General features: G+C 38.2%; 1 protein-coding gene across 1 annotated transcript; it reads left to right on the top strand.

Moving 5' to 3' along the window:
- The first annotated feature begins 27,942 nt into the window (after window positions 1-27,942).
- Ticam2 (toll-like receptor adaptor molecule 2) lies at window positions 27,943-59,891 on the top strand. Its single transcript, XM_013510720.1, has 2 exons — window positions 27,943-28,467; window positions 59,181-59,891. The coding sequence occupies exon 2, from the start codon at window positions 59,190-59,192 to the stop codon at window positions 59,889-59,891; it is 702 nt and encodes a 233-aa protein (XP_013366174.1). The 5' UTR covers window positions 27,943-28,467; window positions 59,181-59,189.
- The last annotated feature ends 12,198 nt before the right edge of the window (window positions 59,892-72,089 follow it).

Below are 72,089 nucleotides of genomic sequence, written 5' to 3'. Positions count from 1 at the left end.
ATATTCTATGAACTCTTGTTTGACCTGAGAAGAGAGGAAGCCCTAAAGTTTCAACTGATGTTGCCAGATGGCTGCCTGGGGGCATTATGTTGATGCCAGACAAATCTGGAAACTAGCCAGGCAAAGGTCCTATGGGGCTGACATTGGAAGGCAATGAGGAGTTGTATTTTACATAGAAATAAAACATCAGGAAAATGTATCATGAGTTAAATTTATTAGACTTGGTAAGATATACGCATTCAAGCTTCTTTCTGAATTACTAATTTTGAGATGGCCTGGGATCCAGGTTCAGTGCAACCTATGAATGTAGATAAACCCATTTTCAGCTGGACCCACATACTTTGCACCTGCAGGTGAATATACTTGGATGCATAAGGATCAGTGGCCACTGACAGAGCCACAGGTGCTGAAATGTACCATGAAGCTGGTGCTCACAGGCACCAGGCAACCCTGGCCACATCAAAGTCACAAAAGCAAGTTGGTTTCATAGCCATTTTCGTTGTTCTTTCATGTTACTGTGACAGAGGTTTCTGTGGTTAAAAATCACATAGTGTATCTGCCACTCATTCAGTCAGGATAAGGTACCCAAAACATTGAAGAAGTTTAAAGAATATTAGAGGACCAGTGAGGTACTTCTGTTTGTCACAGTTGTACACCAGTGACTGTCATCATGGCTGTCATGTGTAAAAATTTTTCAGAACTAATATCCAGGCTTGAGATAAGTCATAGTCATCTTTCAAGGAAAAGATAGTTTTTCCCCTTATGCATAATCACTGTGTGTCACCTGTTTTTTTTTTTCCTTCCCACACCCTTTGCGATGCCATATTTTCCTTTCTGTGGCTGTGACATACATCCGTGGCATGTTGGTAGCATATTTTCATTTGGTATGGGACACTCCAGATTCCAAGCTGGCTCTTCCTTGCAATTTTGTGTTCTTTGTGAAATACGTTCTTCTAGCTAGAGTTAAAATAAAGGAAAGCCTGGGGCTGAATACTGCAGACATTAGGTGAAAGGAAACAATAGCACTATTGACAAATGTAGCCTCTATTTTTTTTTATTTTATGAAAAAATAAAACAAATTTCATAACAAAAAAAGAAACTAACTATAGTTAATACACTGCATATCATTACTTTCAAAGTTTACTCACAGTACAAGACATAGACCAAAAAGATTCTTACAAAAAAAAAGAAACAGATAATAATACAAAAATCCTTTTTTCAGGGGCTGGGGACTTAGCTCAGCGGCACAGCACCTGCCTCGCAAGCACAGAGTCTTGAGTTTGATTCCCAGTACTGGAAAAAAACAAAACAAGACAAAATCATTTTTTAATGATCTAAGATAAACTAGTAGTATAAATGAAACAAATTAGCATGTATATTAAAATATTTTTGAAATGACGAAATATGTAATTGGGGAAAAGTGTTAGAACATCTTCCTACTTCCTATTTATCTCCATTGCTACTTGGTATGCAAACTCAGCACCACCATCAACACTTCAGAGAGAGTAAAGGCTGTTAGCTGTCCTTGGAAAGTTTTACCATTGTTTTTGTGGTGGAAAAAACAATGTAACTTTTCCAAAATGAGACATGGTCTTACTAAATTGTCCAGGCTGGCCTTCAATTTGGGGTCCTCCTGCCTTAGCTTCCCAGAGTGCTGGGATTACAGGTGTGTGTCACCATGCCCAGCTCAATGTGCACCTTTAATTATCTATAAAAAGAAATTTTCTAACCATTAAGAGAATTTCATGGCCCAGACCAGCGATTCTCAACATTTTGAATATTGCATTTTACTACATGATGTAATAACTCCTAGCTTTCTACCATAATAAAAACAAGGTCACTTTTCCCAAGAAAGATATTTATAATAATATTGTTAATTTATGATATGCTTTAAGGACCTCAATTATAATAGAATTTTTGTGTGTAAGGTTATTTGTTATGGCACATCTTTCTATCCACAAAATTGTAGAGTTAGAAGAATCTAATGACCCAGCTTACTTGTACCATTTTCCTTCTCATCTGATGCTAGCAAGTCCACTTAGGGTCGATTCTCTGTCATTGTACCATATCCCACTGTGGTGATTTATATCTAGATGTCCTCCAAGAGTGTCATGTGCTTATAGGCATGGCTTTTAGAAGAGGATTAGATTGTGAGCGTGCCAGAACTGACTTGCTGTTGGGAGGTAGGACCTGATAGGAGAGGTGGATCGCTTAGGGCAGGACATGCCAGGGTGCATCTCTGTCCTGGGCTTTTCCGTTCTTTCTTGCTTCCTGGCTGACATGACGTGAGCATCCTTCCTCCACCCCCCCAACCCAAACCATGCTGTTCGTGTGTTTAAGCCTGCCCAACACGGACTGAAACTTCTGAAACACGAGCCAAAATAAACCACTCCTTCTTAAGATGCAGGTGTCAGGTGTTTTGTCTGAGCAGTGAAAGAAGTAACTAAGATACCCACCTAGGTTACCTGTGTGCATCTCAAGGAGCTGCAGACCACTAGTTGAAAATTTCTCAGTGTTTGTGCCATCCAGTCAGGAAAAGGTTGTGAACTGCTCATCCGTACTGGCATATACATTGATATTCTGATCACCGGAATGTGAACTAAGGCAAATAACCAAAGGAGGATAGCTTCCCACTGGGTTAGGCAAGCACCAATACTAAGGCAAATGGTTTTGTGAGTACTCTATTCAAAGCTTCTTGAATTATGAGATTTTTCACTCTGGATAATGAGAAAAACTATTCCTACTCTTGTGTGAGCTCCAAGGAATACTTCCTTCAGTCCTTTTGGGTGAGTCTTTCTCCATTGTGGACTAATTCCTCAAACACATGTGGGGAAGATTTAAGAGAATTCCTATGTAGAGCACCAGAGCACTCTATCTGTCTGTAACACAGCAGCAGCTACAACATGACTGATTAAGTTATGTTGCTTCTTTTCTCTCTGCTTCTGCCCAATTCCCCAGCAATGTAGACCTCACCCTTCATCTCCACAAGGCTGTGTTTCCTGTTCTTGCTTTCAGTTTGCTCAGTGGGTTCTTTCCAATCAGTAAAGTCTCTATCTCGATTGTAACATTTACATTCCTGCAAGAAAACTGTGTGTTCCTCTCTATGATTCCAGATTTTTTGACAAATTTTCTTGGAATTTCAGATTTAGGAAACCATATAAATTTTCCAAGAAATACCATAGTGCAATTCCTGCAGTATTTTGAAATCTTCCTTGCAGTTTATCTTGGACACACAACTAAATACATATGTGGAAAGAAACTGCACAAATTTATTTTAAAGAGAAGTCATTTTCTCTAGTTTTCCTTTGCTCAGATTCTTGCATGTGTGCACCCAGGGCATCAGCATGTATAATGCTGGTGAGAACAAATATCTACAATGCGAGACAGACCTGGAGCCCCTGAAATCTTGGAATGTTTATATCTGAGCAAGCTGAAAAAATTATTTTATAGAAGCCACTATATTTTGGGGTTTCTTTGATATATTAGCTTACACTCTAATACAACAAAACAGTGTATTGAGTCTATTTAAAATTACTATGGTTTAGTTTTGGTGCATTATATTATTTTTATATTTTATATTTTTATAACTTATAACAACTATGTTGTTTATTTTCTTTACTTTTTATATGTACATACAGTTTCTCTGGTTTTACTGATTACCTTTAAAACAAATTTTCCTTTCCCTTTCACAATTATTTTTGCAGTTATATCATTTCTATTTTGTCAAAACTATTAATTCTATTTTGTCCCAAATATGTATATTCAGTGTTTCATTTCTGTCCAACTACCATAGTTTTCCTAGTCATCCCTTTATTGCCTATAGTTCATTCTTTAATGGCCTCTTCAAAAAAAACTTCTGAAGTAAAAATTCCTTGAGTGCTTGACTTTTGGAAATTGTTTTTCTGAAGCCTTTTTCTGGTGGATTGTGAGTTTAGGATCACATTTTCTCTCCTTCGCCATTTATTTACTTGTTATCTTCAACACGGAATATTAAATTCAGCCCACTTTTGCTCCCTTATGCTCTCTTTCTGTCTGACTGTGCAAAAACTTCCTTTTTTAAATCAGTTATTTTATCATGATCTACTATGATCATTCTGAGCCAGCTACTCCTGACATGTTCTATTTATTGCAGAAAAGGTTCTTCATTTATATCTTCATATTTTTATTTTTTTTTTTTTTGAGACAGGGTCTCGAAATGGAGTTCAGACTGGCCTTCAGCTCACTTTGTAGCTCAGGCTGGTCTCAAACTCACAATGATCCTCCTGCCTCCGCCTCCCGAGTGCTGGGATTACAGGCATGAGCCACCACGCCCCGCTATATCTTCATATTTTACACTATCTTACTGTTCTTTTTTCTCATTTGAGTATGTTAGATGGCCCTCTAAGTTTATTATTGTTCTTTTTCCTGTTAAAAATCTGTATTTCTTCATTTTATTTGGTTAACTTTTCTAATATTTGTGCTGTGTGTATCTTACTGTCTTTCCAACAAACATTGTTTAACCTTATCCTCTTTCCAGTTATATTTATGCCTGTGATTTTTATGTTGTTACTTTCCTTTTTCCCAGTTCAAGTCTTAGCTCTTATTATCTGGCCATCTCTACCATATATTTTTATATTTCTGCTTTATGACCCCTGTATAAAATGGTTTTTGCTTAGATAATTTTTTTCACTTTTCAAAGTTTTATTTTTCATTAAAATTGTACACATTTATGGAGTATCATGTCATATTTTGATACATGGACATATTTTGTAATGATCAATTCAGAGTAATAAATACAGTAGTACCAGGCCAAGGACATAGCTCAGTGGTACAGTGCCTTCCTGGCAAGCATGAGGCCCTGAGTTCAATTCCTGGTACAAAAAAAATATAATGATACCTTGTTGCAACCAAATTACTGTTGTGGAATGAATTCTGCAACCAGCATTGTGACAATGATTAAGTGCATGAACCCAGGTACCACTGTATATTCATCACTTCAAACATTTATTATTTCTTTATTGTGAGAACATTCAAAGTCCTTTCTTCCAGGTCTTTGCTTCACCTTGCAACAGAATGCCAGCACTTACAGTTTTTGCAATTCACAGTGGATCTTTCTGAGACCTGATGCTCCTTGGTCATTTCACCAATTTTTTAATTTTTCCATTTCTTCCTAAATTATATCTGCTTCCCAGTTTGGGCAGTCATCCTGTCCATTTCCTTATTGCTTTCAGATTACTTCCTGGAGGAGTAGGGAAAATGTTGACATTCATGTACAAGTTCTTATTATATTTATATCTGTGTCTATCTGGTCTGCGGGACTGAACCCAGGGATCAATAAGCTACATCCTCAGCCCTTTTTATTATGGTTATTATTTTGAAACAAGTTTTCACTAATTTGCCCACTCTGGCTCAAACTTAGATCTTACTGCCTCAGCCTTTCAAATAGGGGGGATTACAGATGTGCACCACTGTGCCCAGCCATCATTGAGCTTTACACTTGGCGCATTTTACCTTGAGACTTTTTGCTTCACCCCCTTCAGTATCTTGAACCAAGAACCTAAAGATTCCCCTGGGAAGGGCCTTGAGGCAATGAGACACCCCAGGAAATAGGGCTCAGTGGGGCTAAGAGAAAGAATCAGGCTAATGCTGAAGCTCTCAGAAAAATCTGTGACACGGTGATAGACTGGGCCATGCTGTTTCTGGAAACCTCTTGGAGAGTAACCATTAAGCAGTCACACATGTTCTCTGAATTTGTTGTTGGGTTTTTTGTTGTTGTTGTCTCTTAGTGCATGTTACTTTGTAAACTCTGCATCTTGTTGCACTAACCTAACAAGAAAAGAGGTCCACCTATACTTTCATTGGGATAAAAAGATATGTGCATTATTAGAAGTCAAGTATAATAAAGGAACAGTGGAGCTAGCTCAAACCCAAGGAAGAGTATTGAGGCAATGGAGTATGGGAATGCTGTCGGAATTAGGAAAGTCCCAACTCTGATCTCTTCCTGGTCCTGGTAATATTAGGAGTAACTCTACCAATCTTTCTATGGGCTTAAAAACAATGCCATTATAATGTAGAGTCACTTTCGCAGAAGTTGTAATATAATATGTGTATGTACAAAGTGAAAATGAAAAGGGTAAGGAGTTCACATTTTGTCTTTTGATATATCAGTAACTGGGTTTTATCTTTAGGGATTATTTAAAAATAGAACACTGCCTCTAGGAGAGTGAGAAATACAAATAATAAGCACGTAGTCATACATGAAATTCACACACACATCTTCTTTATAGATAAAAGAAAGAAATTGTATAGCCTTATTAAGCTAACCAAGGATATAATTTTCCCTCATACCTTTGTTGCTCAAGTGAGTCTGCTTATGGTTGGAGTGGTGACCAGGAGGGAGGTTTTGTAGACAAAGGTTAAACTGCATGATACATTTCTTTAGATCACATGGTGAGGAATTAGTGAGCTATTTCATTTCAGTTACCTGCAAATCATTTGAGATAAATTAAAGAAAAAAGTTTTATATTTGAAATATTTAATGTTAGCACATTTATAAATGCACAGGGATATTTCAGGGTATTTATAACTAATGGCTCTTGCCATACAATAAAACTGAGATGTATTCTGTTGCTGGAACAAAATACCTGACAGCTGCAATTTAAGAGAGCTCAGCGTTATTTTGGCTTATAAGGTCAGTGGGTTCAGTCCATTGCTGGTTGTTTCCAACATAGATATGACATACTAGAAGCACCATTCCAAGAAGCAGAAACAGAGGGCAGGAACTAGGGACAAGAACACACCCTTCCAGGTCACACCCATTGTAACCTGCATCCTCCAATCAGGACCCACCTCCTAAAAGAACTCAGTTGCAAACCCATCAATTGACTAATCCACCAGTTTAGTACAGGAACTCTATTATCCAGTAACTTCCCAAAAGCCCTAGCCCTGAGCATGAGATTTTAGAGGACTTTTTGGATCCAAAACACAACAGATGTACCTAGATGAACAATGGTATTTCATCTTAAGTGATAGAAATTTCAGCTATTCTTTGTAAAAGTCTTATATTTAATCTAGATTTCAAATGTCATCTTTACTAAACAGTATATTTTATGTTCACTTAGAACATTTCTGTGTATTCACTGCTCCTCTGCTTATTTATTGAGTATCTACCTTGTGTCATACAGGATCATCAGTGGACCACAATCAAATTTCTGCTCTCATGGAGTTTATAGTTTAGTGTAAGAGGTATACAAGTAGAAAATCTAGCAGCTGACAAATTGACCAGTCTACCTGCTAGCTAGCCAGCCATCATGATTAAGTGAGATACATCTGAGGTAGGTATCAAGATGGAGGCTTGAGCACACAATTTGACATACAAGGCAGGAATTCAATGCAGAGTATAAGATTTCTACCTACTTTCTCTTTCAGTAGATTTAGTGTTCCTGTTTTAATATTTAGATCTTTGATCCATTTTTAGTTTACTGCATAGTGATAGGCATGGGTCTAGTTTTAGTCTTCAGCATGTGGTGAACCAGTTTTTCCATCACCACTTATTGAAGAGGCTATCTTTCTTCCAGTGAATTTCTTTGGCCTCTCTGTCAAAGAAAAGGTGGCTGAGTGTGTTTGTAGTTGTGTCTGCATCTTCTAATCTGTTCCATTGATCTTCAGGTCTGTTTTCTTGCCAGTACCATGCTGATTTTATTACAGTAGCTTTGTAGTATAATTTCAAGTCAGGCATTATAATTCTTCCTGCCTTTCCTTTGTTGTCCAGGATGGCTCTTGCTATTCTAGGCCTCTTCTGGTTCCAGATGAATTTTAGGAATGTTTTCTCTACATCTGTGAGGTATACTAATGGTATTTTAATTGGGATTGCATTGAATCTGTACAACAATTTTGGAAGTATGGCCATTTTCACAATGTTGGTTCTTCCTATCCATGAGCAAGGAATATCTTTCCATTTTCTGAAATCTTTGATCTCTTTCTTCAGAGTACTGTAATTTTCACTGTACAGATTTTTACTTCCTTTGTTAGATTGATTCCTAAGTATTTCATTTTTTTAGATGCTATTATAAAAGGTGTGGTCTCACTAATTTCTCTCTCAGTCTGTTTGTTGTTTGTGTTCAGTAATGCTATTGATTTTTGAGTGTTGTCTTTGTATCCAGCTATGCTACTGAATTTGGTTATTAAATCTATAAGCCTTTTGGTAGAGCTTTTGGGGTTTTCTATGTAGAGTATCATGTCATTTGTGAATAATGATAATTTTACTTCTTCCTTTCCTATCCTTATTCCTTTTATTACTCTCTCTTGTCTAATTGCTCCAGCTAATATTTCCAGAACTATATTGAAAAGTAGTGGTGACAGTGGACTTCCTTGTCTTGTTCCTGATTTTAAAGTGAAAGCTTTCAGTTTTTGTCCATTTAGTATGATGTTGGCTGTTGATTTGTCATAGATGTCTTTTATCAGAGTGAGTGAGGTAAAGACCATCTATTACTATTTTTTGTGGAGTTTTTATCATGAATAAGTTTTGGACTTTATCAAAAGCTTTTTCTGCAACTATTGAGATGGTCATGTGATTTTTGTCTTTGGCTCTATTGACATGATGTATTACATTAATTGATTTGCATATATTGAACCATCCCTGTATTCCTGGGATGAATCCAACTTGGTCATGGTGTATAATTCTCTTGATGATTTGCTGCATTCTTTTTGCTGAAAATTTTTTGCATTTATTGAAAATTTTTGCATCTATATTCATTAGGGAGATTGGCCTGTAGTCCTCTTTTTTTGGTTGGGTCTTTCTTTGGTTTTGGTATCAGGGTAATACTTGCCTCCAGGAATAAGATGGGGAGAATTCCTTCTCTTTCAACTTCATTAAAGAGTTTGAGAAGAATTGGTCTCAAATCTTATCTAGATTTCTTATAGAATTCAGCAGTTAATCCATCAAGACTTGAACTTTTCTTTGTTGGTAAGTTTTTTATTACATTTTCAATTTTGCTGGCTGATCTTGAGTTATTCAGGCTTTTATATATTCTTCATTCAGCTTTGGTAATTCATGTGTATCTAGGTATCTGTCCATTTCCTCTGTGTTTTCCATCCTATGAGAATAAAGATTTTCAAAATAGGTATTGATGACCTTCTTAATTTCTACAGGATCTGTAGTGATTTCATCCCTTTCATTCCTTATTGCATGAATTTCAGTTTTTCTTTCTTTCTTTTTTGATAAGGTTGGCTAGGGGTTTATTAATTTTATTTATTCTTTCAAAGAACCAACTCTTCATCACATTAATTCTTTGTACTATTTTCTTAGTCTCAACTGCATTAATTTATGTGCTGATCTTTATAATTTCATGCCTCCTTTGATCTTTGGGCTTGACTTGCTCTTCTTTTTCTAGAAGCTTGAGGTATAGCATATGATTGTTTATTTTGTTTGTTCTGTTTCCCTGATGTGGAAATTCACTGCTATAAATTTCCCTCTCAGGACTGCTTTCACTGCATCCCACAGGTTCCTGTAAGTTGTATCTGCGTTTTTGTTTGATTGTAAATATTGTATAATTTATTCTTTAATTTCATCTGTGACCCATTGTTTGTTCAGGAGGGTGTTATTTAATTTTCATGTGTTTATGGAGTTTTTGCAATTTCTTTTGTCATTAATTTCCAATTTCATTGCACTATGGTCTGATATTATACATGGGATAATTTCAATTCCTTTGCATTTACTTAAGCATGTTCTGTGTGCTAGAATATGGTCTATTTTAGAGAACATCCTGTGTGCAGCTGAGAAGAATGTGTATTCTAATGTTGTTGGGTGGAACACTCTGTAAAGGTCTACTAAGTCCATTTGTTCATAAATTTGGTTTAGTTCTGTTATTTCTTTGCTGATTTTTTGTCTAGTTTATCTGTCTCTTTGTGATACTGGGGTGTTGAAGTCCCCTATTATGATTCTGTTGCTTTTTATATGATTTTTCGTGTCTGTTAAAATTTGTCTTACATAGTTGGGCACTGATGTGTTTTGTGCATAAATATTTATGATTGTTATCTCTTCCTCTTTAAGTTTCCCCCTAACAAGTATGTAGTGACTGTCTTTATCTCTTTTGATTGTTCTTGGTTTGACGTTCACATTGTCTGCAAACAGAATAGCTGCACCCACTTTTTTCTGGGTTCCTATCATATGGAATATTGTTTTCCATCCCTGGATTTTCAGTCTATAAATTTCCTTTTGAGTTAAATATGCTTTTTAAAAATTTTTTTGGTACTGGTAATTGAACTCAGGACCTTGCACTTGCCAGGCAAATGCTTATGACCCTGAGCTATATCCCTGGCCCTAAATGTGCTTTTATACAGCATCTTGTTGGATTTATTTCTTGATTCACTCTGTCTGTCTGCTTCTTTTGACTGGTGAATTGAGACTATTTACATTGATGATTATAACTGATGTGTGCTGGCATATCTTTGTCATGTTATTTTTCTGCTGTTGGTTTCTCCTTTTTCCCTCTGTTTAATTGCTTGCTGTGCTTTATGGGTTCTTTCTATTGTTGTTCTTGAAATTGTAGTCATTTTTATCTCTTTCTAGAACATCTTTTAGTACTCTTTGTAGGGTTGGTTTGGTACTCATGAATTTCTTCAGTTGCTTTTTACCATGGAAACATTTTATTTCTCCATTAATTTTTTAGGATAGTTTTGCAGAGTACATCAATGTGGGTTGGAAGTTGTTTTCTTTCAGTACCCAAAATGCTTCACTCCAAGCTCTTCTTGACTCGATGGTTTGTGTTGAGAAATCTGCCATGATTCTGACGGGGTTTCCTTTATAGGTGATCTGTTTTTTTCTCTAACAGATTTCAATATTCTCTTCTGCTGAATTTCTGTGATCTTGATCATTATATGTCTATGAGTAGATTTATTTTTGTTATGGCTAATTGAAGTTCTATATGCCTCACTTACCTGTATGTCTGATTCTTTTTCCATGCTTAGGAATTTTTCAGCTATTATTTCTGCTAATAGTCTTTTAATGTCATTGTGTTAACACCTGCTGTTTCACTGACACCTATTAATCTTACATTGTTTCCTTTTTTGCTTCATCTTGAAGCTGTTGAATTGTTATTTCCTGGTTCCTTGTTATTTATAAGAGATCCTTCCTTTAATGATCATTAGCTGCAATGCCGTCTTCAAGGTCTGAAAGCCTATCTTCAGCTTCATTCAAGCAGTTTTGCCTGCTTTTGGTGGAATTTTTAGTTTCCTGGCTATCTATTTGAATCTGTTTCATGCATTCTAGTTCTTTCCTATATTGTTCAGTCAAGGTTTCCGTGATTTGTTTAAAGTTCCTCTATTTTCTTATCTATGTCTTCTTTAGATGTGCTGAGCAATTCTTTCATTATTATAGTCATTTCTTTTTTTACTTGAGAGGTTATTTCTGATCTGATGCTTTCTATGGCCTGATGAAGTTTCTTTATTTCAGTTGCTATCATTTCAGAAATTCCAGGTGTATGACTTCCAAGCTCTTGTGTGTTGATGTCTCTTGGAGTCATTCTGGGTGGGATGAGGGTCTGAGATTGCATTTTATTCCTTCTTTTTGTCATTTTCAAAGATCTGGAGGCCCTGGAACCCAGCCTCATTCCCATGATTATGTGGGAGTAGCAGGGTAAGGACCTAAAGGTCCCTGGTGCTCAGCATGGCTCTTGCAATAGTGTTTGGGGGTGGGCTGCAGTTGCTGATGCTCCTGAAGCTTTCTGGGGTCCAGTTGGCTCTCATGCTAGTGGGGGAGGGTGAGTGCACAGTCACTGAGGCTTCTGAAGCTGTCTGGGGCTCAGCCCCACTTCCACAATGGTGTGAGTGTGGGCCAGTTGTGGTCACGTAGGTTCCCAAAGCTGTCTAGGGTTCAGCCTTGCTTCCACGAGGGTACAGGGGTGGGTGGGTTGTGGTTACTAAAGCTCCTGAAGCTGGCTGGGCCTCAGCCCAGTTCCCACACCAGTGGGGGAGGGGTGAGAGTGCAGTCACCCAGGCTGCTGAAGTTGTCTAGTGTGCAGCTAGGCTCCTGCAAGGGAGTGGTTGTGGTGGGGGGACAGCTTTTAAAGGTGTAAAAGTGCACTCTGGTTTGAAAGATGATATTAGAGGAAGCTAGGGGGAAGGTACACAGGGAAATGCTGAACTATTTTTATAAGCTCTAGGTGCATCCAAAAGTATTTTACAGTAGACATTATAAGAAGAGTTTACAGGAGTTTTAAGAACAAGAACAATACTCCTCAGAAATCTGCTCAGAAGAGGACTTGAAGTTGAGTGTGTGATTTGGCAACATGATCGGGAGTGGTGGAAACAAATGGTTGATGTGAATATTTTCAGGAGAGAATTGGAAATGAGGATGTTAAGATAATAAGGACAAACAAATCTTGGAAGGATCATGCAGTAGGCGGAGGTGCAAATGGAGCTAGAGGAGCACATTTAAACACAGGTGGAGTTGAACTTCATATTGTGTAAATTGGTACACTTTGCTTACCATTATTTCTTAAATCATTAAATTCTGTATTTGGTGATAGCTTTGCATTTCTCCTGCTATTCCTGACCTTTCTTTTTCCCCCTCAAAAACTACAATTTAATTAGTTCCTTAAAGTTAGTTCCTTGGGTTTCATTCTGTCATCTATCACTTTGGAGTTGTTTGTATCACTCAGTGTGTTTGTCTAATGTGATCTTACATAAGCTATTTTATACCCAAGGAAATACATAACTAACTCTTCTTTACACTTTTAAAACTACAGGAACACTGATACCTGTGCACTTGAGATTCAGTCTGTAATATTTCATATGTGTGTATGTCCATGGGTGCATGCACATGCATTTAGCAGTTAATCAACAAAATTAATTTAGTACTTGTTGTGGAAAGAATATAGCTTTGGGTGCTATAAGAATACAGGGAATACAGACAATGGAGTATTTAAGTGCCATGTGCGTCTCATGATGAAGGAGGCCAGAACGTTCTGACTTGCTGTTATTATGGCTCAACTTCATGTGCTGACTCATTTCTGTGGCTGCTTTTTAATTTTGTGTCTCAAAGGACCACAGATTCTAAATTATGCTGCTTGTCTCCTTGACTATCACCTGCCTACACTTAACTAAAACCAAAGAGTAAGGCAGAGCCATGCATTTTAGCTGAGAGTACACACAACAGTTGCCTATGTGTAGTGCAGAAAAATACATGGAGACCTCCCCCTCTCTCAATTACTTGTCAGAAAGCTCCAGCAACAACAAAAGGAAAACATTATTTCACAAAGCACATCAAATGGGACAAACAGGCCTCTAAACCGATGGCTTAATTATAGCATAGGGCAGTGTGGCAAACCATGCTTAGCATTTCAAACCACTCCATGTGTTCATCAAGAAAAAGGAAAGTGCACCCCAAAATCCCACAGAACTTCTCATTTGATACAAAACCACAGGTATCACAGAATAGTGTTCCGTTTGTTTTGTCCTTAAATTTTCAAACCATCTCAATTTTATAGGAACCCAAATTTGAAGGACTGTTTTATATTCCCTACTCCTATCTTTTAGTCAGTCTGTTTTCCTGTCTGCCTGAGGGTTCTAATTTCTCTGTCCTAATGAACACTTCATATTATTTGACTTTATGATATTTGCAAATCTAATGGGTGTAAAGTATTTTGTCTTTTGCATTTATCCAAATACTATTTCACTGAAAAATTCATCAGGTCCTCACTAGTCCTCCAGTTTTGGTGTCTGTGAACTATTCTTTATTTCATGTTGAGTTTCCTGTACTTTCTTATAGGTTTGTAAGATTTGATTTGTTAGGTTTGATTTAAGAGCATTAATCCATTCATAAATAATGAGTCAAATGTTGGCCTTAAGAGTGGGTATGGTAGAAAAGCCAGTTTTCCTCTGCCTGGTGGATGTAATCTCCCCCATTTTGATGTTCTTCACCACCTCAGGACTCTGAAGCCCAATACTTATCACAAAATGAACCCCTGGGAACACCATTAAGATGAAGAAATGGAACATTACCAGCATCTCAAAAGACACCATCATCTTCCATTTCAATTTCTATACTTCTTCCTCCCAAAATAGTCCCTATATGACTTCCAGTTCCATAGACTAATTTTTGTCAGTTTTTAAACTTCATAAACAGAATCATAAAGTCACATAAATCTTTAAAGTTGTCGTGCATTGTAAGTGTGTAAAAGGTTATACTTTTCTGAAATATTCTCTGAAAACCAATCTATTGTTAATATTGGGGTAGAAAGAAAGGGAGAAACACAGAATTTCCCTAAGTGGGAGTTTTGACTGGTGTTTTCAGCCAGTGCTGACTTGTGGCATACTGTACTGTCTGTGTACCTTCAGTCAAGGAACGTTATGCTAGTAGCCTGGAGGGAAACAGAAATTACAGTTAGGCGGGATTTTAAATGGAATTTAATGAATGGATACTTTACATAAATATGGGTAACACTAAGAAAAACAACAAGGGATATTGAGCCCAAAGACTAGCAGCAGTGGGTAGCAATTACTAACTCATGCAGAGTAAGAGGAGGAAACAGTGTCTGTCTTCATTACTTTTCTCTCCCTAATGAGAAAAAATACCTGATGCCCAAAATTAAGGAAGGAAAGTTCTATTTAGCTCACAGTTTGTGGAGGCTTCAGTCCATAATCAGCTGGCTCCAAGGCAGGGTAGCATGCTACAAGGCCAACAATTCAAAGCAGCAGAAGACGACAAAAGCAGCAAGAGCAAAAAAAGAACAGCAAGCCTCTTTTCCTCCCTTATATTGTAAGCAAGCTACCCCCTGCCAACACTCACAGGGCGAGTGTAGCACTCACACCATCTCCAAGCCTTCCTCTTGCATGAGATGAGGATGCTTACCAAGTGAGGCTCCTGGCCCCCTGCTGGGTTAAACTTCTAAACTTCTGAAGTTGTCACAATGTATCCACCATTACAGTGTCCTAGGAGTCCAATGTGAACTGGAGCCATGGGAAAATGTCCTTCTGGCATGGAAGGAAGTCTTTGGGAATGTGAAGTGATTAAGATTTTGAAACAGAGCCAAGATTTTGAAGCAGAAAGGGATAGGTAAGGATATGCTCTAGCCTCTCCCCTCTCCTGTCATCTTTTGATACTGTCTTAATTACTTTTCTCATTACTGAGACAAAAATACTAGACATCCAAAGTTAAAGGAGAAAAGGGTTTTAGCTCAGCATTTGTTATCCATAGTTGGCTATCCAAGGCAGGGTGGCATAGCAGAGGGGCACCACAGAGGAGAAATAGTCCATGGCAAGCAGGCAGGAAATGGCAAAGCAGCAAGCAACAGCAGCAACCCTGTCTTCTTTCTGTCCCTTTATATTCCATCCAAGCTATTGATTAGTGTCACTCATGCCCAGGGTGGAGCTTCCATTACCCACACCCTTAATCCCAATATCACACCCTTAATCTACATTCGCACACATTAATCCAGTTACCTTTGAAACTTCCCACCTATGACTATGAGAGGCTTTCAGGGGACATCTAGCTTCAAGCCATAACAGATGCTAAACCCAACAAGGATTGAAAGTGCCGGAGATATAAATGATGCAGCCCACAGGATAATGTTCAGAGCCTCCTTACCACTGTCAGAGAAAAGTGGAAGAGAGCAGAAAAAAACTTCAATAATCTTCTAAATTAGATGAAGATATCAATTTATAAATTCAAATATGGCTCTCAGAGAAAAAATAATAGAAAGTCAATTAAAGTTGGTCCTTTGAAAATATCAACAAAATAGATAATCCTCCAGGTAAACTGAACAAGAAAAAAGGAGAAGCCCAAAATTACTAAAATCAAAACTGAAGATGGAACATTTTATTGGCAACATTACAGAAATAAGTTATAAAAGAATAGTATAAACAACTGTATGCTAATAAATTACTTAGATGAAATAAGAAAAACTTCCCCGGAAAACACAAACTAGCAAAACTGACTTAAGAAGAGCTACAAAATATTAGTAGACATATATCAAGAAGATTAAATTAGTGAGAAAGACAAAAATATTCTACACATAAAGCGCAGGAACTTTCCCCGTGTAGACTACCAAACAAAAAGTAAAATTTATTAATAAAACATTAACATCAATTCTTCAGAAATGTTTCACAAACATAGTGGAGAATGCTTTCCCAAAATACTAATTTTATGAGGCCAGTTTCACTCCAATGCTAGAATCAACAAGAGATACTAAAAGAAGAGATAACTGTAAACTAGAAGATATATTACAAGAAGAGATAGCTATAAACTCTTACCAAGATAAGCACAAAGTCCTCAACAAAATATTGGCAACTTGAATCCAGCAATACATATGAAAAAAATTCTGTACCACAACTGTATTAGTAAGAGTTCTCTAGAGAAATGAAACCAGTTCTCTAGAGAAAAGACAGAGAATGTCTGTCTGCCTCTCTTAAATTTATTATAAGGAATTGGTTTATGAAATTATGAAGGCTGAAAAATCCTGATATCTGCAATCAGCAACTAGACACCCAGGGAGGCCAACGGTGTGGTTCCAGACAGAGTCTGAATTTCTTAGAAGCAGCAAATCTGATAATATTAGTTCCATTCTAAGAGCCAGCAAATCTGCAACCCAAGATCTGATGTTTCAGTTCAAGTTCAAAGGTAGGAAGAGACTAATGTTTCAGCTTACGTAGTCACTGAGGAAGAGTTCTGCTATAGCTGGAGGGTCAGTCTTTTTGTTCCATCAGTTTTCCAATGGATTGATTGGATAAGGCCTATCCATCATAGAAAGGACAATCTGCTCTCTACCAATGCAACCATTAATCATATCCACCATTACCCCCACAGACACACCCACACACATAATGTTTGACCAAATATCTGTGTACCTTGTAGCCCAGGCAAGTTCTCACATAAAACTGACAAGTCCAGAAAGGAGAAAAGAAGCAGGAGAAATATATAGCTTGGATAATTGTACCACTGATTTCTATTGGTTTGCTGAAAGGAACAGTTAATGTTAATTGTTTACTTGATCTTGCATGCCTATGTCTGGTGATCTGAGCAAGTATTTGAAGATAACAATATGTATTATAACAACTATTGTTAATTTCCTATCATCTTGTTTTAAAATTCTGTATCATTTTTGTTGTTTATTTTGTTGTCTTGTTTTTGCCTTTGTGTTTGTTCTTTTTCCTCTTGTTTTTAAAGTAAAAAAAAAAAAAAATCCCTGACAAGTTCACCCCTTGTCAACTTGACACTCATTTACATTGCTTAAAACCACACTTAATCTTAAAAAAAGGACAACAATGAAGTGATAGTTTCAACTAAAATGACATAATTAATCATCATAAAACATACTAATACCTTCCACCAAGGAGGAGGTAAAATCCTTGAGCAATGTTTCCTCTTCTTGGCATCCTGAAGCTTAAATACAATTATATAAAATTAATAATACCTAAATACTATTAAAGAAAGCCATTCTATCTTTGTTTACATGATAAAGGAATGAGATGAAAGGAAACAAAACCGTAAGTGCAGATATAGACATAAATATGTAGATATGTACACAAATGAAGACACAACAAAATAAGGAAGACATATTTGTGATGGTTATAGTCCTTATTTCTGTAACTGGCTCCATATTCATAAGTGACATTTATAGCTACCCTCTTTTACAGCCTGTTCTGCATTCTCTTTGCCTTGGAAGGTATCTCAGTTAGTCCTGTTTTTTAGCTGGTGAGTGACCCAAACCTTCATAAATGAAAGGACGGAGCTATTCGTTTTATGTGGATGGAGTTGTAGTTTTCTATTGACATTAATCATCAGCTGTTATAATACCAAGAGACAACCCATATTCCAAACATTCTCTTTCTTACCACCATTATGGAATAGTAATCCTATTTCTCTTTTGTAGTCATGATCAATCACCTAGTCAAAACTGTGACTCTTTTCTTTGACTGTTGATTCAGAAGCAGTGAAGACAAAATGGCCAGACTTTGAGTTTAATGGAATCTCCTGGTAAAAGAATCCCTCTCTTTAGGCCAGCAGAACATAAGGTCATGATCAAAAGTTTTATTAGTGGGTTACTAGGGGTAATAGTGAATGATGCCACTGTCATCTTCATCCCATCCCTTCATTCCTGAACCCATACAACCTTGCTATGGGACAAAGTGTACCATATATCGGACACTGATTCAGAGCAAAACAAGAGCCTTCTGTGGAATATCATCCCGAGTCTGTAAGGTATTGCCACTCACCTTCCTGGTGCTGTAACTGAGTCTTCAAAGGATTATCTCATTGTTACGTTAAACTAGCTGCTTCAGGATGGTGAGGAGCATGGCAAGAACAGTGAATTCCATGAACATGGGTTCACCGATGCATTTCTTTCATGTGAAGTGAGTTCTTTGGCCAAAATCAATATTGATGGGGCACTGTGCTGGTTGATGAGACATTCTGTAAGTCCAAAATCATAGTTTGAGGAATAGCATTTTGTACATGGAAGGCAATCCATATCCAGAGTAGCTGTCTATTTCAATGAGGGCAAAATGCCTCTTTTTAAATGGTAGATGTGTTCCAATGTAATCAGCCTTTTACCTGGTATCTGCTGGATCACCACAAGGAACACTATGATATTAGATTCTCAGCCTTGGACTCTGTTACTGGCAGATTGGGCACTGAGCAGTGGCCCTACCCAGGTCAGCACTGGTTAGTGGAATTCATGTTGCCAATCTCTAGCACAACCTCCACCTCTGCCACCATGGCTTTTTTGTTCATGAACCCGTTGGGTGATAACAGGCTGGATGGAGAAAGCAGCCAACTGGAATCTACAGGACAGGTCACCTCATCCACTTGATTATTAAGATTCTCTTCTGCTGAAGCCACTCTTGGTTGAGCATTCATATAGGACACGAATATCTTCACTTTTCTTGCTCATTCAGAGAGGTGTATCCTTTTTACCCATACATATTTCTGTCACCAATTTTCCAGTCATGTTCCTCCTCAGTCCCTGGCCATTTAGACAAATCATTTACCATAGCTAATGACAGATAATTTCTTTTTTAACTTTTATTTTAAAGAGAAAGAAAACTAACAAAACAACAATAATGGAGACAAAAACAAGCAACACAAAAACAACAAAAAAGGTACATGACCTCAAAACAAAACGATAGGCATTAACAATGGTTGTGACAAAAAAAAAAAAAGGTTGTGACACTACATACTGATATCTTCAACAAAGTTGCTCAGTCCACCAGATGTAAGAGTGCAAGATTGATCAAACAATCACAGACAATAACAAGTAATGAAAAATTGGAAACGATACAGAGCTTCACCATACAAGATGGTAGGAATTCAACAATGGTTCTTATATTGCATATTATTGTCTTCAAATCATAGCAAACAAAATCTGAAGGATATAATAGATATTGTGAAAGGGAAAGAAACTGCAAATAGGAAGGAGCAACTGGGAAGAAGGAGGGGAGAGGAAAGGGGAAGAAAGAAGAGAAAACAAGTGTATTACATATATATATATGTATATGTATATACACACACACAAGATAGCTAAGCTAATTGTACAACTAATTTCTGTTGGATTATTGAAAGGAACAGTTAATGTGTAATTGTTTGATCAGTCTTACATGCCTATATCTGGTTATCTGAGCAATCATTTTGAAGATAACATTATGTAATATAATAAAAATTGTTAATTTCCTATCACCTTGCTTTGAAATTCTGTATCATTTTTTATTGTGTTTATGCTCTTTTGTTTATGTATTTGTTTTTGTTTTTATTTTTTCTTTTCTCTTTAAAATAAAAAATTTATATGTATAATAAGGATTAGGTGTATTGCTGATGTCTGTGGTTTATTGAAAGGAACAGTTAATGCTTAACATTTTTTTCCTTGACCAGTTTTGCACGCTTGTATCTGGTAATCAGAATGATAGATAATTTCATGTCTGGCAATTTTTTCCTTCCAAGCAAAGTGAATTATCAGGTGCACATCTATGAGAATTTCCTTTCAACACTACCCTTTAGGAATGTCCTATGAGGGGGGTATCCTGCTACAACTGTCTACTTTCAGGTGGAACTTCTATATCATATAAAACCATCTACAAATCATATAGAAATGGTAACCATAGGCACTGGGGCTACTTCTTCATGTATCTTACTGTGCCTTTAGGACCTTCTCAGGCTTGATCTCACATGTACTGCTGATTTGGAGTGCTGATGTGCATGTCCAACTTTATGCATTGTTTGGTCAAATAACACCTAGTGTATATAGTCAGTTCAGGTTTCATGGTAATTTTGTGATCCATGATGGAATGTTCATTCTCTAGAAAAGCCCAGAAATAAGCTAAGAGTTGCTTCTCAAGAGTAGTTATCTGAAGAGGATGGTACCGCTTTGCTCAAGATCCTGGGACCTTCACTGATGTTCACATTTAGGGGCCTTCAAAGGGCTCTGAAAAGCATTCCTGTAGGCCTCTGACACTTCAACTATCATTGTAGCTGCTGGATCACATGGCCCAAGTGGAAGGATAGATTTACTGAAGCCTGGATAGGTGTACAGCCTCCTCTTGCTGGGCCCCCCTCCTAACATTATCTCTTATCTCACACTTCCACTCTCCAGAACTGTGAGAAAATAAATATTTAAGTCATTCAGTCTACAATATTTTATTACAGGAGCCTGAGCGGACCAAGACAATGACAAGGCAAAATTTATCCAGGAGTCAAAGATTGGTTTCCATCCAAACATCAATTAATATGCTACAAACATCAATTAATATGCTACATCGTAAAGGAGCATGGCTTTGCCCTGTTGAAGGCACCTGCTTCCCATTGGATTCTACCATGCTACAGTTTAACTCTACCATCGGGTTTCTAGGTAAAACTATGAGGAAAACTACAGATTTTATCTACAGGGAGCCAAACAATGCAGCTGTGCTATAGAAAGCAATTTTCCTCGTGTGTTTTAACCTCAAAATATTCCTAATTTTCAAATTATATGGCCTTTGCCCTTGAAGATTACTGAATTTTGCTTGTTTTATAAATCACATTTGAAAATACAGTGCTCTTTGAATGCCGTTTTTGACAGACTCATTCTAACTCCTAGTTTCAGGGATTTTGAGATGACCTAAAGTCAGTGGGACTTTACCAATTTTCTCCATTGTTAGCTGTCTGATTAAGTAGCAGTCTAATATCCCATTGTTAGCATAAATGCAGGCTTGTGTTTCATTTCAGAAAACTAGTGGGAGAGTACCAGAATGCCTGGAGAGCCCGCTGCCCAGCTGCTGAGGTAGTGAGCCTGTCTGTGCTGGAAAGCTAGTTGTTTCCCCCAGCTGTCATTTACTGTGCTGCCTATGCTTCCTCCCTCCTTTATTTGGTTAAAATTGGAGACGAATTTCTTTTCTCTTACTTGATTATATGACTCCTCTTCCCTCTTAGTCCAAAGGTCTCCTTCTTTAAAAAAGCCTGGGTTTTTAGTATATTTCTTTTTTTTTATTTTAAAGAGAATAGTAAATGAGAGGGAAAAAAAGAACAGTAGCAGCATACCACCATCACAAACATAAACAAGACAAAGCAAGAACATTAAAAGTGATACAGGTTTTCAAGACAAAATGACAGGAATTAACAGTGGTTGTTATATTACATGCTGTTATCTTCAATTATGTTGCTCAGACTACCAGATGTAAGAATGGAAGATTGTTCAAACCATTAAAGGGAATAAAAAATTATTAGATAAAACATTAGAGATAATACAGAGTTTCACTAGACAAGATGGTCGGAATTCACCATGGCTGTTCCATTGCATATTGTTACCTTCAAATCAGTTGCTCAGATTACCAGATATAAGCATGCAAAATTGTTCAGAACATAAAAAATTTTAAGCATTGACTGTTCCTTTCAATATACCATCAGACATCAGCAGTACAGTTATCCCACTTATTCATGTATATATACATACATATATATATATGAATACATTGCCTTCTTTCCTTTTTCTTCTTTCCCTCATCCCAGTCATTCCTTCCTTTGAGTAGTTTCTTTCCCTTCCCTATCATATATTGTATGTTTTGAGTTTTACTTATTCTTTCAGGTTCCTATACCGGGGAGACAATATGATGTTTACACATGCGGGTCTGATTTATTTCACTTGTGAATATGGTCTCTAGTTGCATCCATTTACCTACAAAAGCCTCAAGTTTATCTTTTGTATAGCTGAGTAATACTCCATTGTATAAAAGTATATTTCTGATAGGACCCAATACACATGTGTGTCAGCATAGTTTCTACTGTACATTAATGTCATAAACTCTATTAACTTGGTTTATAGTGGTTTTATGATTTCAGCTATTTAGGCAGGCTGTTTAATTGTCATTTGTGACAATAATGTGAAGTTAAATAATTACTAAGATCTGAGTAGAAATAGAGTGTTTAAGCAAAATTAATTTCTCATGTTTTATTATGTGTTCAAGACAGATAGTGAAGATAGTCAGGCACTGAATTTGGAGTTAATCCAGTATAATTTTTTGTAGAAAGCCAAACACAAAGGTGGATTGTTAAGTAAAAAATAATGAGATACTGTAAAATATTCTATTTTGCTTCTATTTTGGAATTTACCTATTTATTTGTAGGTTCTGAAAGTAATTTTTAATATTATTTAAAAAGGTTTGCAAATGTAATTTAATATGAAGGCCTTGGGTTCAATTTCTAGTACTGGAAAAAAAAAACATCATTAGTAATTAGTGAGACTCAAGTCAAAATCACAGGGAGATAGATTCACTCTAACTAAGAATCTATAATTGGAGAAAAGAAAATTAAATATTAGAGAAGTTATGGCAAGCCAAAACCCTCATACATTGTAAAATGGTATAGCCACTTTGAGAAGAGTTCATTATTTCTATAAAACATTATTTCTGTTAAATATAGATTTGCTATATGGCTTAATAGTTCCACTCCTAGCTCTACATTCAGCAGAGTTAAAAACATGTTTATACAAAAATTTGTATACTAATGGTCATTGGGTTTGTAGTAACCCAAAAGTAGGAAGAACCAAAATATACAATAGTTGATGAATGTATAAACAAAATGTGGTAAATCTATGCAATGGAGTATTATTTAGCCCTAAAAAGGAATGAATTACTAATACATGCCACAGTATGGACGAATCTTGAACAAAACATACTGACTAAAAGAAACCTTTTAACAAACATCTACATAATATAGGCTTCCTTTTGCATTATATGAAATGTCCAGAAAAAGCACATGATACTGATAGTGATAGAAAGTGTATTAGTGGTTGCCAAGAGATAGTTGAAGGGTGGAATTGGGAGAGACTGCTGCTGGACATGGCAGTTCTTTGTGGGTGATAAAAATGTTATGAACTTGGTTAACGGGGATATTGCCTAACCTTGTGAATACACTCAATTATACACTTGAAAGGGGTGCATTTTATGATATGTGAATTATATCTCAAATTTTAAAACACAGCACTGTCTGACCTAGTATAGCCAACTATTAAGACTTAACTGCTGGCCTTATGATGCTCTTTCTTGGTGCTTCTGCTATTAATCAGTTGAGGTAAGGTGCCCCCGGCATGTTCAAGCAGTGTCCTTAGAGACCAACCTGCTCAAAGTGTCATTACCTCCCACCACCACTTCTGAAAGGGTTTTTTACAGCTCACCACTGTGGTTCTGTGCAGCGAGAGTACTCAGACACTGATATGCCCGCCCTTTAGGCTTTCGGGTGTCATGTCTAGAACACACATATGCCTGCAGTAGTGACTGGATGAGAGAGCATATTCCTCATGTGGTGACCAATCTCTGTTTGCTGAGGTGGGAAGGAGCATCTTCTGAGTCTTGCTAACTGAGGGAGTCGAGTAAGGGCTGCATCCTCTCATTGGTACCTGTACAGACGCCACTTGGCCTGAGCGCTACCATTCATCTCTTCCCCATCCCATGTAGATCACGGCAGAAGGAATGGTTCTCCGCCTACAGGTATGACTGGGTAGAAAGAAGGCGGGAGTTGCTGCAGTCCCAGCCACCGTCCACTGTGAAGATACATATGTTTTGGCTTCTAGCAAAAGCAATTAAAGAAATCTCTGCAATGATGATCTTACATGTCCAGAATTTTAAGTTCCTAAGAGCAGAAGAGAAATTTTTCCCTTTATGGCTGAGAAATCATAGTTAGAATAGCACCTTGAATTCTTCTAAATGTATTTCCTTTTAGAAATTGCTCTAAATTATAAATCAGAGTCCAAGAGTCAGAATGCCACCAAAACTAAGATTTTATCTTACACTAAAATAAACCTATTAATTCTTATTTTCCTTAATTTGTTATTCTCATTTCTTGACTAGTCCTTCATGTTTTCTAAATTTCTGTTCAATTTTTTTTCTGCCTCCTCTAAGAAAAGGCAAATCAAGTAGTCTTACATGGGTTACTTGCTATTGCTGTTGACCTGTGGTCTCTTCACTTTTCTTTTCTTTTTTTTTTTAGCCTTGAATTGTTTGAGGGTGAATTGATGAGGTAAACTTAATCTTAGTGGCTAATAAGATTCACCTTCTTTTCAGAATGATGTGAGAATCTACACCTAATGAGTAATGCTTGTCAGAAGAAAACAAATTTAATGCCTAAAAATTAAATGATCATTTAGGTAATACATTATTCAGAATGCTCCCATATGTGTTGAAATAGGTATCCAAATGTCCTTCTGCTGTTTTACAAAGAATGCTTTTTCATGAGGTGCTGCTAACTCCTATTTATAAGGCAAAAGCTTTTTAGACTATCTACATTGGTTCTACCAAGACGCTATGGTTTTTCCCTCAGTAAGCAAGAAATGAGTCAAAAATAATTGCCATAAAGGGTATATTTTCTGATTCAAAGTTATTAAAATGTATAAACTGCAATTCACTTTTCTACAGAGTTACTTTCAAGCTAGTGCATCTGTTTATTTTTACTTTTAGAGGAATCCTTTGGATCCCTGGCCTCTTTGCTACAGATGAGTGAAGACCAAAAGAGATGAAGCTTGGTTTGCATAACTAGTGTGTAAATTCACAGCCTGAATCACTGCTTCCCTCTGGAGTTCTCAGTTCTTACTGTACTTCACAGAGTAATTTCTCCTTTGTGTCACAGAAGGAAATATGGTTTTCAGCTAGTTATTTGTGTTTTATGAAAATTGCCCACTCTTCTCGTAGCATAGCAATTTTCTGTAGTTGATATTCATTGTGATCTAATCATAGGAAAATGGGTCAGTGAATCAGCGAACAGCTGAATCATACACTCTCAGCATTAGCTCAGGTCACAAGCTGACCTGCTGACAGCGTCATCAACATCGTCATCTATTTTAATAGCTTTGTATCCCTAAATAAAGCCCAGTAGTATTAAATTTGAAATGACAACCTAACTTACAAGTAAAAGATTTTTCTTGGAGATTTAAAATTGTCAGCTTTTACCCTAAATTGTACTACAACTCATCTTACTTTCCAAACCTTTCGCTTTCACCAAGAGTTTGTCTTATGAGTTTCTTCAAGGTCTGGTTTAGTGCTACCACTTCTGTAAAACACTGTACCATCAGCTACCAAACAAAGAGTCATCTTTTATAACAAGTGTTAATGCTAGAGTTCATTTATAGATTTATTTGGGGTCAGTTTTGAATAGAATTATACAATGCCCAAGCATCAATCAAAGAATTTAGGAAGAAGTTAATCCTTTAGTTATATTGTCTGGATTTTTTTTTTTTTTTTTACCAAATTAAAAGCTTTGATTGGATTGTACAAATTACCTATTTTAGCACTAGATATCATTAGACCTAATTATTTTATTAAACATTTGTAGAAGATAATTAGAATAGATAACATGGTAACATGCTTTCTTACTGTGTAGAGATGCCGTTCTACTAAACTGCTATGAGAGTACAGATGCAGTAAATCTGCTGGAAGCAGTACTTTTCACACACCACCAGTACTAGCAATGAATGCAGTTAGAGTCCTGTCTCCTCTAATTTTGTGTCTCCAAGTTAATGGTCCTCTCTCTTTTCTAGGCAAAGCCTTATTATTTTTGTTTATATTTTACTTTTTGAACACACGTTAGCATTTCATATGTCTTTTGCAAACTACTTGAAAATTGTTCACCTATTAAAAATAAGGATAATAATACAGGAGCAAATCTTGGAATGACAGTGTTTATAATGTTTCTTGCAATCTGTAGGGAAAGGTAGGTGTTGATTTGATAATAGGATGGTATAAATTAATTCCGAGTGCCCTGTAATCTCAGAGTCAGGTTTAAAGAGATCTCATTCTCTTTCTTATGGGTCCAGAACATTTAAAAAAAATTCTCAAAGGAAAACCAGTTCCTTAGTTATTTAAAAAATTGAAAGACAAGAGCATCTGCATATTAACACAGAAGTAGTTTAAGAAAGAGCGGACTTTTCTTTGGCTTTATTTTGCAGAGGGATACAAATGAAGCTTAAACCACAACAACAACAAAAAGAAAATTTTCAATATTCCAGAAAAGACTCATTGGTATATTAGAAGAGTAGATTTGAGAAATGGTAGGAGACAAAAAAATTACATTAGGAAAATTTCAAATAAAATATTAATATTTTCTACATAAGTTTCTACTTGTGCAGCGCTTTAAAGTTTACAAAGCATTTTTATAGATTAACTCTGTCTATCTTCACAACATCCCTGTAAGGTAATTGGAGCAAAACCTGGGTTTTGCCTGTGACTGATATTTGGGGGCCTGAATAACTTGCCTAAGGTTGCATGGCTAGTGTCTTGTTGGTGTGAGATTTGAATGTGTTAACTTCTGATCTTTTTTTTTTTTTTGGTTTTTCTCCGGTACCGGGAACCGAACTCACGACCTTGTGCTTGCGCTTTGCCGCTGAGCTAAATCCCCAGCCCCTAACTTCTGATCTTTGGGCAGGGATTGGTTTGTCCTTTAGAAAGAAAGATAGAACTTTTGATTTGCTGTTGACTGACTTCAGGGAAATAAGATTTTAAAAAGAGACATTTCCAGCAGTTTGTTGGAAGATGAATTGTGTTTACACCTTACCATGGACATGTCCAGCGTTGGTCACTGAAAACACATTGGTCCACACTACAATGTTTGCCTCCTTCTTTTTATGTTAGTTTTGACTGTGTGAAGACCTAGTCCCTGAGAGGAGAAGAACCTGTTTTTAGAGCCTTATTGGATTATTTTAAGTCACTGACAGCGTATCATTCCTATCATTCTTACCCAGTACTTTCTTTTTTTCTGTACCATACCTTGTTCTCGGCACACAAATAATAAACAGCAATAAAAATGGCAGGGGGACAGGCAGAGGATTATGATGTGAGCAGATGCTAGGAGCCCACATGATAGTAAGCTCAGGGCACAACTGAACTTCACAGTAAAATGATGAATTAACTATTCTTTCCTAAAACTCAACCTCTATAAAGGATCCAAGTTCAGGACTAAGAATTGGTAGGTCACAAATGGAGAAATGGCCATAGGACAGCAGAGGCAACACAGGTTTAGATGTTTACTTATTGATTTACATGTCCCCAAGTTAGTACATACAGAAGATGGGTGAGTGAGGTCCCTTCGTATGGTTACATCTATCATACGACTTCCTCCTGGAGTAATGGATTGATAGATAAAAATGAAAACAGATGACAGAATTCTGCAGTTGGCCTGGGATATGGGAAAAGAGAAGGGAAAGAAGGAGAAAGTTTGTATATATGTATATGCAGGATAGTTAACACGGGTGTTCTACTGTCCTGTATTTCCTTGCTGAAAGAAACTGTCAGTGAGGCATTGGTTGATTAGCTTCGTATGTCTATATGTGTTTTCATGAGAAACTACATTGAAGATATCAATATGTAATACAATAAGCATTGTTAATTCCCTACCACTCTGTTTGTAACTCTGTAATGTCTGTACTGATCATATGCTATTTTGTAAAATGTTGTCGGTCTGTTAGTATTTTCCTCCTTTAATTTCTAAAAAAAAAGAATTCTGCAGTTGGCAAAATTATTCTCACTTAGCTCAAGCCACCAAAGGATGGGTTCCTGGGGAGGGTAAAGAAACACTATTGAAAATAGAAAGTAATTTAAAAGTTTTCCCTGGGGTGTATACACCTTTCTCAGGCATACTGAACTCTCTCAGTGCCGTATGTGGTTGAAACACAGAGATAACAGGCCAAACTTTTTCATAATACAAACTGTGGAAAGTAAAGTTACAGCAATCCTTTCTACTGGATCTTCGGAAAATGATGAGAAATGGTGCGGACAGAGAAATCAGTCAAAGAAGTCTTGGAAATTCTAAATAAGATGCTGCATCAGCAGTTGCTCAAAAAGAAACAGTTTTCTAGGAGCCAGGGATTATCCTCACTAAAAGACAATTGAAAACTGATAGCTAAAGTGACTTTTGTTTGACAAGGACATTGTCACTGTTGACAGGAATGACTGGCAGGGTGGAAAAAGCAGGGTAGGCCATGAAGCTTCTCAGAAAGACTTCAGAGGAAATTGGACACCTTTGAAACCACAGGTGTGAAGGTAAGTGAAACCTGCAAGTAAAAGTTGGCCTTGTTTGTCAGGGTCTGGTGACACTGTCCGTAATTTTCAATTGGAATTTAGGGGTCTGAGTGGACCCTGTGAAAGAAGTGGAAACATGAGGGTTTGGAGGACTCTTTTGTGCCCCTGAAGAGACTCCTTTGACTGTAATTATATTCGACAGTACTCTCTGGAGCTCTGAGAAAAACACTCAACTCCTTTCCCTATCAACCCAGCTGGTTTCAAACTACAGGTCATGGTGGGTTTGCTAACCCGGTTCTCAGTGGTCATTTACTGACTGCCTGTCACGTCCCAGATGCTGAGTGTAGTGTGTATGGACATGAACAGCTGTTTTAATGTATGGTCTTTGCTTACAAGGATCTCATAATCAGTGGAAAGAGTGGCATATAATGAATTCAGGCTGAAGATGAATTACTCTCAAATAGAAAAGTAACAAGAAAAAGTTAAACATAAATCTCAAGTCAGTAGTATAAATATTATGTTTTGTAGGAATTCAGAGGTAAAAGCTACAGGAGTCAGAGAAGCCTTTTCAGGAGAGGTGGCAGGTGAATTGTATCTCTAGGCCTGAGTAAAATTTAGACAGCCTGGGCAGGGATGAGGGAATGAGAAGAAAGGGTTAAGGAATGGGAGGGGCACTCTCCACGGGCAAAGTAATTACTAGAACAAAGAGATGCGGGATGGAATAAGGAGACCCTTGAGGAGGCCCCCTGGGGAAGCCAGTGGTGGGATTTGTAACAACTACTTTGTTTTGCTCCTGATGCTAAGTATATGGCTTTGCTGAGGGTAGGAGTTCAGTGCTTCAAAGGGAGAAAGGACGTCCTGCAGTGGATAGCAGGAGGGGCTCTGGGGACATAGGACCTGGAGCTGCACCTTGGTTCTCCCATTTGTTACTGTGACCTCCCATAAGTTCATCTCTTCATGCTTTAGGTTCCAAATTTTTAATTAGGGATAATATTCGTATCTGATATGTAACACAGTCGTGAGGTTAAAAAGATAGTTTTAATATGCTGACTATGCGGCTTGTTACATAGGAAAAGCTCAATCAATCTTAACTATTCTTTTTATACTAAAGAGTCATAAGTAACGTAATAACAACACTAATAATAATAAAACCTCCAAGCCAAAAGGTATCATAAAATTTATTTTATTTTATTTTTAGTGTTGCTGTACAGGTGATTGAACTCAGGGCTTTGACGCAGTAGGTGAACGAGGGCCCTGAGCTGTGTTCCTGGGCCCGAGTCATGAAATTCTTAATGTGCACGCGAGCACACAGGAGATCACCATCTGCAAGGAGCAGGTCTTCAGAGCTCCGAGAAAGAGCAAGAAAAACAAATACAGCTTTTCTCTTTTTATTTTCTCTTTCAGTTCTATAGGCTCAAAGTCTTTCCGTTTTCTGTTGCTGTTCTGAGAAGGAGCAGATGAAGAAATACAAGGCAGAGCTTGCCACTGTCCGCTGCTCTGCTCCCGGGTCAGCAATCTGTGAGCAGGCATTAGTGTTCCACCTGTGGCTTCTGCTTGGGTCCTTGTTGTCCACGCTTACAAGGGATGTGGCTCCCAGCTTATGCAGTGATGGGGCAGAATGTTTTCCTGCTCTGTTGTTGCACGGACAGGTTCAACACCCAGAACCCCTTATTTATAATTACCATTGAGCTGTTTATTTCTTGCCTTTCATTTTAGCTAGGTAAGCAAGTCCAGGCAGGCCACTTTCTAGGAGATTGTGAGAAGATAGGCTTCAGCATCAGCCCGGCTGTGGGTCTGATGTGGAGAGAACAGAGTCAAAAGAAAATATTCTTGTGGTTTTTTTATATGACTAAAAGGCAGCGAGGTTGTTTGCTGTATAGCCGATTGAAAAGAGTGACATTCTGGCTACCAAATGTTAGTAGCCCAAGTGGAAGCGTGCTGACCAAAGTTGAGTCATAACTTGAGAGGAAACCAATCTTACCCGCGTTTTTTTGTTCTTCAGTGGAGACCTTGAGTAAGCTCTTCGAGGACCGCGGCTTTTTACAGAGGAGAGGTAGAGTAACCGTTGGCCACAGCAAATGGCTCTTCTCGCTCTTGTGTCGGAACAAGAACCAGTTATGAGAATCCTTGGTTGGACTGGCATTTGGTGTGGTTAATACTGGTGGGAAGGTTGCTTGCAGGTCTCTTCGTTTGTTAATACATTTGGCCTCAGGTAGGCCCTCAAGGTTTTCTGTTGTGTCTGCTGGTTTGGCTAGCTGGGTCCAGTCTAACGGAATTAAACCACTCTTGGCACACAGGAGGGAGAGTCTCACAAAAGCCCTCTCCGTCTGGCCTGTGGCTGTGTGAATGCTTTTTTGGTGGTTCTTTGAATATGAAGCTTTGGTGGCTTTGAGCATTTCCTAAACAATAATATAAGACTTGGAGCACTTGGTGAGTTCTCTAGAGCACTTTACCAGAAAATAGCAATACAGTGAATCTCTGTTTCCATGACAGAACCTGCAGCTTTGTCCCAGGTTTATTCTTCAGAGTATGATTAGTAATCGGAATTCTTCAAATTTGGGGTAAGCCTAATATCTATGCAAGAGTATACATTCGACTGAGACTGATCGCACTATATAGGAAATAAAAGAGGAACTAAAATAGTTCCTGTTAAAGGAACTAAAATAAACAATTCCTGATACCTTTTTACCCCCAAAGAAAATAAAATAGTACACATACTTTCGTGTTAGACCAAGACTGGCCTCATCCTTTTTGTCCCCCTAACACATCTTGGTACTACCTAACTTCTAATGCTGAGTTATCTCTCATGCAAATAACTTTTTCCCAACATTCTGTTTCTGTTTACTGAATGAAACATTGTCTACAACACCTTGTTGTTATTTTCTTCTTAGAGACTTAAAAATCAGATTCAGAATGTGACTTAAGTAATTCTTTCTGAGTTCCTTGGATGAGCTCCTTGCTAGTATTCTAGGTCCTGGCTAGAGCTCAAAAATTAACACCTGCCCTTCACAAACCGGCCTCCATCCTGTGGGAAGTTTGGTGACTACACAGGGAGGTTGTTATTTCTAGGAACACTGGATCATCTCTCCTCTTGCCAGACAACAAACTAATTTCTCAAAGTGAAACACTGGAAAACAATACCACTCTGTACTGACTTCCTGTGTTTTTCTGTGAGCGTCTGTTACATAAGCCAGGCTCCAGGGATTTGCTGAGCTCTCTTTAAATGAGGTGGCAGCTGGTGACCATTCTTTAAAACAGATATTCATTTTGATACCTGAAATCCATATCAACAGAAAAAATCCAACAGGTGTCTGCTTTCCTGTTTGAAGACATCTGCATATTTCCATTCGTAAGAAAAAAAAAAAAATCTATTGTAATAGTTTGGAGCCCAGAGTTTACAAAAGGAAAATCACATGGGCCTTTTTCATTATTTCAAATTTTTATTATTAGCTCAGACTGGCAAGAGGCCAATAGAGAATCCTAGAAATGTTGGAAGGGGCAGCTGTGTGTCATAAGCTCTGTTCCACACCTGGGAAGGATAGTAGGATGTCCCTCTGCCTAGGTATTTCACAAGCCCAAAGCATGATGCCAGCAGTTTTACTGTTGCTTCTGCTCATAAAGAAGACCTCCATGGTAAATCATTTCCCAAGTAAAGTTGCTCTTTCTCTTTAAATAAAAATACTCTAAAAATATCCTTTCTTGGAGTGGTAAATAACTCCTTGAAGTAAAAGCTATCTAGATAACCTCTCCCAAAGAATTTCCCTCATTAATTACACTGGTTATGACATAACAATGCATAAAAGTTAGACAGAAAAATCTTGGCTCAAGTTTTACAAAAAAAGAAAAAAAATGTAGCCAGAGGGGCTGACATGGGGGTGAATGGAGAAATAGAAAGTCAGGTTTAAGATTAGTCATGAGAATATCACCGAAAATTTTTTATTTCTCTCTCTCCCAGGCAATGTTTTTAACATATAAAGGGGTTGACGTTATTATTAAGCTATTGTCTCGTAGCATTAAATCCACCCCTCCATGCTACATCACAGCAAAACACAGTTAGTTCTCTTTTGCTACTAGTACCCTGTTAGACTGGGCTAAGAGGGTGTGCTAGTGAGAGACTGCAAACCTAGAAGAGGAGAAATTTTGTCTTTCTCTCTGCTACTTCTATCTCTAGTTTGCTACCATCCAGCAATGCTTCCTTGCTCAAGTAGTGGCAGTTCATTCTAGCAACAGCAGTTACTACCAATTACTAATTTCCCCAAAATGTACAGAACCCGTCTAATGGAATGTCTTCAGAGGTAGTCTTAGCTGGCAGCATCTCCTTCTTAGAAGACTGGACTAACCCCATTGGCCCCTTCTCTGGTACCAGGCAGCTGTCACCTTTCCCTAAAAGGCCTGACCTGCTTTCTACTGGGCCCATGCTCCAAGGTCTGAGGCACTAGCATTGTTAGACAAAGGCCCCTCAGAATTGAGTGTCAGACCTCCTGTTATATCTTTCCTTCTTTCCCAATATTATAGGTGGCAACTGCATCTTATTTCTTTCTCTGATAAATTTTTGCATGTTTGATAACTAAGTACCTGGTAAGTAGCTCTTTATATTCTCTCTCTCTCCTTCCTCTCTCTCTCTCTCTCTCTCTCTCTCTCTCTCTCTCGCTCTCTCTCTCTTTCTCTCTCTGTCTTTCTTGGTATCGGGAATCAAACTCACGACCTCACACTTGCCAGGCAGGTGCTGTGCATTGAGCTATATCCCAAGCCCCTATATTCTTGATATTAAATTATCTTCATTGGTATAATTTTCCTCTTGAGCTATACTTATAAAATAGGAGTCCTTTCTGGAACTCACAGATGATTTAGTAGACAATATTTCTTGCAAGATGAGGCTGGGGCCAACCTGAGAACAGAGATCTCTGGATGGAAATGTCATGTTGCTCTTAATACCCTGGGCCCAAAACACCAGGGTTGGTCATGAATTCTTTTTTGTTATTATTATATCTTGCACTCTAGAAAGATATTGGAGATGTACAGAGAAAGTTTTCTCATTGTTAATTCTTACAGAAGAATTAAAGAGACTATTTTCTCATTCTAAGTCTGTAAGGAAAACTAAAATATCAGAGTGGTTCTTTTACTCTGGGCATCAGATGTTATGGAAATAATAGATTTGAAAGATTTATAACGTTAGGGAAGGCAAAAAGGTTGATGGGTTCAAGTGACATAATTGAAGTTCTCAACATTGGAAACCCCTTTTGTAACTGGGACACCTAAAGGCTTGGCAAATAGCCAAGCCCTTTAGCCTTCTACATCACTACTGCAATATGTGTACATATTGAAGGATTTAATGAATCATAAACATATGATCACCTCATGGAAAAAAAATGTGTTGTGCCCAGCGCTCTTTTCCATAAAGAAAGCACCATTGGGAAATGCAGACATGTGGAAACAGGCCACAAAAATGCAGCAAATTAGTCCTTGTTATCCACTCATCCATGCAGGGAAGTTTTAAAAGGTAATAAAGTCCTGGGTTCTTAAAATTGGCACTTTAGCCTCTGTTTTTAGAGTAAAATATATAGTGTGGGCTAACTACCATACATCTAAAGCATTTAGTTTAGCTTTTAACTACCTTCCAATTCAAAAGGGATTTCAAATCATGCTGTCACCTGTTCCCAAGTTTTCCACTGTAGGTTACCATCCCAAACTAACTCATTAAAATAAATGAAAACAAATAGGATTATCCAAGAGAAATGTCACTCGTGCTATTATAAAATGAGAATGTCTGGCACCACTCAATAAAGCTACAATTCTAAGCTGTAAATATAACCCATGGAAATTCAGATGACATCTCAACTCATTAGTTCTGTTCCATATTTGTGCTCGTAATAGATGATAATGTAGTCCTGTACAGTCCCAGCATCATAAGGGGCATTGTTTGCTCTAATGAACAGTGATGCAATTCTATGCTTTCATTATTCTTGTTTGTCAAGTAGTTTATGTAATTTCTTAGCACCAGGGTAACCCTGTCATTGAAATTTGTGGATATCCATACCAAAAATTCAAAACAATATGCCTTTCAGAACAGTTTGTCTCATCTTTCTTTTCAATGTTCCAGGATTTTCAGGGGCAGAGGTTGTGCTAGAAATCTGGATGAATCATTAATGTCACTTTCTAGATTTTTTTCACTGGAAGTATTTGTTTAAAGTTCAGTAACCGTGTTATGAGATGTAACCTGATTGAGAAAGTGGGCAAGAGGGAGAAAGACTGGAGGAAGAGATGAACTATCAGAAGCAGAGAAGATGTACTATCAGGAAAAAAGCACAGAACTTATTTGCCTGAATAATGTGAAGTCTAAATCCAAACTAGGTGCGCTGGTGTCAGATATACAGTAATGCTTAGAATGCACTTCCAAAGTGTGTGTGTGACCCAGGGTGCCAGACCCACTGTGGGCTGTGACATGGTGTACAGCTGCAACCATACAGTGCCTCAGCTGGCTGTTCTTCAGCTAGGTGTACAGGAAACAGAGGATCAAAGCAGCCAGTGTGGCCACATGAAAGAAGCATACCTGACGCTAGTGGAACATCAGCTTTTCAAGTATAGGACTCACAACCAGGGTGAGGGAGAACCTACCGAATGAATGCAAAACCCCTAGCCTCTGGGAGCTCAGAACACATAGTATAGCCAAGATAAGGGAAAAGTTTGTTGTCAGAAAATTCCCATTTAGGTGCCCACTGGAGTCTTGGAAATAAAACTAAGTGATGTAAATCTGTCCAAATCATTTCTTTCTTTAAAATGTGTTTGGGTAGTGTTTCTGCCTTCTTTCTTCCTCTGAGAAGTTTAGCTGAAGGAATGACCTCTGTATTGGATGTACTGCCATTAGTTGTATCATAAACAAAGTTTGTATGATTATCACTTGAAACAGTGAATAAGTTGAAGCCAGTACTAAAGTGAGGAATCTCAAGTTGAACTGGAAGAGCATAGGTTAGCCAGTGTTCCTTTAGCTGGCTCTTACTAGCTGTGTGACATTGGGCAAATTATCTAGCAGCTTTTAAACAGCTATGTATCTTCACAATGAGTGTGTATCACTTACACTATGGTTTCAGTGCTCCCCCAACCTTGATATACTGGAAATACAATCGCCTGCACAATAGTGTTGAGAATGGAGCCCTTTTAGAGGTAAGAAAATCATGAGGACTTTACCCTTCTGAAGACATCAGTGTCATTGTGTTAGAAGTGTACTTGTTATAAAAGCTAACTTAACCCCCTCTTGTTTTCGTACCTTCTCACCTCTTACCTTTGTCACAAGACGATGTAATTCTGGAAGAAAATGTTCATACTCTCTGGGCCAAATTCATCCTAAGCTAGGTCTGGGTTCCTTGGGGACAACATTGGAAATTACAGAAATCCCAACATTTTTGGAATTAATATGAAGTCTCTGGCATTATATGGCCAAGGTTAAGATGACTATATGTCTTGATTTTCCCAAGATGGTCAAGAATTATGTATGTTGTTTCAATAAAATTATTAGTAATATCTCTTTTGTTCTCCAAAGTGTAAAAGTTTGAATGTTAAATTATATAACTGTCATATCACAAAGTATTTTGGAAGACTCTAAGCTTTCATGTGTAAGTCACTAATCAGAGGAATCTATATTTCATATAGAAATCTGCTATTATCAGTGCTTCTGAAATGTGTGTAAGAAGCATACATTTTCAAGAAACTCTTCCTTGAAAAACACTCCAGGGTGCAGGAAAGATACATTAATGGATAGTTTCAGATTTTTTATAATTCACTTCTTTGAGGGCAAAAACTGACACAGCCAACTCATTCATTTCCTCTCAAACTATATATTTTCCATATACTTCTAAACTCTCCTTTGAACTGACTTTTAGCCTCTGAGCACTTATATGCATTTAATCACTATAGCCTTGTAATATGTCATACTATCCTTGTGTGTTGAATTTTCTTGACTATATTTGCAAATTTAAATCTGTCCTTTACTGAACGTCAAATGATACATTCTTATTTAGACTTTAAAAATTAAGAATAGTAAAGTCCTATAAAATTTCCTTCCACTAGTTTAACCTGTTCTATCTTAGAAATGTAGGCTTAACTCTACACTTGCATTTAATTTTTCACATGTTTATAGGTACACGTTATGGGTGGGTGATGAGATGCGCTTGTTTTTTGTGACAAGTGTTATGAAATAAAATTTCCTAATTCAGAGCAGACTATTAATATGATGGTACAATCAAGACATTCATGGAAACTTAATGACAAAAACATTCCAAGAACTGCAGAAGGGCATTTCCCTTGTCTTTTCATTCCACACCCATTAAAATGAAATCTCTTTCTGGCAGAAGCTAGGGAGAAGCAAGGTAGAAGGATTAGTTGGACTGTACCTGGTTATAAAGAGCTTTTCCTTTTTTAATGTAAACTGAGGTGTTAGACAGATATAAAAATTAATGGAATTTACAGCCATTGTTACAGACATGGTGTTTGTACAAAAGTCTTCACACTAATAAGGAAGGGAGTGTTTATGTTTAACAAGTCCATGCTAGTTGTTTTCCAACGTTGTTGAAATGTTTCACAAATTGAAAGAATCTTAAAATTGCTAAAGTTTCAAGGCTAAATCAACAGTGGGACTGATAGGGTGCTGAGCTGTATCCAGAATCAGATCTTTTTTAAGCCTCTAGGAGTTTTCATGCCAAGCTTCCCAAGTTGATTTTTTGTTTTGATATGATAGTATTCCTTAAGAAGAGATCTAAATATCTGTGAATTTTCCCTATGAAATCTGCAGATCTCAATATAAATAAATGGGCTTAGATGGACTACAGATGTAGTCTAAGAGTCTCCAGATGCAGATTGAATGTACACATGACCTTAATCAAAGCATACATAAATATTCTCTTCCTTTATCACTATGGGTACCATGCTAGCTAGGAGGACATCGATTATTTTAGGAGACAGATAATGTTCCTATTTGGGTTTTTCACTTAAAATCAGGCATACTCATTATGCAACTTGGACTGCTCTGAAACTCGATAGTTCAAGCAAAACAGGAAACTTATCATTCTACTCCCTGACCGTATCTGTTGAAGAAACCCTCCCGTAAAGAAATTTCAAAAATGGAGAGAGTGGTGTACTCTGTCCTGTTATTTTCAACATCATCTTCAGAAAGAACAAGCTACTATTATGCCAGCACAGAATCTCAACCCAGAAGTCAATTAAAACACAAAGCCCTTACTTTTACCATGTATCAACCCCTCCACCCCCACCCTCTCCCCGCGTTTCTTATCGTAAAGGGGTCTCCAGAGGATCTCTCCCTATTTTAGCTGTGGAATCCTCAGAATTCCTCTTCCCATCTCTTTTTTGTTAAGTGGGAGATGAAGATCTCAGTCAACTTTCACGGTTTCCAGTTTTTACGTTCCAGTTATGTTGGACATTTTAAAATTTAACGAACATGTATTTCATACCTCCTATTTACCTAACACTGCTCTGGATATTTAGTACACATTTTCAAACCTCAGGAACATCCTTGCCATTATGGGACTATCCTTCTAACGGCTTCTCTGTGGCCTCTGCCCTGCCACAGGGAACTGTTTGAGTAAAGTTAAGCTCTAAGCTCTTCTAGCAAATGCAGGTTTTACCTCAGTCTGAAATCTTAGTTGACGGACAGTTGGAATTCAGGCAGACTGATATTAACTAAAACTACTATATCATCTCCTGTCTGAAGGATGTTATGTCCAAGGTAACATGATTTACCATTTTATTGTATTTATCTATGCTATTTCCCTTTGGTGTTTTGGATATTAGCTGTCATTTTGGAAACTATGTTTTCTGTACTTAACACCAATAATGGTAGCACCTAGAAATTTAATTTTCTCTGCAAGATTCATAGCAGGACAGAATCCACTGGATTATACTTGATGTCAGAGGAAATTCCCTTTAAATCTTCTCATGAATTTTCACATGAATGCCACGATGTAGTTAAAGTAGGAAAGGTTAGTTGACTGCATATCTTTATTTCATGCTTCCTCTGGAAGGTATTTAATTAGGTACACAGTTCCAGGTTGACAGCTATTTTTTGTTGGTACTTCCTTTTTCTTTCCAAATCAACCTTTCACATCAATTTCTTAATATAAATCCAAGTCATACTTGATAGATTTTTTCCAATTACTTAAAAAAATCGCTATCTTTGGTTTACTTGAGTTAAATTCTAAACAAGGTCCACACATAGCGTTTGATTGTTAACGCTCATAAACCTTTTTAAACTCTAACATTACCTTCCTTTTTAATGTATTTCTTTTTGTTTCTTTTGTGTTTCTATTTTCTGTCAAAGAAAGAGGTACAGTATCCTATAGAATACTCCTACATTGCTTCCTACAAGGGTATTTTAACTTGGTCTTCTAATCCTTATATTTCTTGTAAGCTGGCAGTTAGATCATAAGGCTTGATTGATCCACATTTAGGGAGTTTTTTTCAGGCACAAGGAAAGCAAGAACATGTGTGTAATGTTTCTTTACATCAGGAAACACAGAATGCCTATATTTTTAAAGGTACTAAAACTAGTTAGATCACTGAGTTCAAATAATGTTAGCTTAATTCCTGTGCTATAAAATTCTCATAGATCAAAGGGGGTTATTTTAAAAGTTACCTTTCAGAATATGTATTACTGTAAGTTTCTTTCAAAAATAAAAGTATGTACTATGAAGAAAATAAAAGTTATCTATACTCTGTACTCTCATGTTCCAAATTTAATACATACACACATAAACACACATACGAATGGTAGGACTGCAGTTATATACCCATCCTTTTCAATTAAAATGAACTGAGAAAGAGCATGTAGGTGCACTTATGCTATGCAAAATACAGGAAACAAAGAGTCTCATGGCAGTGATTTTAGGATCATCAGGCAATGGAAGCCCAAAGAAGCTAATTATGAGACAAATATGCAACCAAATTAAGGTTGAAATCAGAGTCAGCATCACTAGCAGGTGATCTGCATAGTTAAAGTGTTAAAACCAAATAATTCCACAGAGTAAGCCAACATATTCTGAGACCCAGACAGTCACTGTTTGGTTATAGAAATTAAAGTCTAACAAATATAGTATAGAATTCTGTGGGCAAAGCAGGTATCCTAGGAATACATGTTTTCAAGGTAGTTCCAGCTTAAACTAGCTATGTCCTTCTATGGTCTAGAATTGGAGGCTACTAGTATCCATGAGCAGAAATCAACTAGAACCTCTGGTATATTTTTCTGAATCAATATTAAAATAATTCATTTTAAAGCTTTATAATTCATAAATCACTAAAAGAGATAGATTAAATTTTGGTTTTTCATTCATTAAAAGGTGCACTCTAAATTCTATTAAAATCACTTAGCTTCAGAAGGTTTATTTGGGTAGCCACACACCAAGCACCAGTGCTCCAAAGATGAACTAGTATGCTTTCTGTGTTTCTGCCCAGCATACGGAGATTTATGTTGAAAAGATGAAAGAAGCAGGGCGCCCACTTCTTCTGGGCCCATAGTGGAGTGCAGTGCCCCTGGTGGAAAGAAGTCCAGAAGCTTTGGTACCTGTGCATGAGTCCATCACCAAGAAATCCATCATTAATGGTGTGTTAGAAGCTCTTTAGTCTGCTTCAAGTGGGATGGGATTAGAATGAATGCACAAATAATGCTGCTATGTTTCTCTGATTCCTGATAGAATGTCACCCCTCTGCCCACTCTGCAGACCTCCAAAGTGACATCAAAAACACAACTTCTGCAGAGTTTTAGTTGGCTTATTTTGGGAAACACACTGTGTATCCCATTACCCCAGATAGGTTTTAAGGTCTCTCTTTGAATTAAATTTTATTTTTCCTCAAAAAGACTATATGTGAAGTAATGCAGTGGAAAATATAAACTTCCTTCTGAGCTGCTTTTCTAAGTCATACCTTAGAGTTTAAAACTTATAAAAAAGAGGAGAGAAATCAGAGGATGGCTGTGTACAAACTTGAATTTGTTATGAAATGTTCCCAAGGTGCTGGCACAAAAATTGGATGTAAGGCTCCTCTTGAACATTTTTTTCCTGGGGGGTGTTGAGAGGCAGGGTAAACAAAATCCTTTCTTTTGGCATGGGGAATTGAACTCAATACCTTGCACTTGCCAAAAGTTCTTAAGAGACTGATAGTTTTCTTCCTTTTTAATAAATAGATTGTTACCATAAGATGCTACAACAAAGATACCCCAAAATATAATGTCTTATACAGGATGCAAATTTATTTTTATTTTAGGTAATATGCTATAGATAATTGGTCTGGAACTAGTAAGGAGTTTGCCATCTTCAGCATTCAGCTTCTGTCCTTGAGCTTAAAGTGTTTTCCAACGCAAAAGGTAAAGCAATCACAGAAATGGCTTTCTGAGTTACTTTTACTTTTTCTCACTGGCTGGAAATTAGTCTCTTGGCCATTCCTAGATATAAGGGAGGATAAGCACAGCATGATTATTAGTGGAAAAGAGGAATAGATATTGATCAATAGTCAATAGAATTCCCCCCTCTGGTGACCCAAATACACACATGCACACTTCTTCTCATGCATAGGGCATTCTCCAACTGCCCGAAAGTCCAGAATCTGTATACAATCCTCTCCATCAAGCCTATATCTAAATCCTGTGATCTGGTGACATAGAAAGTAAGGCAAGTTATCTTCAGCATTACTTTCCAACCCAAAATACCACAATAAAGGAAGCTTTAGGACAATTTTATTGTGGATAACCACAATAGAATCTCCCACTCAGAAAAGTAGGTGAACATGCAGCAGTCCCTACTCCAGAGCGGTTATCAAACTCCACCAGGCAGGAATCAGATGGTTAGATCTTTACGCAGTACCAGGAACACTGCTTTTGTGTATTGCTTTGGAGGGATTTCCCTTGTCTTTTATTTTTCAGGTCTACATATGAAGTGGGTACAACCCCCTGCCTACTGGTGAAGGTTTAGGAGGTGGGGGGTTACCTTAGGGTTGAGTTAGTTACAAGCTCTCACAGGTCAGAATTGTGGTTTCTTGGGTAATACAATTCTCTTAAAGCCTAGACTTCTGATCTACTTGCTTGCTGTGAGGTCCAGATCCCAGTAATCATTTCAAAAGATCTCATCTCCTCATAAATCTTAAGCTAGAAGATTCTGTTCTTTCATTTCCTGGTCACCACAATCAGCATACCTCTTCCACCCATATTGTTATAGACTTTCTGGAGACCAATGAAACAATAGGCTGGAGTGACAAGGTAACACCCTTAATCTGTACCTCAGGAGTTGCCCTGTTGTCTAGTAGGAACATTTAATATATTAAGTTCTGAGGAAGGGTTGAGGTCATAGTCATCTCTCCATATATTTTGTGGTACAAAGTCAGTTGTATTTTTCAAAATGAATTAAACTTTTAAATATAACCCCTCCAAGAAACCTCCTAGAAGAAAATGTGAAAGAAAAGCTTTATTACCTTTTCTTGGTGATAAATGATGATGTTTTCTTGGATGTCACACCAAAATCCAAAAAACCAAACGAATTACCAGATTTTGTTTCAATTTAGATTCAGACTTCAGGCAGGAGAGCCTCCCTGAACAAAGAACTGCAAAACAAACCAAAAGAGAAGTGGGGGGAGCTAAATGAGCAGGTAGAACATCAGACTAAAAGGCTTCTACATAAAAAATAAAATAAAATAAAATAAAAAGCTTCTACATGGAAAAGGAAACAATAGAGTTGAAAAGACAACTCTAGGGTTGAATAGGAAAAATATAGTTACAAACTTTTAAGTTTGAATGAATCTTTTAAGAAGTTAATATCCAAAATACATGAAGAACTCCTGAAACTCAGTAGCAGAAAATAAAATTACCTGATAACAAAACTGGCAAAGAACCTTAGTAGATACTTCTTTAAGGAATATATAAAAACATCTGGATGTGGTGGTGCATGCCTGTAATCCTAGCACTTGGGAAGCTGAGGCAGGAGAATTGTCACAAGTTCAAGACCAGCCTGGGCTATAAAGTGAGCTCAAGACCAGCTTGAATTGCAAAGCTAGACCCTGTCTCAAAAAGACAAAAAATAAATAAATAAATTTTTAAAAACCCAGCTAACTATATGAAAAAAAGTTCAACTCCATTAATCAGGGAAATATAAATCAAAAGAGCAATCATTGTACACTTGTTAGGATAGCTATAATTTAAAAAATATATATAACAAATAGTTTTAAGAATATGGAGAAATTGGAAGAGTTGTACACTGTTAATGAAAATGGAAGTTAGTGTGGCTATTATTAAAAACTGTAATGGAGGTTTAAAAAAAAACAAAAACTACCACATTATCATCTTCATCTCACTTTTGGATATATATCCAAAAGAAGTGAAATCAGAATATTGAAGAGATATCTGTACGTCAGTGTTTTTTGCAGCATAATTCACAATTGCATATATGTGTGTGTGTGTGTGTGTGTATAGAGAGAACATAAGACAGCCCCCCCACCAAATGTATACAAATAGTATACAATACTATTTTTCACCATAGTTCACCATACTAATAAATGTCTGGAAGCTATTGGCCACCACTTTGAATACCTCTCATAACTGTAGGGGCCAAAGGTAACTGGAAGTAATCTCATGGTGTCTCAGTAATGTTAGTATGAGAATATTTATACAGGGTTTCTTTTCCTGATGTGTACATGTAATATATAAATGTTACAGATTTAACTTTGAGCTTCCTGATTTCCCATGGGGGGGGAAACAAGACAATTCATCTTTATAGTGATAATTTCAGCTGCTTACTAATGTCTATTTTTTTTTGGAAATGATGTTTTCCATTACTTACAAGTAAGCCTAGTCATGTGATTAAACTGGCCAATGAGATTCAAGTGGAAATGACAGGTGAAACTCACAGGTATACCCTTTAGTGTAACGAGCATGTGCTGGGATGAGATATGATGGCAGGAGTTGGGGTAGATATTTGGAACCCAGAGAAGTTCTGCTATCTACAGATAGCAGAATCTCTACTAGGCCTGGACACTGACCTTTGGGATCTTACTTTGCTGAAGGTTCTGTAGTTGTGGATCTTTTTTCCCCCCACATCTTGTTATTTCACTGTTCTCTACCAGTTAAGAAATTGGCATATAGAAGTGGAATCCTGTAGTAAATTAATACATAACAGGAAACAGGCACTGAGGACAAAGGTACTGAAATCTGTAAAGGAATTACTGCTTTCCATATTATGGTAAACATTCGGTAAAACTATCACCAATGATAGATGACTGGTAATTGCTGATTTTAGCAGAGCCTTATAAGAGTTGGTAGCTGTGGTGGGTTGACAACTGGTGGTCAACTTATAATCCCCAGATGATCTGAGTAAGCATGGTGCTGGGTGTGACAGGCCCACCTGGAATTGTTGCCAGCAGCATAAGAGGCCAAACTGGAGGAGGAGTTAGGCTGCTGTTGGGAGCTGGTGGAAGCTGTAAGGAGCTCTTGGTTCTGTCGGAAGAGGTGTCATGCTTGCTTTCCTGATGAACTCAGCTGTTTTCATCCTTCAAGGAGCTCAGGACCTTGTTCAGACTGAGAATGGCTTTGGTTCACTTTGGGGGAGCTCTGGTCCTGACTTTGAGTATTGCTTCCTGGCTCCGGAGCGGAAGATGGTGCACTGCCGGTCTCCTGGAGAAGCTTGCTGTGTTGGCTTCCCTGATGGGAACGCAGCTATCTTGATCATTGGAGGAGCTTGGGACCTCACTGTTGCTGGGAATGGCTGTGGTACCTTCCGGGGGAGCTCTGGTTCTTCTGAGCGTTGCTTCTGGGCTCCAGTGCAGATCCCTCAGCCTGCTAGCACAGATCCTTCATCGCGCTGGCACAGACTTTCTAGATTCCACCACTGAACTTTGGGCCGTCCCAGCACAGATCCTTGAAACAGGCCTGCATGAGATATTGTTGTGGGCTCTAGGTATCCAGGTGGACTCGTGGGAGGCATTTTTATGAGCTTTAGGCCTTCAACTGGACTCATGTAGGATATTTCCATGGGATCCCAGCCCTCAGCAGGATTTCTTGGTCTTAGTATGTGGACAGATTTCCTGCACTCTCTTGTATATCATTCTTTGGGTGACTATGATCAATAATCTCATAAAATATGTGTCCTTATTATGTATTGTTTCTCCTTGCAAAATAAGCCCCAAACCATAATAGTAGCTATTAAACTGCCAAGCAGATTTCTGCTCAGTGAGGCTCTCCTGACTAAACCCAGTGTTTAAATTAAATGGAACTTTGCTAACACATAGGTTACTTGGACTTTTGGTGTTCTATCCAAGAAAACATTGCTAAGACCAATGTCATAAAGATTCTACCCTATGTTTTCTTCTAGGAGTTTTATAGCTTTAGGTTTTGTGCCTAAATCTTTAATTCATTTTAAGTTGATTTTTGTGTATCCAAAGTGATTTCTGTGCATGAGAAGCTCCCACGAGTGTAGAGTGGACCCAAGAGGCAGCAGTGTCTGTAGACTTTTGAGGCATGGTTGAAAAGGGGACATGCAAAGGAGGAGCCTTAATGGGCATAAAGTTTTATCATGCACTTATCTCTGCTGAGCATCATTCAAGGGCTTTACGCCAATGTATTACTTCATCGAAAACAAAAGCATCTTGGGAGTAAAACAGAAGACCATCTATGTGCCAGGAAACTTAAAAAACTGCTAACACCATCTTGTAGTAGTTTACCAGCAGGATTCGCAGACCTTGTCTCATCTGACCTTCCAGGAACCTTGATGAGTAAGTTGGATAAAAAAATGAGACCCAGAGAGGCAAGAAATTCTACAAGTGACAGAGCTAGAATTCCAACCTGGTTTTCTATGCCTCCCCAGACTCCTCACTGCATCACAATCATTCCTCCTGATTATGTATCATTTCACAAGGAGTTGGCCTTCTGTCTAAAAACAAAGTTTGAGGATGTTTTTAAGTGGGGGAATGGAAAAACTTTTAGATGAATAGTGCACAAAACATTTAAACATGAAAATACCACAAATACTTTACTCCAAAAACTGAGAAAGAAATGTATCATGTGTGGCTGAGGTGTTAGGCTGTTTAGCTGCCCCCACCCCCTGCAGTTGTTCTCTCCTTCTTGGAGACATTGTATTTGTTCTTTTCTTCTGAAGGACCTGCTTCCCTTTAGCTCTAAGCGTTTCTAAATCTTGTCCAATCTATATGGAAGGAAAATGCACTACATTTTGCTATCCAGGCTTCAGCATATTTCTGTTGTCTGCAATCCTCTCAACAATAGACATCATTCACCCCTCACCTCTGTTCTCTTATTCCTCTGAGCACTGGTCTTTGCTTCTGATACTGGCTCTCAGCAAAGTCAGTGATTACCCACTGATAAAAAATTCAATGACTTTTTCTCAGTTTGTGCCTCTCTCAGTCTTTCTACATATCTGACATGACTGGCTGACTCCTTTTCTTCTTTGTCTTCCTTGCCAGTCACTTCTCTTGCTTTACTTTCTACCTCTCCATTCTTTTTCAAAATTCTTATTGAATCAACTTTCTCTGTCCGTTTTTAAATGTTGGATCCATGAATGTTTTCCTGCTTCACTCCTTTTCTATTCTCATGCTATCTGCACTATAAATATCTATCTTTGTCTCCATTTCCATTCTCATCCCTATCCCTGTCTTTAGCCTCATCCCCATTCCTATCCTCACTTCGACTCCTTGCCATATCTCTAGCATCTTGTATCTACATCTTGTTTTCCCCATAAATAGCAACTGAAATTGAAGTTCTTCCATTTCCCCTCACTCAGTCCTGGATTTTATCCCACATTTCCCATGTTGAATGTTCACAGCATAACCCAGCTAGTCTCCTTTCATCACCATTTTGGTTCCAATTTTCAAAGGAGAAATCGGCCTTTTTCTTTTCATTACCCAGAATCCAATTATTCTTCAAGACTTACTGATATAGCCTTCTAGCCATACCTTGGATCTACCTTCCCCTCCATCTTCCCCATGCCTGCTCATATAAAAGTCATCCTTGGCTCCTGCCTACAGAGTTGCTTGGTTTCCAATTGGTCTCACTACTCTCAGATTCATTTCTTTCTAATCCAAATAGTCTACCAAATTAGTTTTGCTACAACACCCATCCAGTCCTTCTTAAAATCCTCAGTAATGCCCCATAGACTATCAAGTGCTGTCCAAGCTTTTCTGTAGAGGATGTAAAATCTTCAAGAGGTACATCCTCTTTTTCTACCTTGCCAGCCTCATCCCCTACTAATCTTTCATCCTTTGGCTCTTTCTTTCTATTCTCCGCTCCCCACTCCTCTTTCTGGCATGCTCTCCTTTGCAAACCTATCTACAGTCCTACATAATCTCTACCAAATTTGCATGGCTATTCTTATAGAGAAATAAAAGGCTATACAGTAGTTTTTGAGAAAAATCTGCATAAAAGAAGGAAATGCTTGGGCGAGGCTTGAAAGATGGGCAAAAGCCTATTCCATGAAGCCTCCTTTGAACCCAAGAATTGGAAATTCTATATTTTGTTTGAATTATACTGCTGTCCTTGTATGTTTGTTTCTCCTGAAGAAGTTTGCTCTCCTTTAGCGCAGGGACCATGTTGGAGCCCATGTCCATAGCTCCAATGCTAAATACAGTTCCAGTGCTTTGTAGGCCTCAAAAAATTTTGTTAGATTGGCCTGACTCAGAGTAGCCCAAGGCCACTGAGCTCATTAATGGCAAGTGGTTTGTTAAAGAGAAATGGCGCCCATGCTCAGGAAGACCCATCCTGGAATCTTGACCTCATTAGCACCCTGTTCCATCCTAACCTGCCAACTGGCTCTGACCTTCCAAATGTTAACACTACACATCAGCATGTGTGAGATAAGTATGTGCACACCAAGTATCAACATGGCATATTGAAATGTAGTATATGGAAACTGAACTCATTTCACTCACCAAATTTATAGCTCTTTTAAACCTCCCCAGTTAGTTTTGAATTAAACCCAGATTTTTTAGTGTTTGAGTTCATTTTCTTTTGGCAAACACAGCTTCCTGTTGTGAAGAAGAAAGACGTTACAAAGATTATTTTAAAGTTTAACTGGTTTCTTGAACATCAGCTAGTTCTCATAATATAGGGTTTTAATAGTACAAGTGTAAATGAATAAAAAACATATGGATTAATATCCCCCTAGAATATTCAGGCTGTTTAACATTTACAAGAGACATTTGAGGAAAATATATTTGAGGTTCCATCAGATTCCCAAGCATTTCCCTCTTTTAAGTGACCTAAAATTATCATTAATGGAGTAAAACTCCTTAGACCATAAGATCTTATTTAAGCAACATGGCTGACACTATACTAGTCAGCATTCAGTTGCTGTGACAAAATACCTGAGAACATCAATTTAAAAGAATGAATAATTTATTTTGGCTCACAGTTTCAGAGGATTAAGTCCATGGTAGCTTGGCCCTGTTGCCTGTGGCAAAGTCATCATCATAGATAGAAGTACATGGGGAAGGAAACTAGTCACTTCATGGCACCAGGAAGCAATAAAAGAGAAGGGGCTGAGGTCACAATCCCCCATTCAAGGGCACACCTTAAAGACCTAACTTCCTTCCACTAGGTCCCACCTCTGAAAGGTTCTACCATCTCCTAGCAGCACCATTCCCTGGGTAATAAGCTTTCAACACATGGGCATTTGGGGGACATTTAGGATCCAAACCATAATAGACAAAAATCAGACATAGGCCTCCAGCTCCATTTCTCAATCTGATCCAATTGATAATAGAGAAGCTTCTTTCATGATTAGAAAAGAAGCCCATTGGAGGTTGGTGACCCTCATATCACTTCTTTGTCAGAGAGAGTAGAATTGCTAGATATGGGAAGGCAAAGGATGGTTCAGTAAAGGGGAAGCAATGTAGGGATCCTCCTTTCTCTTTAATGGAAAGTCTTTCTCATTATGAAACTGTGGCCTCATTTGGCACAAATTAAGTACAGGCTGGGAATAACAGGGTAATTGCAGGTCATGATGATCTAGTAGGATTAGTTAGTTTGTATAAACATATTCCAAGTCCAGCTATATTTCAGTTAAGCCTTACACAAAGAAATACCAAAATGACCTAGCTCTGGTTCAGTATCACAGATTGTTTATTTGTACAAGAAATCCCTAGAAATCAACTAATTCTGGAGATGGACATCTTAGGGAATTCATAGAACCCTCTCCATAGTGGTTATTTTAAAGCTAGATTAAACCAGGCCTTTGAGAAAGCAGCAAAGAGAGTTATCCCACCTCAAATCTTAGTGTGAAGCAAGGACAGTGAGTTTTTTGAAAAAACTTTCCTATTGTGAATGTCTAGTGACTTTGTTTGTTCCAGAGGGATGTGAACCATTAAGTGTACTGGATTGTGGCTTCCTCATTTAGATAAGAATGATGTTTACATATTGCAGTCCTAACCTGCTTCTCTTCTAGATGTTGAGAAACAGTCTTCCTGGACATAAATAAAAACTAGGTTAGAACTGTGTTTCATACATCTTGAAAAATCTAAAAAACAAAGCAAGAGTTTATACTATGGCAATCCAGGCCAAGACAGATTACACTAGATCTGTAGGTGCCAGGATGCAAGCAGTGATAAGACTGAGGAACTCTTTGTTATGAGTGTAGGACAGCAAACTCACCCATTCTTACCTAGGATGTACAAGAAAATATTTACTGTATTTTCCATTTGAGTTGATTAAAATGACCCCCAGAATACTCAGCATTATTGGAAGAAAGGGCACGAGCCAATGAACTTCAAACTAAATACTCTAAAGAAGCTCAAATTTTGCCCATTCTAGTCAAATTGGGTCACCAAAAAAAAAAAAAAAAATTTAAAATAACACATCATGTGACTAAACTTCAATGCTGATGATAAAAACAAGAAGCCAAATCTGTAGGATTTTTTTTTTTTTTCTGGTACTGGGAATGAATTCTGGACCTTTGCGCTGAGCTGTAGCTCCAGATCCTTTTTATTTCTTGAAAGTGTCTCACTAAATGGCTAAATTGCTCATGCTGAGCTTGAATTTGTGATCCTTTCATCTTACCCTCTAAGAGCGGCAGGATTACAGTCATGTGCCACCACGTCTGGCCTCTCAGATTCTTCTGTTTGTTGCTTGTTTTGTTATTTATTGAGCATATTGATAAGAGTTGTGTGTGCTGATCTGTTCTGTTTTGTAGTCCATAATTTTGGTGTAAGTAAATGCCATTAATCACTTAATAAGATGACTAATAGTCTTTGGTAACATCAATTCCTGCTGAACCTGGACTTCTCATTCAGGACAAATAAATTTGTGATTATTCAGATATTTCTGTGGGGTTGGCTGCCCCAATTGTTTCAAACTCTGAATAGTCTGCAAAATAATTTTTCATTTGCTATCTCTTCTGATTCTCAAAGTTGACCTGTGGTAGAGTAAAAATATTTGATTATTCATAATTCAAAGTTGGGGGACAGACCCAGAAAGGGTAATTTAGGTTCCATTATACTAATTTAATCCTTAGTGTCAGAGCTGAGATGTAAAACCAAGTTTGTCCTCTTGCAGTTCAGAATTGTTCCTGTAGTACAGGACATACTGTGGTAAGAGAAAACACGGGTCAGGTGTGGACCCAATGCTCTTGGCCAGCTGCCTGAGTTGGTTACTTCACAAAAGATAAAGACCTGTCTGAAAGCGTCAGCAGGATGATGACCACCTGCGCCTTTACATACTTGTCTTTATTTAGTGAGGATGTGGAGAAACTGATTTACCTAATAATAAAATTTGAACATTTCTTGTTTCAACACTATACATTATATCCATCCGTTTGCCCTGTGACTCCACGTCTTCCAAATCAAAAGCATTGATGACCCGCGTCGACAGAGATTGCATGGAGGAGAGGGAGGAGGAGGAGCTACAGATTGAAAAGGGTATTTCTTGAGAACGCCCTTTCAGAAATGCCCTTGCCAAAGTCTTTTCTCTCTCTCCCTTGCCTTTCAGGGCTCAACCTTCTTGGCTCTGATACCCTGTTCTCTGGCCTTATGCTTCCTTTTCTTGGCAGAACAACTTAACTTTCTCATAGCTTCTGTCTCCAACCTTGTCACCTCTCCTTCCACAGAATCATAAAAATCTTCAGTTACGTCCAAGAGCATTGCACCAAGAACATTGATTTTATTGAATTCAACCTACCAAGGAAACAGAAATCTATCAATCTATTGAACTATCTCTTGTCATGTGATTCAATTCAAGTGAGAGATTACTACATGTGCTAAGCAGAAGTGGAGCCAATTTACACACCACCAGTTATAGAAGGAATTATGCAATAAAATTATTCTGATACCATGTTCCTGATTTATTTCCAAAAGTTTTAAGACCCTTTTAGGTGATTCTACTGGCAGCTTCTCAACAGCATAACCCTTTCACTGTACTGTTCTCCCAAACCTCAATTTCCTTATCTTTAAAATGGGGATAGTACATATACTACTGACTTAGTAAGAATTAAATGATCTACCCTAATATTACATATCTAATCACAGGGTCTGTTTATGATAAGCAACTGGCAATTCTGAGTAATGTCCCACCCCACCTGCCCCAAAATAGTGTTCCCACAATGTCTTGTCTTTTTATTCTCTGTCCTTAGCATGATGTGACAAATCCTAGGTACAGACAAGTCATTTAAAAGATGCTTCTCAGTTGACTTTAAGATCAAATATCTATCTATCCATCCATCTATCCAGCTATCTAGCTATCCAGCTATGGATATGTTACCCTAAGTCTTTACCACCATACATACATATATGTACAAATACACTACAAAAGGATATGCTTACACATATTTTAGTCTGAATTTTTGGCCTGTATTTGCAACACAAATTTATTTGACAATAAAAGCATTATCTTTGTAGAAAAGATAAGAGATAAGAAGTCTTGGTTATTCAGCTTGTTGAGCCATTGATTATTAACACCTCAGAAAAAAAGTTAAACGCTGAAACCATCATATTTATGGTAAGCATTTTTAAGGTTCTGTCTGGACAACAAGTGTTCTTCTTCCTTGCAATAACAATCTTATCTGCCTATGAAGGTTAAAGGGGTCATTTGAAGTGCCAGAGACCTGACATCCTGGTTCCATAAAATTTTGTTGCTAACTTTTACTAATTCTTTCTGTCTGAATAGAATGTAACTCCCACAATTGCGTTTTGCTATCTGACTCATGTTTTATTTGACTTCGTTCTTAACTCATCTATGACATGTGATCAAATACATGGTGGATGTTTAAATCTGTTACTGTAAAAGAAACATTGCCATTAATCCCCCTCAAAATACTCCCCCTTGCTTCAAACACACTTATGCCATCATTCTTGCCGCTTTTTGGAGCAGCTGTAGAAGACTTCTTTCCTGAGTGTGTTTACCAGGTGTGCTAAGAAATACTGCAAATGCTGCAAGTACCATCTGAAAGGCAAGCTTGTAAAAACAATGCAGTGTTTTCATCCACTTCATTCACTGGACCTGACATATGACATTTGGCTTTTCCCCAAAGTCAAAATTATCATGAAAGATAAACACTGGGGATGGATTTGGAGCATTGAGGCCACCATGATAGTGCAGTTAAAGAGGCTCTCAATAAAGGTCTTCCAGAATTGCTTCAGAAAGTGCTAAGAATGATGGTGTAAGTGTGATTAGGGTATGGGAGAATGTTTGGGGGGAGATTAATAGCAATCTATCTTTTACTGTAATAAATATTTTCAAATTTAAGTGTTTGCTGTATTTTTCAGTCCTATGTCACCTGCAGCACTTTGTAGATAAGTATCCTATTTTGTAGATACAAAGAATGCTAGAAAATTCAAATAAGACTTTAAAGAAATTGATTATTTGTTTAGTAAATAACACCATCCTAGCAAAAAAAAATTCAGTTTGGTTTCTTTGTATATGAGGATTTCTAGAAAATACATTAGCTACTTTGGTAATTCATTTATAATGAATGTCTTCTATTATGTTCTCTTACTCGTATGTCAGTTATTTTTCTTGAATCTCAGTAATTTCACCTTTTTGCCTTGAATCTATCCTCAGTCATGCATTAAACACCACCTACATGTCTCATACTATGTTAGATAACACCAGCCTCCTAACACTTGTACAAGTCCAAACTGAAGTACTATACAAAGTGAAGCTCATATGACATATGTATAAATAGTTCAAAGTTGCAAATGAAAATATGTTCCATCCTCCCACCATGATAGATGTGCCTTCATAACTACCTGGAAGTGCACATTCAACTTTAGACCACCTCCTAATATCCGGCCACCCAACCCTCAGCTACCTATCTCTTCCTAGTTTTGGCTCTGTCCTATATCTCTAGGCATTTTGTGTGTATTTCTGTGGACAGTCCAGTCTGATACACCAGCTCTGTCCATATGCTTCTTCAAATAATCAACTAAGGTCTCATTTTGGGCCTATGAATGAGTATACCACCACCTACGTGGATACACCTCCTACATGGATACAAGAGATCTAGGAAACAGACTTGTGAAAATGCAGTCCCACTATTGGGGTAGGGAATTCTTGGGTTCTGGGTAAGCAGAGCATGTTTTAGAAGTAGGGGTATTCAGGAAAACACAGAATATGGCAGGCACCTGTCCTTGTTTCTGTGGACTTCTCATTTCATGTGGAAGGACCCCTCTGTAGGAGGACTAGAGTGAACCTATCCTGGAGTGGGGTCTTAAAGCTTGGGCCCTTCTCTTTTTGGGTGTAAGAGGAGTGCTCTGTTGGATAAATAATCATGGTCTTGAGTAAGTTTAAGGTTCTTATATTCCATTCAGGCATAGTATAAACAGTGAACTCTACCCAACGGGGGCCATGCAGTAATTTTGATATGTATCATGCTAGAGTGAAATAAAAAGGGTGAAATAATTGGTGGGGTCAAGAGAACTGTCATTGAGCCAAGTCTTGGGAGATAAAGAGAAAATCTATTCTGAGAAAATCTATTCTAGGTATACGTGGCAAAGAAGAGAGTATAGGAGACGTAACTGAGAAATAGGCTGTAGTCAGAATGTGACGGGCCTAGAACCTAGGCCTCATTTTTCTAACAGAAGGGAGAGTCAGATAGAAAATAACAAGTGGAAGATTGAAGAGATAAGCATGAGGAAAGGATGATAAAAGAATGAATTTTGAGTCATTAGAAGACTCTGAAGCATTTTTAGCCAGTGATAAACATATTTGTATCTTTAAATGATGATGATGATGGTTGCAGTGTAGAGAAGGTTCACCTGGGAGTGTGAGTGGGAAAGAAATTAAGGATCTGGTCCATAATTGTCCAGATGAAAAGAGAATAAACGGGTCTGGGCAATGAGGGGTGATGCGGGAAAAGGTCCCCTTGAAGAGACAGAAACATTTACAACATGGGAAGTAGGATTCCACTGTAAGCATGGGTCATATTGATATGTGCTCACCATAAGGCCATGCACATGAGCACCATCCATAAATGAAATGGGGTGGTGGCACCCTCTCCAAAGGAAGATGCCACATGTGTTTCCAAGATTACAGACCAGCCTTGTTTTCTCATGTTTACGTCTATCATGACTCACCCCATGTATAAAATTTGGTCTGCCTGATTTAATATTGCTTTGCAAAGTTTTTGTCTGGCTTTCAGTAGATGTAGGCCCCTTGGCTTCTCTTTATATGAATCCTTCATAAGATATTCAGAAAAACAGGAATATCCAAGAAAAAACTAGCATTTAGAGCATATGGCATAGAGTGGGAAGTTTTGTTGAAGATGGTTTTGTAATCTGCAGAGATTTTAAAACCACATGCATTTAATTTTTCAGGTGTTTTTTATCCTTCATTTTCACTGATAAGAAAGAGTTGCTGTAACATGCAATTCTCAGGTGCAATCTTTTCTTTATGCATTTTTCCTCCACCCGAGAAATGAGAAACCATTATAGTTCAGTTCAGTTGTTCTAAGTATTTAACTCATTTTTTGCTTGCTTATTACAACATGTCATGTATAATGATTAAGAAGAAATGATGGGGCATACCTTTCTCTGATAATCTAGGAAATGGATCAGTTGAAAAACCATGCCCTGAATATCTCAAGTGTTCTTAAGATTGGGTCAAAGTACAGAAGAAAATGAAACTCTTGTTGAAATTTTTACCTTGTTTAGCAAAATCTCTGCTTGGATATAGCATAGTCAGAGTAAGCCTTCTGCCTTGGCTTTTATTCCTAGTGGTACACCCTGAGAGATTGGCTAAATTGCTTAACTTTTCCATATGAGCTCTCCTACCTGCTCAAGGGACATTTGATGGTGATCATCTCATCCACAAACATTTATTAAGCGTCTATTTTCGTGCATTACTGTACTAGGTACTATACTAATATACCTATCCGACAGAGATATGGTAAAGATCTATGAGATAATGAAAGTAAAATCTTTTAATGTCCTTCAAAGAATGAAAATGTAGCAAGCCAAGAGATTATGAACTCAAAAATTCGCAAGGGTAAAGGAAGGGTAAAACCTTCTGAGTTTTTGTAACTTTAGAATTCATTTGGTTGATACAGAGATCAGAATTAATCCCAATAAAGACAAATTTATATTGTAGAGGGAGAAGCTCTGTTCAGGGTTCAGATTATAAGTGCAAATCAGAATCGAAAACGATGTTAGACTAGAAGAAGAGCTTGGATAAATGACTGCAAATGTATCATAAATACTAGTTTAAAAAACAAGCAAGATCATTGCAAATAAAGAACGCAATCCTTAGCAAATTAATATTCTGCCCTTCTCCAACCAGCTCTACCACCTGTGATAGCGACCCCTATGGGCTGTATCGTGGAGGTTCCCTTGTCGCCGGCTTCCAGTTCAGTTTTGCCGATGAGTATTGGTACGAGATCAGAGTTGAAAAGCCAGGAACATTCAGACTGTTTCTTCCTGGGTCCCTTACTTTTTTGGGAAGGTCTTTGGCAATGGCTGTGGTCTTCATTAGGTTTTGCTAGCTTTAAATAGCACTATTTCCTCCCCTTGTATTTTAGGCCTAAATGTACTAACAGCTTCCCACTGCTGTCTTTAGGGGCCTGAACATTTTTTCTTTGTTCCTGTACACTGACTGCACCTCTGTAAATATCCATTTATAAAACTCCTTCAGAATCCATTTATAAAACTATCTTTGCTGGAAATTTCCAAGGTGAATTCTGTTCTTACCAGGATCTTGACTATTATTAAAATATATATATATATATATATAGCATATTGCATATATAATATATAAAAATAATTTGTACAAAGTCCAGAAAGACTCTTTTATAAATTCTGTAATGTTTTTCACATGAAAACAAAAACCACCAAGTTTTCTAACCAACTTTCCCACAAGATGTTCTTCAGATATTTGGATTTTATTTATTTGAAGCTCTGGAACATCTCTCACATAAGGACATCAAAATCCTCTGATGAAACAAATTTTAAACTGAGAACTCACCATGAAAATATCTTAGAAGGGCTGAGAAACCCCAGACAATACTTTGCACATTGTTCTTTCCCTTTACGTGGTTGATGACATAAGTTATAAGTCAGAAGAAAGAAAAATATTCAGTAATTCTGGCTTTTTTTTAGGCAATAATGGGTTTTGCAGGTCTGGGGACGGGATTTAATCTGAGGTTAAAAGTGACCATGGATCAGAGCTTTGTGTCACACAGGAGCAGTACGATGAGGTGTTAGCAATCTGTGGCCTGGAAGGATGCACCAAAGTTGACATTCTTTGACTTGCTTTACCTCCCCTCTGCACTAGTAACAAACATACTACCAAGTGGGGAGCTATAAAGGAGACCACTTCCTGCAAATAAGACTTTAATGAGATTTTTTAGCTGGTCACACACCATCATGGGATGATAAAATGTTAGTTGTTGACTCTCCCTCCCAGGGTCAGTGATGTAAACCCTGGTCCACATTCTTAAAACAAACCAAATTTAGTTTAGATCACAAAATTGTAATGGAACAGAAAATTAGGTCAAAATAAGCCTGTCCCTGATGGCAATGATAGTGGCTTTTGCGTAATGCCAAGTGACTTAACAGCAGAAAGCCTTTGTCACTTGACCTGGTATCATGGAAAACATAGCAGCTACTAATCACTGTGCTTCATTTGGCTTCCTTTGGCTAATTCACTATTCCTGGCCTTAGAAATAGGGCATTGAGGTGGACTAGAAAAGGCGGAGGCATCATTCTAACCTGCTGTCTGTAGGAATTAGGTCTACCTGGAAAAACATTTTTCCTCTCCATGATTTGTCTGTGGATTTTTTGTTGTTTATTTAGGTGTTTGTTTGTTTGTGTTTAGATACTGATAGATGAGAGGAGAACAAAGGGACCAGGCATGGCCAGAGGCTAACAAGAAGGAGAGGATGGGAGAGAAAGAAATGGGAAGACAAACTTTTTCCCCACTCCATTGTCTATTCTGCTCAAGGCAAATAATTCAAGTTCTAGTGACCATAACTCCTAAGGATAACTCTAAAACACAAAATGATCTCACTTATTTGGAACTTAGTCTGTTGGTTACTATAGTACCTGTTGCTTATAATGTTAAAAAAATGGAGAGAGATAGGAAAAAATACAAAAATACATTATTGAACCATAATATGAGCGACTCTACTTTTTTATGTTAATTATTCATTGATTTTTTTTCATTGCAAATATATGCAGTTGGTAACTATTGGGTGCGAGATAATAATATAGATACTGTGGATACAAAGTAAAATAATACTAGGTCTATACCCTCCACAAGTTTACTTTTTGACTAGGAGAAACAGACAATAAAGTAAAAGCCAAATCAGTAGATAATATACTGTATAATAAATGCTAATGTATCTGTAGCTCAATGTAAAGACCAGACTTAGCTTTTACTTACCCCTCAGAAAAACTCAGAAGGATGAGTTTATTATTTCTATTTCCTTGTGCGTAGCTGGAAAGAGACTTGCCCCAGACCATCTGAGGTGGGGCTGAGCTCAGACCTGCCTGACACGAAAATCTGTAGTGATCTGGGTGAGTTTGTTTTGTGTCTCTGAAATCTGCCAGTCTTGAAAGATGCCTTCTGAAACTTACCCTCTCCAAGGTCTAAGCACTTCCTGTATATAAAATTTTTCTGGTGATTAACCATGGACAGCCTGTGAGAGCCAATACTTCTTTATTTAAATCTGTTACTGAAATAATATACTTTTATTTAGCTTGATTAAAAGTTTGGTTATTATATGAGTAAATTTTCCATCACTATAGCAAAATACCTGAGGCTGGGTAAATTTGTTCTGGACCTCCCAAAGCATTATACTTGCTTCTGTGGCTCTGGTGAGGGTTCATGGCAAAGAGCTTCACAATGGAAGGAGGACATGTGCATGAGATCACATGGATAGACAGGGAGCCAGAGACTGGGGGTGGTAGCTAGGCTTACTCTTTTTATAATAACCTACCTTCCTGGGACCTAGTTGAGGTCCTGGGGTTCCATGATAACTACTATTAATTCCCTCCAAGAGAACATTCCAGTGACCTAATCACCATTTAGTAGGGATCACCTCTTAAAGGTTTTACCACCTCTCATATCACCATATGGGGGGCCAAGGTCCTGGCACGTGAGCCCTAGGGGAACAAACGACACCCAAGCTATAGCAATCATGATTCAATTTTTGTCTTCAATTTTGTTGTAAACTCTTTCAGAGTAGAGACATTTTAAAGATTTTTATCCATTATGGTTCTTAAGGAATTTGCATCCTACTTTGCACATATTTGACATTTAATATGGGGTTTACCTAATTGAGTCTCTAGAAGTAGTAGTCCTGGAAATTTACTGAAGGATTCTCATCATTATCTAAATCATAGAGGAGAGCATTATTCTTAAATTCTCATCAGAAGGCATCCGGTGCTAAAACTTGAAACATTTCTTCTTTTCAGTGTAGAGTTGGCTTTATTACACTTCTTTGAGAAGCAAAGAGAACTGGCAAAGCAAATTAGCCTAGAGTATTTCAGTATTATTAAAACATTAAGAAACTCTATACCCTTAAACATCTCTATTTATGGAAAATGATCCATAATTGTTAGATTTACTATTTCAGTTGGGATTTTTTTACACATAAAATAAAATGGGACCTGGGAATAAAATGACTAGTTATTAAAATAAATCAGGTTCTAGGAGGAAATATTCCTCCCAACACTGGATTTAAACAATGTTCAGTATAAACTTTGCTAACCAATATCCAGAGCCTAGGTTATGCTGAATCTTCTGCCTTCAGAACAAAGCTACCTTTCATAAGAGGACTCACCCCATAAAACATCATTTCATTTCAACATAATGTTTCTTCAGCAACAATGACAGAGTCAGATGGAGAGCAGGTACATATAAAAACAAATGTAGCAGACAGAGGCTGGAGCGCTGGGGGTGCGGGGGACCTGACCCTGGTGACCGCCAGCGGACTGCGCAGGTCCAGCTCCTTTCGTGGCTTCCCTTAACCCGAAGGGAGAGCCAGCACCTGCCTTTCTCGTGTTGTATTTTGACTACAAAACGAGATTTTGAAAGAAACCTCAGAACCGGCAGCAAACATCCAAGGAATCCCCTCCCAGGATTGTGGAGGCTGGCAAGCCTGCAATATGCAGGGCAGACTGCCAAGCTGGAAATTCAGGCAAGAGATTGAAAAGCAATGCTTAGAAATAAGTAGAACTTCCTTGTTCAGTCTTGGTTGTATATCATGGGTATTGGGAAGTCTAAAACACACACCCTCTCTCTTTGTTTCTCCTGGGGTAAGAGTCGCAGCATGGCTACAAGTCAAGGCCATCTGGAGCCTAAGCGCATGAAGCCTGAAGCTGTCTCCTTGTGCAATGTTGGGGAACAGAACAATACAGCAGAGGAGCAGACAGGGGAACAAGAGGAAGCCAAAGTGGGAGAAGAGATTCCCAAAAGGGAAGCAGAAGAGGTGTTCCTCAAATTTGTGATCCTACACGCAGAAGATGATATATGTGAGACCCTGAGAGTCCAGGAACTGCTACAAAATGACTTTGGTATCAAGCTTAGGATAATCTTTGCTGAAATGCTGCGTGGCAGGCAGCATTTACAGAATTTGGATGATTCCATAAATGGGTCTGCATGGACAATCTTATTACTTACTGAAAACTTTTTGAGAAATACTTGGTGTAATTTCCAATTCTATACATCTCTAATGAATTCTGTGGACAGGCAACACAAATACAATTCCATTATACCCATGCAGCCCCTGAACAACCCTCTTCCTCGAGAAAGGACTCCCTTTGTGCTACAAACCATCAATGCCTTAGAAGAAGAAAGTCATGGATTTTCTACACAGGCAGAAAGAATTTCTCAGGAGTCTGTGTATAAGACACAACAAACTAGATGGAAGGAACAAGAAAGATGGCCCCATGACAATTTATTGCCTGAGATGAAGTGTGCAACACACAGCTGCCTTCTGTTTTGCAAACCATGTAAATCATTAATCAGGTAGGAAGCAATTTCTATGAAATGTTTTGATAAAAAGGAGCTCACTCTTATAGAAACTGATGGAGAAAGGAGTCCATCGAGAGAAAGATGCATTTTTGCTGGGCAATCTATGGAACAATGAGAATGTCTAGTGTTTCAATAAACTCAAGATTGTTGGAGCTTCAAAAAAACCCCACAAATGTAGGCTTTATGCATGTGTACATATTCAGTCCAGAACTCTTCTTTGCTCAGAATTCACTGGGGCCCCATAGATTTGAACTGTGAGTAATGCTAAAAGGAAATATTTGAAGGTATAGTCATGTTGTATTCACATAAATGTAGGTGTCCATAACCGGTTAAAAATAAAGAAAAATCTGGGCATAAGAGGGTTTTATGGGGGTAATTACTTCAGCATGTGAGGCAGTTTCTAGCTCTGCCCATCCTTTTCTGACATTTACTTGGTCAGTGTGTGAGCTATCTCCTCTCTTGTTTTGATCACCTCTTTGAGAAAGGAAATCAAAACAGTCTATTTTTCAGAACATTTCAGCTCCTTGAGGTTGAGTTCCTAGCCCGGTAGTAAAGGGCCATGTATGACATGGTTCTGCTCTTTGTGTTTGTGTAAACTGGCATCTGTTGGTTGAGCAGAGTGCCATGGTGCAAAACCACAAAGGTCAACTTCTGTGTGTGCCCAGTGTAAGGACAATGGTTCCAGATATAACTGACATCCTATATGAAATTTCTGGACAGTAAAAATAGAGCTAGCAGCATTAAAGACTTAGGTGTGAGGCAGAGACAAGTGTTCAAACCAACAGTGTTGAGACAGAAAAGGATGGATATATATAGGGAGGAAAATAAGGGAGCAAGTAATTAGATGATCACGAGTCAGGTAGATTTTTCTTTCATTATTCATTCAACAAACATTTCTTCACATGTGCCAGATGCTCTGCTAGGTTTTATGAATAGAGAAGTGAAAGACAGATTCTTTTTAAGTGTGTCTGTAATATAGATAGCTAAGATAGCAATTTGTAGGACTGTGTATTAGTTTTCTAGGGCTGCCATTATTAAGTACCAAAGAGTGTGTGGCTTAAACAATAAAAGTCATTCTCCAATAGTTCCAGAGGTTGGAATACCCAGATAAAGCCCAGCAAGCTTAAGACTTGGTTTCTTCTGAAGCCTTTCTCCTTGGCTTGCAAATGGTGCCTTCTTGCCATGTCCCACACCTCTGATTTGTCTCCCTTTCTTTTGCAAGGATGACAATCGTGCTGGATTTGGCTCTGTCCTTAGTGGCCTCGTTGTAACTTGCGTCTTTAAAGTAAAAACCAGTTATTTTCTAAGACATTGGGGGCTGGCACTTCAAAATGCAAATTTGAGGAAGGGGGACAGAATTTAGCCAGCAATCACCTATTGAAAGCTTCATTAGAGGTGACCCAGCTAACTTGGGAAGCTCAGAGATGACATAGTCAGAGGCTTTGTAGAGCATTCGAGGCATGACCAGGTCTCAGGATGTGTAGCAATTAGCTTGGTGCAAATATTTCATCTGCATGGATGGACAAAGCATAAACCAAGAATTCAAGAGTACACGATAATATTATATATCCTACACTGTAAACAGAGTCCTTCCTGTTCCTGGTCACAGCCCAGGAAGTTTATATTTGTAATCCCATGGAAAAATTATTGGAATTCTATCAAGTTAATTCCAATCTTCCACTTCCAGTGCAACCCATGGCACGAATAAAGACAGGAAGGCATATTTGTAGTTGTGGGGAGGAGTCCTAAGTCCAGCCATGATGATGGCCATCCAGGACCAAAGCCTTAACTCAGAGCTGAACCAAGATTTTATCCATGTGTGAAGAAGGGAGTGGCTTGAGAATGAGTGACTGTGAGAACCATGGGAAGTACGTGAGTGCCATGAGCTGGGCTAGGTAGGAGGCCTGAAGTCACCTCTGCCATATGTAGAGAGAAGGATATGCAGAAAGAGTAATCTGCATAACTCAGTTGAAATAGTATCTAACGTTTTGGGGTCAGGCTTCAACTCTGACACATAATCTTTCAAGCCCTGGGAGGTCATAACCTCTATCTCATGGCTCAATCCCAGCCAACAGCATGGAGCACTGGCTCTTCATCCTGCCTCATCCCGGCTTGCACAAGGGGACAATGGAGGGGTCGGAGGAAACACTGCCTGTCGTCTTCAGAGACTACACAGCTAGACCAATATGCATTGGTTAAAGCCAATTGAAGGGATAAGGAAACGTCTTAGCTAGTTCTGTACGTATTAATACATGGAAATAGGGCCAGGTTCAGCCAAAAGGGAGACAATTGCTCCTCCTTCAAGGAGAGTTGCCCAGGTGATCTTCCATATAACTGTCTCTTGTTTTCAGTATAAAAATACTGTAATGGTTTGTGTCCTTTGTGAAATAAGGATGTGTATGGGTAAGAAAGATATTTGCAGACAGCAAAGCTGTTGGTATAGGATGGAAGCTGAGCTGGGGATTGAATCAATGCAATCATGGAAATACCAGGCTGTAACTGTACAGGGAAAAGGCAGAGACCAGAAGTCTGCCCACAAACTACTTGTTGACTCCCCCATGCTTGGACACTGTGTTAGGACTTCTCCAGCCAAAAGCAATTACATCACATGATCTCTCCTTTTAGCCCCTGCCCCCCAAGTCACCAGGGACTCTGTCAGAGACCAGTAAGACTCACATTTTGTGTCCTTGCCATGGTTTTCATTGTTCAGCAGGCAGGACGTTTTCTCCTTGGCGGAGGCTTGTAAAAGCCAAGTTTCTTGATTTGCAAAATCTATGGCACCGCATTGACTCCTTACTAAATTAACAAAGATGTAGATTGTAGCGGAGAATTGAAGAAATAAGAAATTTCTTTCCTGTTTTTTTTTTTTTTTATGGTATATAGCAACAACAGCAACAAGCAGTCCTCCACTGTCGCAGCTGAGAATTAAAGACGGTAACAATGATTTGGATTGAAAAGTAAAATGGAATAACATGTAGGTTTTAGAATAAGAGGAAATTATGGATTGAATAAAAAAGTTATGTTCCTCCCAGGAAGCTGCAGGTGGGTCAAACAATTTATTTGAGTTTGTTTTTGAGGATTAAAAGGGGAAAATTCTATTTTCTGAGGCATTGAAAAATGTAAGCAGTATGTGAGTCAAAGATGTCCACCATATGGATTTAAATGGATCAGCTTTCAGAGAACAGTGACATCAGAGAGCAATTCTCATCTTCTGAAGCCTTGTGAGCCCAGGAAGGAGGAGAGGCTCGCAATGCCCTGAAATTAATTTTCCTGCTTTTATGACTTTAGCCAGTGTTTTCATTTTAGTATTGATACCCAGAAGCAGTTTCTCCAAAGACCAATCTGTTTTTAAAATTACATCAAATAACCAAATGACACTATTCATTTACTTGAATAACTGAAATATGAATTTCAAAAATCACTGAATCGTCAAGTTCAAATGCCTAGGATCAAATCTGCATAGATTCAAGGCAACTGGGAACTTTCCTCAAAAACTTTGAAATAGATGTTTAAATAAATTGTAGAAAGAAACAATAAAATCTTGAATTAAAAATATGTAACTATTTATTTTTTTTACCACTTTTGCTCCTGAACTGCTTTGAGATTTTAATTTTCTACATTTGATCAATTCATCCATTTTTAGCCATTGTTATTATTCATACTTAAGCTCCTTTCACTTTTGGCATAATACCGCCACAATACAAAGTTCACCCAATTTTATTTATATGTGAGTTTTAGTTACGGTGCCAGCAGGAAATTTAGACATTAAGGCCATTCATCTAAGTTATCAAGAAAAAACTCCAGGCAAGAAAATCAAAAAAGCATATCCCGAGGATTAAAAAGTGATACAGTGGCAAAGATAGCCTCAAAAGCAGTTCCTGAGTCTTAATTCCAGCACCTTCTCCCACCTCTGCCATTTGTCCAGAAGATTATTCTTGCCAACTTCTGCTATTCAGTCTGAAACATGTTCACAAGTCCTCTGCCTAGTGAGATCCTAACCCACCAGATAGAGGTTTGAGTTAAGAGTGGATGGAAAATGATCACGAGCACTATTGAGACATCTGATCCACCAGAATCAAAGTCGAATTCAGATGAACTTTTAAATTATAAGTTGTTATTCAATTATTTGTATTTCTCCTAACCTCAGTTAGAATAAAGCATGAACAGAAAAGCCAAGCTGTGTACTAGATCTACATCCTACCCTGTGGAATAAGAACCATCCTCACTGTTCCTCTATCATATTTGCATTTGTGTGGCAGATGTTCTATATGAAAAAGCCTCTTTAACTGGAGGAGGGGCAGATTTAAAGGACACATTCACCTCTAATTATGTACATAAATAACCCTAGCTATTGTGATGATGTAAAGATATAAGGCATGGTCTTACACTCTCATAATTTTAGAGTAGTAGAAATTTTAAGATGGACAATGTAGATTTTCAATTTTAAAAAGTTTCTTGGCTGCCAGTTAGTAATAGTTGCTTACTCTTCTTTTTTAATTTACTGGAAAGAGAAATCTTAATAGTGTAGTGAGAAAAGGCACAAATGGGCTTCCCCAGTGGCATCCGAGAAGGAAGCATGCATTATTCTAGACCAGAAAATATCTTCCGGTAAGAGTAAACTAGGGCGGTGCCCCACAGTGGTTCAAAGCAAAAGTTCCTGAGAGAAAGTCACTTGAGCTAGTCTTAGTTAGCTTCCTAGAGGGCTAGCCTCTGTAGTTGTTTTATAAAGCTGAAAAAGAAAGCAATACAGACATTTCCCCTCCCACTCTTGCCCTGACTGGTTGCGGGGTTGCCTATGACTACAGCATGAGCCCTCACTGCTATCACTGCCCTACCCCGGCTGTTCTGTGGGGTCTGTCCTGTCTTTAGAATCCCCCCAGGTCTCATAGAATTATTTCCTGAAATTTTTATGCATAAATATGAACGTTTTACTTATGACTGTGTAGTGCGTTATTTTCTAAAAATTCCTGACTCCGTTCATAGCTGCTGTTCTGCTTACATTTACTCTGAGCGGCTGTATACATTGGCTTTTCTTGGATAAATCCTACAGAAAGGGCCTCTTCACCCCCAGAAGAGAACAGCCTCCAACCTCACAGTGGTGGGCAGGAAGGTGTTTTAAGCCAGCTCACTATATTATAAAGGAATAGAAGCAAGTAGTGCAAGGTCTCTGCTGATAGGTGAAACTGTTCTCTTTAGTGACATACTCAGGAGAACAATGGACAGATTCAGCAGTAGGAAGGCTTTAAAGAGGCCATAGGCATATAAAAATAAATGTTAAATTTTGAGGCAACTCTGTGCAAAGTTAAAGTTATTGCAGACCTAGAGTTTTTGTCTAACAAAGGGTAACTGTAGTTATTTTAAAATGAAGTGATTCATTAGAATTCTTTGATTACCCTCTCATGATGATCTAGCAAGTTTGTCTTTTAGAAGAAGAGGTTTAGATGTGTTTATCTAACATGCACAGAATATAAATAGAACCGCTTAAATACAAGATAGAGGTAAATTAGCCTTGCAAGGGTTTTCTGAGTCTGAAGCGCTGCTTCACTACTAGTGAATAGAGGTTCCTGAAAGCATAGTCAAGAACTTGCTCAGAACTGGTGTTCTCCACCCCGAGCTCTGAGTAGACCCATGGCCTCACATTACCCTCCCTCAGGACAGCGACCATCCGCACTGTCCGTATCAAAATAGTTCTGTTTAAATCCTGTCTGGTGGAGCCATCCTGAGAGTGACTGCTAGCGGAGCCAGAGGCAGACTCTTGCGTGTGTCTTTCCTTTCCTCTCCAGGGCCAATGCCTCATGTTTAAAGTAAGAGACTCTCAAGTCAGGAAACTAGTCAGACGTCCAAACTATGTGGTGACGCTGAGGCCCCTGTGAACCGGAAACAGACATTTACTATATCCCTTCCCAACTCAGTCGGTTCCAAACATCTACCTCTGGTGCTTAGGGGTCCTGGCTGTAGGCCCAAACTCTAACCTGCGCAGAGGCAATGTACAGTTCATGGAGGTCACTTTTATTTTTTGTTTTTATTGTTTTAAGAGAGAGTTGGGTGTATGCTGTTGGCACTTTTACAAGAGGCTGGTGAAGGGAGAGGAAAAAGGAAAAAGTAAGACTGTTTTTAATTCATCAAACTGCTGCTGATTTAGGAATAATAAACACAAGTCTGTTTCCTTGATTATTTTATAAATAGCAAATATTTGGGTGAGGAATTTGATAAGTGCGCAGACTATAGGAATTATTTACCAAAATGATGCGTCAGTAAGAAAATAAACAACAATCCCCCCAAAAAACTCTTGAGTATGTCTGTGAGAGTCTTTAGTCTGGTTCCCAAGGTCCTTAGTCATCATTCTCCTCATCTTTTGAACTCGATCAAAGCAACACGGGGGGCTTTAAGTGGAAAGATTGGTTCCATTATGCAAAAGGCAATAAGGTAGTGCCCTTCCCAGCAGTTAATAGGCAGGAATGTTGTAAAATACTGTGTGGTTTTCAAATACCAAGGCGGAAGTTTTTGCGTTTATAATCTTCCTTGTCATCTGGACTTGTCTACTGGCTTTCTCAGGCTTTGCTGTTTCCATACGAAACTGAACTGGCTAGGCTGGAAATCTGCTGCCCGAAGTAAACCGGACCACTGCTTGGGGCCTAGCTAGTGCGGCCCTTGACACAGCCAATCCCAAGCTGCTTCTCCAGACCCCAGCTGAGGTTCTGGGATTTTGACAGTTCTGAGTTACTGTAAGAGCCTCCTGACTAAAGCCACTGACCCAAACATGCAGCAAATTGCATATAAATGAGCAACACAGGCCCTGAGGAGAATAGGAGGGAAAATATAAACTGTGGTCACGGCATTCTTCTGATATTTAAAAATTAAAATGGAAATATTTTGTCCATTTGGATTGCAGTGAGCTTTAGGGTGGGAAAAGAACGTTTCTGAACATTTCAGAACATTTCTGAACATTACTTGTACGTAAGGGGTCCATTTTTAAAATAGGTTATAAAATGAAAAGCAATAAAGTGATGTTTAAGTACCTGCTCAAAAAATATTTTGAGGCCAAGGCGGGTTCTGAGGAGATGATGGCAAACAGGAAAGGTTTGATTCCACAGTCGGTCCGGAATGGAAAACACCTACCAGGGCAACTATGGTTCTCTCAAGAGGAAGAAACTTATGTCTGTGGAGAAAGGTAAATGCACACAAACCATTAACCTCCCAGGAAGCATTACGAGTCGCCTGTTCCTCGTGATTCATTTTCAACATAGAACTTCTGGAAATTAGAGGTCATCAAAACCCATGATTGTATTACTCCCTGTGCTCTGGTTCCAGGGTTCTGGAGTCCCCAGAGTCCTTGGCCTTGCTCTTCTGACACCCTGGGTTGGTGGTAAAAGACAGAATTCTGTCTCTTGTTGAAGCATAGCATTCTTTGTGAGGCAAAAATGAGACAGGTTGAGTCCATTTTGGTGTGGCCAGCTCTCTCTCCAAATGCCTTCTTAAAGAAACTTTGAAGCTAGTTCCCCATCCTAAATCAAGATATATCCCAGGGTCTTTGAAGTCCCTGATACATCCTTAATCCAATTCGCAGGTGATTCTAAGAGACTCAAAATCTCAGATACCATCAGTGTGTCCCTGGGTAGACATGTACTCCACCTGGCAGATCTAACCAGTCAAGGAGAAGCAGAGGCTGCAGCTGGCAAGAGGACGGACACTGTGCTAATGACAGATGAGATGAAACAAAATGAAGAGGTTCTCAGCCAACTCTCCTGTTTTCTCCACGAAGTGCTTTAACATGGTAGCTCTATCAACTACCTGTCACACACAGTTAGTTAATTCATTATCGTGAGAAAACAGATCAGATATATGAAAGACTTACACCTTTCCTTTGAGTCCTCAAAGAACTTCTATATCTAAGGCTAGTTATCATGAAGAGACGCTCACGCTGATCCTGACATCCTGCTAACTGTAAGTGGAGGTCAGAATGCTTTCCAACTTTGTAAAACCCTGTCATACTTTTCCCATACCTTTCATTTGAACTTTTATTTCTCTAGTACTTTTGCAAGGGTGTAGATAATTTACAACTTATTTTATGGTAGAGAAAACTGAAATGGCTAACCATTAACAGGTTGTGTTTTCTCAAAGTTACCCAGTAGGTAATTAGTAGATTTAAGAAAACAATCCAGGACTGCAAATTTTTAGTTTCTTGGCCTTTCCCCTCAGACCTTTATACCTCAGGGGATCTTAAGTTTAAGAGCTTGACTTTGCCTGAATTTCTTTCTAATATTGTACAACTTGTAAAGTGAGTCAAGAGAGACTCTTTTCCTGCATGCTCACATGCATTAACCAACACATGGGTGCCCAGTGCTGGCACAACACACCTCATCCCCTTAAACATCTCCCCATATGAACACTATTCATACCCCAGGGAATCACAGTTGCATTACCCTTGTTCTGTGTCTTCAGGACTAAAGGATTATAATCAAATGTCACAAAGCTTGTGGCTTGTGCCACTGCTGACATCAGAGATTGGCGTCACTTTGGGATGCAGGGGTTTTAGATAGCTGGAGCACTTCAGTAAAGAAAAAGACAAATCAATTAACTCGTCAATCACTTTCATATTGAAAAACCAAGTACTACCTCTTAGTAGTGCTGAGCATCTATTTCCTTGCTCCTTTTTGAGAAGAAGAGTTCTGGAACTTTTCAGGTTCCCCTTGGTGGTTCCAGAGATTCTTAGGCATTAATACATTTTCCTTACTTGTACACAGTAGCTGAGGAATACTGTGCAGTATTAGCCACTTGGTATCACTTTTCAGTTTGTGTATGTGTACAGCTAAATGGACCATTAAGGAATTATGAGATTGATTGTTTATCTGAACATAAGTGATGAAACATTTACTTACAGACCTCAATTTTTATTATAGATGCATGGTTCTGTTCAAAGTTTAAATTATTACCATACTGTGGGGACTGGGAGAGGTGGTAATTTCTCTAGGGTTCTGTGTCTCCATTTAGAAAAGAAAAATGTTAAACTAGATGCTTTCTAAAGTATCTTTCAGCTCTATAAATTATTTTTTAATAATTCTACTGATGTATAAGTTAATGCCTCTTATAAATCTTAAATAACCTTATATAAAATCTATAATAAATCTTATGTAAAACACTATAAATCTATTAAAATATAAATCCTTCTTATACCTATTTTACCTACTCCACTTATTAATGCATCAGATATTTATTAGATTAAAATATATGTCAGATATGGTGCTACATTTTGGGTAACAACACAAAAATGAATAAGTAGTTTATGTGTTCAAGCTTGTCACAGACTAGAAGATACATACTAATTAGTTTACTGTCTCAGATCATTTGGATTGCTATAACAAAACGCCTTAGGCTGGGTAATTTATAAACAGCAAAAGTTTGTTGCTCACAGTTCTGGTGGCTGGGAAGTCCCAGATTAAAGTGTTGACAGATTTGGTGTCTGGTGAGGGCCAGCTTGCTGCCTTGCATTTTGCTGAACCCTCAGTATACAACCCCCTTGGGATTTTTTCAGAAGAGCAGTAATTTAAACTGGGCAGGGTGATGGATGCCTGTAATCTTAGCACTGAGGCAGGAGAATCACTGAGGCGGGAGAATCGCTGCAAGTTTGATGACAGCTTGGGCTACGTAATGAGTTCAAGGCCATCTTGAACTGCCTGGTGAGACCCTGTCTCCAAAAAAACCAAAATAAAATAAAAACAAAATTAAAAAAAAACCAAAACAGTAATTCAGTTCATGAGATTGAATGTCTCATGAGCTAATCACCTCTCAAAGGCACTATCTCTTAGTCACGTCACTGTGGGGATTTTTCAACATAGGATTTTAGGAGGCCACAAACATTCAGACCATAGCAATTACCATGTTACCTTATGCTAAGTCCAATGAGAGCTGGACCTACAGAACGAGAGGGGCCAGAAAGGGCCATGTACTTTACCTGTGCTGATGGACAGTGGGCCAGGGCTGGAGGTTTGGAGAGGGTAGTGTGTAAATAGAATCTCAGTGGATAAGCTGTAGTTAACCCAGACAAGAGAAAGGGGAAGACACTTCAGGCAGAAGGGCAGTGCCCACAAAGTCATAGAGCCAAGAAAGAACTTTTAACATGAGGAATGCACACTTATTAGCACATGATGTATACATGAGACTGAGCCTGGAGCAGCAGAGAGAGATGACACTGAGAGTCTTAGATGGGCTTTATTCTATGGGTGATGAAGAAACTCCAAAAAGTTACACATGGCGAGTGACATCCCAGACATAGGTGGTGGTCGTATCATGATTTGAGAATGGTCTGAAGGAATAAATCAATGGAGATCAGACTAGTATCAGAGGAACAAGTGAAGGAGCTACAAACATCATCCAAGTGAGAGATTCTGAAGCCAGTGTGGTACAGGGGTAGAGGGCCAAGGCTGGAGATGTTTTGGTGAGTGACATGGATCCATGGAAGTAACAACCCAATTCAGAGCGTCCGTCCCTGCACTGGGCTTCTGATTCTCCCAATGTGATGAACAGCAGTAAGAATACCTGTTCTGTGTTCACAGATAGGCATCTTGAAGATGGTTCTTACTTACTTTACAAATCTTTTACAAATAGAAACTATGATTCTCTTGTTATCATGTGCAAGTTGAACAGGGACACAGATACTTCATATTCCAAGAGGATCCTCTATTGCTCCTCATTAGCTTTGGAATTTGTGGATAAATCACATCCAGTGCTCACTTTGTCATGCGTCATCCATCCTAAAAGTGCTTTTGTAGAGACATAGTTAGTACCATTCAGCAAGACTGTTGCCACCTGTCACATAGGTTTTTAGTTTTTAACAGACAGAGCCTGTTCTCACCCAAGGACAGCAAGCCATCACTTCAATTTAGCTATCTACAACTTTCTGTGCCAGTGAGTCAGAAGCAGAAAGTTGGGTTCTCTCCTGAAAGGCAGACGCCTTTAATATTCAAGGACAAGTTTTGGCACAGTCCATGTGCAAGATTACACCCAATTCTCTGGAAACAACTGAAGGTTTTTGGCAGGGTTTAGCCAGCCTGAGTAAGCAAGGGTTCCACCAGGAATCAACGGTTGCCTTTAGCAAGCTCCAGAGGCAACTCAGGCTGCAGTCCCAGCTAGAGTTCTGTTGTCCAAATGGCATTTAGAGGGGTCTATGATTTACCCAGATTTATATAAGATTGGAAGCACGTTATGGAATGGGTTCCTACAATTACATTTCCAAAGAATTACGAGGGATTAGAATGTCACTATTCTCGGACACTCTGCCACATACTTTTCTGTAAACAGTTTATGCAGAAATAAAGAAGAGGGGATGATCAGTTGCCAATTTGTGTGAGCTTTTCCACAGTGGATCACTATGGCCAATTCCTGCTGATTTATGTACCAACTGCTGTAGCCAGGGGGACTGCAGCCATCCTGACTCCTCACTACTTTCAGAACATTTTAGAGTACAGCTTTAATAAAAGGCTTCCTTTCTACTATCCCTGCCCTTTGGGATGAGGAAAATTCCCCACAGAAATTGTACACATTTTGCAAAAGCCATAAATCCTGAGGGTGACACTTTAATGTCTTGAAGTCAGTGCATAATAAATGTCTTGTTATAAGTTAGAGCCTTTCTGGGATGCCCTGACCTTTGAAGTCTCTCTAGTAGGTAGATTTTCTACCTTACTCAAGGCTATAATAGATTGGTTTTAATTTTTATTAAGTATAAAATTATGGTTAGAAGTCTTCTGAAATGTTTCATTGGTTTTAATGACTTGAAATTATGCTCAAATTCAGCAACACGCATCATTTATTTTTCTGGCAATGAAAAATTAAGAGCCAAATATCACAATAGAGAAAGTGTTTGGGAGACATTATAGAATAGATACCTTAGACAAACTGTAATATGATGCAGAAGAGTTCAAATACATGCATTATAGTATTTAATGGTATTGTCTATTTTAGCTTACACACACAAATAATTTTGAAAAGAGAAGCCACTAAGAATCTAAGATTATTAATCTTACTAATTACTAAGAATATCCTTTCTGCTATCAAAGTTTGATTTTCTGTTCCAAAAAATTATTGGACATCTTTTGCTGATTGCTGGAAGAATTTCAGCAACATCAAGGTCAGCTGACCTCTTTCCTCTCCTTCCTTCCTCTCCAACCAGATACATGTTCCCTGTAGACTTTAGAGCACC

This window comes from Chinchilla lanigera, unplaced genomic scaffold, assembly GCF_000276665.1.
Source record: "Chinchilla lanigera isolate Chin_1 unplaced genomic scaffold, ChiLan1.0 scaffold00010, whole genome shotgun sequence".
In the NCBI taxonomy this organism is placed as follows: Eukaryota; Metazoa; Chordata; class Mammalia; order Rodentia; family Chinchillidae; genus Chinchilla; species Chinchilla lanigera.
Note: the sequence above shows the minus strand (reverse complement) of the source record. Positions and strands in the feature narration are given on the sequence as shown.

Coding starts and splice junctions, on each gene's coding strand:
- Ticam2 (XM_013510720.1), top strand. CDS start 59,190: ATGGCTACAAGTCAAGGCCATCTGGAGCCTAAGCGCATGAAGCCTGAA.